The sequence below is a fragment of the Pantherophis guttatus genome, chromosome 2 (assembly GCF_059756535.1).
Source record: "Pantherophis guttatus breed Tessera chromosome 2, ASM5975653v1, whole genome shotgun sequence".
NCBI lineage: Eukaryota > Metazoa > Chordata > Lepidosauria > Squamata > Colubridae > Pantherophis > Pantherophis guttatus.
In genome coordinates, this window is record NC_142064.1 from 178,708,726 (window position 1) to 178,780,814 (window position 72,089).

General features: G+C 36.5%; 1 pseudogene; it reads right to left on the reverse strand.

Moving 5' to 3' along the window:
- Positions 1 to 9,742: 9,742 nt before the first annotated feature.
- On the reverse strand, positions 9,743 to 47,095 carry LOC148115445 (uncharacterized; annotated as a pseudogene).
- Positions 47,096 to 72,089: the final 24,994 nt, after the last annotated feature.

Genomic DNA, 72,089 nt, shown 5'->3' on the forward strand with positions numbered 1-72,089 from the left:
TTGAACAGGTATGGGCCTAGAACACAGAATCATGACACTCTACTCAATACTTTCCTCCATGTGGCACTATTTATTGACACTCTGGAGTATAGTCACTAATTCAACTGTGTGTCAGTACAACAACAGTATTGTCTCATTCATATTTTAACATTTTATTGAGGACAATATAATGAAGTCCTCTGTCTGAGACTTTGCTGATATCCAAGTCCACTATACCAGTGACAGTCTCTCATCTACTAAGTGATTCTATCAGAGAAACTGATTGAACTCTTAGAAAATTGACTTTATTCAGAGATTTATTTCAAAAAAGTAGAAGAGAATATTGTTTTAGTGACATTTAATACTGTACAAAATAAATTAAGCTGTTTTGAGCACAGAATGAAGTAAGCACTCATGTGCTGAGAATTGGTTCTGCTTTTGGACTGTTGTTATTTGTAGAAAACAGTTTGTTTTAATTGTGTAAAAACATTAGGAATTTGGAGAGTTTAAATTATTATGGATAATATAATCCCACTGGGGCATACAGTATCTTCCTTTAATAATGCTACTGTGTACTTTCCTTTTAATTAGTTTTTAGTGACGTAACACAACCAGGAAACAAAATATAGAAGTCAATAAGAAACACAACAACCCTTTTAAAATCAATTTAAAAACCCCAAATTAAATCTAAAAAATCATAAAAATCAGGCAAATAAGTGTCATGGATGAATCAGTTTAGTTATCTGGCAGGTTCCAATCCATTTCCATAAACTCCGACATGTTGACAAAACCATGCCTTTAGAGCCGTTCAGAAAGAAAGCAGGTTCAGGGCAGGGGTGAAATCTTTGTTACTGGTTTGCTGGCCGTGCATGTGCGCTGCGCACCAAGTGTGTGCTGCACATGTGAATGCACACCAAACACATGCTGTATGTGCATGCGCAGTACACACCAAATGTACGCTGTGCATTTGGTGCACTACGATCCGACGATCAACTGTGCTGCACGGTGCTGCACAGTTTCTAGCTTTGCTAGAAAGCAGGATTTACTGCTTTCTAGTGAAGCTAAACTGTGCACCACAGCTGATCCCCCCTCACTGTTCTACTTACCTTACCTTCCTTTTGGGCATACTGTGCATGCGGTAGAAATCCTGCTTTCTAGAAAAGCTAAACCGTGTGGCACAGGTGATCGTCAGATTGTAGCTTTTTTTAACTACCAGTTTGCCCGAACCAGTAGTTTTTATTGCTACCGGTTCACTCAAACCGGAGTGAACCAGTAGCATTTCACCCCTGGTTCAGGCTCAATCTAATCTCTGTGGGATGATATTCCAGAAGGTAGGTGCTTAGCAAAAAGGGTCTTTTCCTGGAATCCAGGAAACTCTTTAATAAATGAAATCCATGTCACACCTTTTCTGACACTCACATCTGGAGATGGCTTGAAAGCACATTTTAGCAGTGACTTATTCACATCGTTAGACATTTGACCTTTTGCCAGAAACGTTTTAAGTCATGGTCTCTAGCACACAATACCTGAGTATAATATGAAGAGATCTATTGTCAAAAGCTTGGGAATCTAGATAAAATATTCTTTGCTAATAATATAGCTTACTGCTTCCCAGTCTCCCCCTGCCCCCCAGAAGGCATCACATTAGAAAAAAGCATATTGTCAATCAATATCTTAATTATTACAAGTAGCAATATAGATAAAAAGCTTAGAGGCAAAGATTGATTCATAATGTGATGGCATCCACAGAATTTGCTAAATAACTTTTCCAAGGATGTGTGTGTGTGTGTGTGTGTGTGTGTGTGTGTGTGTGTAGGAATTTATAAAGAACACTTGCTAAGAACAATTTAATAATGTGTTAGAGTACTCCTGTCTGTACATACAGACACAATATCTATTTTAAATCTACAAAATGAAAACAAATGGTATAACTAAACCTGACTTGAGCCAAAATTAGGAATCCCATAGCCCTTTCTACCTGCCCAATTACCATGCAATGAATAGTAGGGACATTAGACACCAACTGAAGCTTATTCCCAAGTGAAACTCCATTTGATTCATATACTTGTAGGGCTGGTAGCATTTAAGTAATTTTAAAATGCAAAATTGTATATTCTCAAATTCATATTTTATTGTGGCTGGCAAATATTTTTTCCTGTCTGCAAATTTATTGCAAATGCGCAATTTATTATGAACACTGAAATAAGTATTTCAGGAAAGAGAATAAATTTTATGTATACTTCATAATGATATAATGCACATTACCTTGAGCCTATGAGCCAATGACATCCATAGTAAATCACAATACATGCACCTAATGCCAAACAACTTTTGCCAAATATCTGATGCAGGTACATAAAATTTAGCATTTGCATGATTATATTGTGAGTCATATGTTATCAATTGCCTTTCTTGCTCCCCGTCAGGATACCTGTGATTTTTTTTAAAAAAAGGATTAATAGATTGGTAATTTAAAAATAATGTCATTGATGCAATTCTATTGATACCATTTGTATCTAGACATTTGTATCTCAATTTTTCTACTAAAAGAGAGGGGGGGAGAAAGAGAGGGAGAGAGAGAAAAGGAGGAAGTATCCTATATTCTGAGTCAGTCATACTGATTTAGATGCTGATGTCAGGACTGTTGTTATTGTTACCTGTTTTTCCTTAGTGGTCATTCAGTCCTGATTCTGAGTTTTGTGGGCTTAAGTTCCAGGTTTAGCTGCACCTTGGACTAAGTGTTATCAATTGTATTCTTCTGACTCAAAAAGACAACGATATTTATATGAAGTTTTTCCATAAATGGAAGTTTTGGTTCTTCAGAGTGCCTGTCATTATGCAAGAGACTATCCAGCTATCCACTTTCATTTCCAAAATGATAATACAAATAATTTTAAGAATGGTTTCTGGAATTTTCATGGTAGAATGGTTCCAAACTCAATTCTAATTAGAGCACTATAAAGAATACAGCTTTAAAGTTTAGGATTAGTTATTAAAACAAGCTGTAATCTGCCAACATCTATTTTATGATCAGAGGAAAGTATGCTTCTTTGTTTTAGCTTCTCCTGACAATATTAAACCTGACATTATAACACAAGAACAGGACAAGTCCAATACTGCAAACAATGTTATGTTTTATTATCTGTAATATTTGCATATTGCAGCAAGCAATTACACCAGAATCATGCAGAGTCCAATCTCCACAGTGTAATGACTTCTTGATTAGCTGTCTTTAGGTGATGAATGCAAAGACTTCTTAGCCTTAGAATGGTGCAGGAGATATTGCATCTTAACACCTGAATCTCTTCCCCCTTGCTACTTGTAAAAGATAGATTAAAAGTGTAAGGTTTCCACCCATCATTTCATCATCTTTTCAACCTTGTCTGCAGAGGTCAAAATATGTGCCTGTGCATAAGGAAATCTGTTTCTGTCTTGGTTGTGGGAGATCTCATTTGAAACTAAGTGACAATATTAATATTGCTTAAAGACACACGTTCAATTCTCTGTTTACATAAATCAAATCATATTGACAGCTAAAATATACAGGTTCTTCCTTCATATAAGTCCTCCCAAGTCATTTGCTAAATATCAGATATGTTAGTCTCCCCTCTCAGCACAAATCACTATTTGATGAACAAACATCTTTATCGTTGTCCTAAATACCAATTATTGAATTACAAACTTGAAATTAACTTGAAATTTTCTGTTTTATAATGTGAAAGAAATTACCAAAGCAGTTCTTAATAATATTTCAAGAGTATGTCCCCTGCTGAAACTTCTATCAGGTAAATAACAAAATATGTTTCCTAAACAAAGTTGTGGAAAATGTCCCAAAGGTGCTTTTTCAAGAGGCAATTGGACTTTCTGGTTTTTGTTTGAAGGCCCTCATCAGTCTTTGAAGACCCAACATCCAGGAAGAGCTGAAGAAGCTTATTGGATAAGAAGTGAAACTTCTTCAAAGAAAAACCAGAAAGTCTAGTTGCCTCTTGAAAAAGCACTCTGGGACAACCATGACCTGGATGACTGAGAATCTCCATAGACATTGTGGAAAATGTCTTATGATTCAGCTATGCATTTTGTAAACCATGTTTATTCTACATTGCATTAAGCACCAGTGACTTCCATCAGTATTAATCTTTCACTATTTTTATTTTTGTATTGTTTTAAAAAAAACCTGAGCTATGAAATTCTTAATGCCATGTTTCTCATGGTAGATGTTAACCTGGTGTATTATTTATACACTCTTTTTTTGTTGTTGTTTGTGTGTTTATTTCAAGGAAGCTGTAAAAGGAACACAATGGACAGGCTAGGCTTTTCTGCCATGATGGGGATGATGGAATGTCTAAAGAGAGAGAAATTGTCAGAGGACAATGATTAAAGAAACTTAGTTCATTGCAATGGGTCTCTGTGGGGTAAAGAACAGTGTCAAAGTGTTCAAGACCTAGCAGTCGAATCAAAGCTCCACTCCTTTTTTACGTGTGTGTGTGTGTGTGTGTGTGTGTGTGTGTGTGTGTGTGTGTGTGTCAGGACCTTAATCATTATCCCAAGCCAGGATTCTTGCAGATTTTAAGATCACTTTTGGACATCACTTCTTATGTTCCAGTATAAAATACCTCAATTATTTTCAGTTTGAGATCTTTTATTAGGAAAAGTGGCAAATCTCTTCTGGAATTATTTAGATTTTTTTTTATAACTTGAAAATTAAAAATAAACTAGAATAGATATATTAGAATAGAAAATCTTCTGCATTTGTAGCTGATTACAAATAAATAAAATAATAAATACCCCTCTGTGTTTGATTAGGCAGATTTTTCAACCAGATTTCTATTCATTAAGGTTTCACTACTTGCTTGATCTTTAAGAATTCCTGGCTCTTAAAGCTCATGGATCAATGTTTGCAAATTAGTATGCAAATTGCCACCTTTATTCCCCAGTCAACAATGCACTTCCTAACTTTCTCACTTCTATTCCTACCTATGCATCATCAAAACCATGGGAAGTTAAATGTAACTTACACTCATGGTTGGAATAAGTTTCAGGGGTTTACTATACTATCAGAGTTCTAGAGGAGAGAAAATCAATATTGTGATCCATCAAGGGTTTACACTTTTGCTTGGCTGACATTGTTAATTCCTATGTTCTCTTTGAAGTAACGCTATGGAGTTTGATACGATCATTCACTGCTTGCCACCTAAAGTAGGAACAAAACCTCCAAATGTAGTGTTTGACCTTTCCCATCAATATCAGCAACCCACCAATTCCTCCCCCTCCCCCGCCGCCGCCATTTTGGTAATAATTGCCTTTCTGGAATAGTTCTATTTTGTCAGGCCCTTCAACAAAACAAGACTAGAATTGAAGTTGATATATCACTACATCAAGCATGAATAATTTTAGTAAAATCAAGAATTATTGGTGATTCCCCCCCCACACACACATTTTTCACCTTTTACAACAAGATAAAGAATAATTTATGTATTTTAATGATGTATTAATTCTATTTTAATGGAACTATGAATATAAAACTTTGTGTGTGGCAGAGGGAGAGGGAGAGGGAAAGGGAGGGAGAGAGAGAACAGTTAGAAATAATCACCTCAGGTTTAATGAAACTGAAAAATAAGTCCTGTGGAGGCATTATGCCATTGAAATTAATGAGCCAACATTTAAAATGCAAGATACTTATATCACATTAAGCATTTACAGCTTTATTCGCGTATTCTCTCAAATAACAAATCGGTACATGATAAATACAATATACATGGGATACTTAAGAACAATTCCAAGAGTGAATTTATTTATTTTTCTTATTCTAGCTCCTATTCTATTTTGGATTTCACTATTATTCTAAGCAATTGTTTTTTAAAAAAGAATGAGTCTTCATTGTGTGAGTTTTCTATTTTGAACAACAGACAAATAATTTATTACATGAGTATTCAGTCTCAATAGCAGAATGAGTTATCTTTCCACCTGAATATTTTAGTAAAAACATTGATATACAAGCTAGATCATAATAGCCCAATTCAGGTGATACATCTTAGTAGGAAAAGGGAATAAAAGGAATAGGATTGGTCAATAATCATGCTGACCTTGTCATTAAAATCCTAACATGGAAGAACTCTGTGTTTCAAATCTTTGACTTTTTCATATTCCAGCTGGAAGATTTGCTGATTGTATACATATGCTTGTCAGTGTGTAAGTAGAACTGTGAGTTATGGTAAAACAAAATTTTTATTCATATGGAAACCTTTATTTCTGGTTAAATAGCTATTACAAATTGAGTCCTTTATTCAGCATGATGAATTTTTGGATGAATCTGGCACACATGATTACATGTGTTTAACATGTATATTGCTAGCATTTCACTGCATCACTGCTGTTGAATATGCTGCTTGGCTAGTGCTATGGATTACAGCTCAGCTGATGATTGCTGTTTCTTATTCATTTCAGTGCTGTGCAATTGGTTTAATTTTTTTTTAAAAAAAATCAGAGTCTGATGTAATATTCATGAAACTTGGCTGCCAGGGTGTGATTTATATTCTGAGAAATGAAATGCTAGTATTTGCCTCAACTTTAGTTTGTCATTAATACATAAGTGATCTGTTTTCTATTTCAGAATCCTATCCATTTAGGAAGCAAAGCTGTAAGGTCTTAGATTTGTTATTTTTCTTTCTTACCCATTCCTACTTGCCACAATAATTATGTGGTTGAAATAAAGCAAGACTGAGTGCAGAAGTGAAAAGAAATCTAACTAATTAAAATTACCATCAGCTAGTGAAAATACCCTTAAATGGTTTTCATCAAACTCTTTTTCTCTGTCACATACCTCTCCATGCTAGATAATTACATTTTAACAATCTTTCCTCTTTGACTTGCTCTCTGTCTGACAAAATATCTGATTTTTACTTGACTTCTACCACCTACACTACCTCTTCAATAGTGCATCATGATGAACTTATTTGGATAGGAATTCCTCACAGCAAGCTCCTAATATTTATAACCTTGATGTTGTCTTTGATCCTAAATCATCTCTTAATTACCATTTTAGTTACACTAGGAAAAAAAAATCTATTACTTCCAGAACACAGCAAAGATAGAACCGAGAGGACACAGTTATTTTAAAGACTTTATTACTAATTATAGATGGCTTATTACAGATTTGTTGTTTATCAGCTGTCCAGAACACTTGTTTACTTAGAATGCTTCAAATATGATCCAACAACCTTGTATATTCATTGACAATTCTTTTCATACAAGAGAAGAATGGCATTTAATTTTTATTTAAGCATTTCTAGCATCAGCAGTTGTTGCACGGAGTCCTTGATCCATTCCTTTGTTTTGCAAAGTAAATGGGCTAGGATTGGTGTCCTATCCAGCTTTGTGACAACATAGGGAAATGTTATATACTGCAGCTGGGGATGATATTTATTCTGCAGCCTCAGACATAGCAAAACACCTTCTCATATTATAGTTAGCTGTCTTTGTCAGTCCTCAATCAGTAAAGGGACAAATATATCTCACAAGTCACATAGGTTTTTTTGTTTGTTTGTCTATCTAGAGCAGTGATCGCTAACCTTTTTGCTATTGCATGCCAGGAGAGGGGGGGCGGGAGAGGTTTGCACACATGCGTGCCCATATCCATAATTCTATGCGCCCTGCCCTGCACATGTGCGCACAACCCCCCCCACTTCTGACATGCAGTGGCCTCTCTAGGAGTCTCTGGAGACTGGGGACAGCAAAAAAGTCACTTCCTGACCCACCGGGAGTTAGGAAATGGGCCATTTCAGGCCTCCGGAGGGCCTCCAAGGGATTGAGAAAGGCTGTTTTCGCCCTCTGCAGATGCATAGAGAGGATCTGGAGTCAGGTAAGAAAGAAAAACGGGCCTTCCCCCTCCCAGCCCCTCCAGAGGCAGGAAACATCCTGTTTCCCTACTTCTGGTGGGCCCAGAAGGCCCAAAAATCAGTTGGCCGGCAAGCGCCTGCATGCCAGAGCTGAGCTGGCATGCCCACTGATTTGGCTACACGTGCCACCTGTGACATGTGTGCCATAGGTTTGCCATCATGGATCTAGAGCTTTCAGGCCAGTTTTTTGGGGATACTACATAGACATAAGCAATTAAATAGCTTTTAAGAAATTAAGCTTTAATAGCAATTAAGAAATACATATGTGTCCTTTTAATGTGTTGGGACCCCAGAAAGACTACAAAATATGTCTGAATGATTATGAGATTACACAGGATGCAAAGTTACTAATTTAAACCTTTCCTATTTATTACATTCTCCTTTTTCTTTCTCTTGTTTTAGGCCTGCAGGGAAGTAAGATTTTCCGCTGGTTTTAAAGAGTTAAAATGGCTTCACTGAAATGGAATTCTAGGAACAGTCATTCTTCTTTTGTTAAATCTATAAGTAGTTTAAACCACATCTGCTTAGAAGAGAGGAGAGGAAATTAAATGAATTTATTAATTATTTTAAAATATTGATGTACTGCTTCTTATTTAGTAATTTAATCCTCAAGAAGTTTATACAGAAACATAAAACATTCCATATAACATAAGTATTACTAAGAATAATTATGTGGGCAATGACTTTGCTGAAGTTTTTAAAGAATATCTTTATATTAAATTAATGTTGTATGTTTATATACCAATTCATTTACCTCATTCATTTTATTTCAGTTTGCCTGTGATTTCTTTCAGTTATAGATTTATTCATAGATCTTGAAAAAGATGCACATCTTAGCAAAGATATACATGAAAATAATCTAATGACGTAATAAAATCTGGAGTAAGGCAGTAATTCTCAAGAGGTACCCTACAGCCCACAGATGTTATTTAAAGAATAATTGCTACAGATTTTGTTCTCTTCCTTGCATAGATCGTATTGATGTTTCCACATTTCTCCTGATTTTATTAATACAGAAAATATTGCATTAGATACATATCCAGGAGATAATTTTAAATGTGTTTTTTTTCCTGTGGATTTTTACTGTCAAATGAATTTCTTACACTTGGTATCAAGTGACATTTAATTTATATGTTCAAAAAATATAGATTATTGGAGCTAGAGTTATACCTTGGCCATTAATGAGTGCTGAAGTGACATATGGTTGATTTTATTGTTTGCAGAATATCATTCTGCCACTGAAAATAACTATTAGAGGCAATCAAATACCTCCCAGTGGCATAAAAAAAATCATTACTTTCTGTGGCTATCTTGTGATTTATTCAAAAGGCACTGTATTAAAGAGCACTGAGGAGTTTTTGAGTTAGTTCACCATAATCTGTGAGGTTACCACTTCATAGATTAACAGAAAGATGTATTTGTGTTGTCAAGGTAATATTGTTCTGGTGGTGCTCTATTGGTATAATGTTAGGCAAGTGGAATTAAAGCTATGAATTGATTTTCTTCAGAAACAAGAATTTGAACATGCAGGTCTCTGTATTAAGCAAACAGCAGTGTCATTAAAATTTTTATTTTGTGTTGAACAAGTTCATTTAATGCAAGAATGCTGGCAGAAGAACATAAATGATATTAACAATCTTAATCTTGTCATTTTTTTTTCTCAAGAGGACATTTGTTTGCCTACCTGTTTGTTGATTTCACTTTGTGGCTTTTCCAAGGATCAGATGGTAACAGGTCTTTCACCTTTTCCTGTCTGTGCTTTTTAATAAATTAATCTGAACTGGCACATGCTATTCAATTTAATTTACATGACTGACAAAAGGAAGAAAAAAATGCAAGGTTCCTTGGGCTCCTCTCACCTTACCCTTTTATAACACCCTTTCATAACCACACCTAAGGAGGAAAAGAGATTTCAAAAAATCATGAGAAAATATATTATTATAACTCCAGTGTTCCTCCTGGTATGTGGGTAAGGAAGTGAACACTAATGTGAGGAAAACGTGGCAAAATAGTCTTTAAGATCATCAAACTCATCAGACAGCATCCTAAACTAGGCTTGGATAATCATTGATTTACTGGATCTATTATATATCTGTTTCATCTATGAAATCTATGGTATTTGTTCTATCTTCTATTTACCAAGCATCAAAACCCATCAGTAGATGGAATTAGAAAACATAGTTAATTAGCATTTGGAATACAACTTAATTAAGTCTTAATAAAGGATAGTACATCCAGAAATCAATTTACTTATTCTTCTTAATAAGAATAGCTAATTAGTGGATAAATTGCCACAGCTCTTTATCCAGCCTACAGTTCTGAACACCATACAAAGATTATATGGCAGAAATTTCTCTCCCTCCCCCCCCCTCTCTCTCTGGTTTTTTTTTTTTACAAAAAAATGCCTTCAAAGTTGCTTTGGAAAACAAGCTGTACTGCATTAGACCAAAAAAAGTAGTATTATAATTTATAGCTAAGGCTTCATTTATGCAGAACTACAGCTGAAGTGATGTTGTCAGGTCATATGCCTGATAAAAGCAAACAGGATCTCTTCTTTTACCTGGAGTCATATTGCTTGTACTGCAATAAAATATCTGTCCTTCAAATCATTTCTCTCTTATCTCTTCTGTATTCCACAGATTGACATATTTGTTCTCTTTATCCAGGCTTATGTTTTAGGAAAGCCTTGTTGATTGGCAATTTTTTTTCCCTGTACAATTTTTTAAAAAGTATATGAACTAAACGTATATTAGGAATCAAATGGAAGTGAATTTGTTGTACTGCAGCTGCACAAACATTAATATGCATGAACTTTCTGATTTCTAAGGCATTGCAGCCAGTGAAGATATAAGACAAGGAAAGAGAAATGAATACATATACATATGTATAAATAGTACTGAATAGGAATTTTAAAAAGTAGAAGAATAATTGCTACCCATGCAATTTAATATGGTAATATGCTGGTCAAACTACCCTGGTTTGTCAAGACATTTGGAGTCTTGTATTGCACTTAGCAATAATGCTTAGCATTTATGTGCTACACATGTGCTTAATATGTATTCCTGGATATTGCAAAGCACTTTCTTTGGAGGGACTTCAGTCAAAAGTATGAAAGAAAAGATTTAGTAGTTTTTCTTTTACATCTGGTTTTTTTTTTAATATGCTGATCATGTCCTTCCTTCCTTCCTTCCTTCCTTCCTTCCTTTCTTCCTTCCTTCCTTCCTTCCTTCCTTCCTTCCTTCCTTCCTTCCTTCCTTCCTTCCTTTCTTTCTTTCTTTCTTTTTCTTTCTTTCTTTCTCATTTTAAAAATCTAAGACTGATTTTCAATGTTTGTTTGCTTTCCTCTTAAATATATTACTGGTAATTCTGGATTATATAATTAACCGATCAGATACTCTTTTCATCACCTGGGACTGTGATAATTAGATATGCTATTCCTTATACTGTTATAACAATTAATTTAATGGCTCAGCATTATATTGAGGAGCATTGCATCATTAGTAAACAAGGATCAGGCTTTACTTAGTGGGTCAAGTCAGGCTTCTTCATTATGTCCACAATCAAGATACTGCTCAATATATGAGCACTTCAAAATATGCTCAGGTAAACTTTGTGAAGGAAGAAGTCTCTGTAATTAAAGTTTGTTTGTTAGAAGGTGCAAATCAGTTCCTCCACCTCCCCATCACAATAACTAGCTATTAATGTTCCAGCAAGAAAAAAAAATAGCAATGATGCAAAGAAGCAAACCTCAACCCTATTACCACTAATCAAATAAACTCTTGTAAAAGTTACCTTGGGGCAGGTGGACAGGGCATATATATAATTGTTCTTCCTTTGGAGGTTTGGTTAAAAAAAAAGAATCCTGAGAACTAATCCTAAAACTAAATAATGCAACTAAGAGAAACAAGGCTTTGAAAGCTCTCTGAAAGTGAACAAACAATGAAGCAAATGAAGAGGGCATAAAAAGAAATTGGGCCAGGGCATCCATTCAAAACATTAAAGCAAAGCTTCCACAAGCTTTCCCATGTGATTCTTTCTTGAAGAGCAGGAGTTTTTAAAGGTTTCTTTCTTGGAGGAAGAAATTGTTCTATTTTTTCCCTCTCCCATAAAACTATCCATCTGAAATAATTCTAAAAGTAGTAGTGGGGTGGGGGGTGGGGGTGGCAGGTAAAATGATTGCAGTTATGGGAGGAACTCTTGGAATCACCCAAATCCTTGTACTACACCTATACAAGAATGTGTATACCATTTGGTATATGACACTGAGTGGGAGAGAAATAGGTGACTGAGAATCCATTAGCTTGTGCCCTGAAATTGTCCAGCATTAAAAATTATAAGGATAAATAACATGTCCTGGCTTCATTTCTGTGATGCAGTACAATTTATGTTAACTTACTTTTCTGTTGGCTCAAGGAAGGGTGAAAGCACATTAAAACAGCTGTCTGGGTGAGTCCTCAGATTGGTATAAGAGATTGTATGTACAAGAAATGCCAACATGAAAACACTGTCTCAGAATGTTTTCAGAAAGTGTGAGAAAAGCAATAACAAAACCAGTGTTGTCATGGCCAAAAGGCAAGCGTCTTTCAGAAAAAGTGCTCTTTCAGACAACGGTAGCACATAGATTTTTCACAGCAGTAGGTCACCGAAGGCAGCCCAGATACAAAAACAAGCCTGGATATGAAGGCATAAATTGGAAAAATTCTAGCAGAATAATCTAGGGAAGAATAATCCACTCATGATTAGCATGGGATGAGCACATACTCTCTATTCCATATCATGATGTGTTGCAGGCACTCATAAGGGTAGCAATGTAGAATGACTGACTGGACAATTAATGATTAGGTTTGAAAAGACTTATCATAGTTTGGCCATATTTCATACTATATATTTCATAAATACCTATGTTTAGGTAATACATGTTGGCCATAAAATGAAACAGGCCATCAAATAACTCGGTGGCTAGACACCATGAAAGCTGACACCAGCCAGAGCATAGAAAAACCTCAAAGAAATTGTCAAACAATCTTCCCTCAGGGAAGGGAGCTCCTGGTGTTTGAGGGTTTGTGAAGCTGGCAGCTGCAGCAGCGAACCGGAGACCTGCCGTTAGAGTGCCAATTAGCTATGTAGCGGGGAGGCGGGGAAGTACTTGACTGTGAGAGAAGACAAGGGGGCTGGCCCAACAATTAGCTGTGAGGCCTCACAGAGTGACTGGGCAGGGATCCAAATGGCCAATCCAAGACACAGATGCCTTCTGGGAGAGGCCTGAGCAAACGGAGAGCGAGGCTAGCCTACATAACCACGCTGGGAGGCAGATGCTCCCAGTGCTGACTTTACTTCCGGATTGCATCTGTTTCGTGCTTATTCCTTTTTGAAACTCATTTTGTGCCTGAGTACAGCTTAATAAACCCAGTTAACCACACGAATAGAGTTGTTAATGCTGGATTAGGTCTGGAGCTCGGACCTCTTGAGAGGAAGTCAGCACTCTACCCTTTTCCCATTTGTCTGCTGCTTTCTTCTGGAAGGTAGTAGAACTAGTGGGTTGAAGGGATGGATCCAGTGGCTGAGGTGGCAATGGCAGAGACACCGATCACAGAGATGGTAATCATCCCAGGGCAAGGTGCAGAGCCTGGGGTGCCAGATGTGCATCCCAAGAAGCATGGGGGGGCGGGGCGGGAGAAGAAGTGTGCAACTGATGATGCAGGGGCAGCCAGCCACAGATGTGGCCCAGGAGCAAGGGTCCATGGGGGATTGGTGGCAGTTCATCTTTGACTGCTGGGACTGGCCTCAAGACTACCAACCCTTAGTTATTCCAGAGCCCATGCAACTCTATGGTGTGAAAGACAGCTGATGGACTGTGATGAGGAAGGGGACTATAGGTACTCAACTGCCCCAGGCAGTCATACAATGGAGATACTGCAGGAGCGGTTTGGAGTTTCCAGTGTGTTCATATCTGGAACCTTGGGGGAGAGTCAGCCTCATGGCCAACATGGCTGCAGGAGTCACAGTTGAGCACTGCATCATCTACCCGCTTTTGATTGGCCAGTCCGAAGCTTCGTTTGGATATCGCCCCAAGCAGACTGCGAGAAGCCTGAACAGCAGGCTTCAGAACAGAGTTCCTCGTTGGGATATTTATTTATTTATTTATTTATTTATTTATTTATTTATTTATTTATTTATTTATTCATTTTATTTCTATACCGCCCTTCTCCCGAAGGACTCAGGGTGGTGTACAGCCTGATTAAAAGCACAAAGACAGACAAAATTTAAAAATAATTAGTTAAATAATTAATAATTAATAATATTGAGGGGTCAGCAGGAGTTGTTGACAGAGAGACAGGCCAAGGGGGGGATGAGGCCCCATCATTCCAGGCTCTGTGACAAGCAGGCCCAACCCTTGGCTGCCAGGCCCCATTGACGGCACCTGGGTTCTTAGTCCAATGACAAGCTGACCAGAGTCGTCAGGGCCCAGGGTGGTCAGTGGGCGATTGGCCTTATCCAATGCCCATGGAACCCCCTCCCTTGAAGGCTACTTTTGATAGGGATCCCAAATGCCTGGCTTTGTTTTTAAGCCAGGTGATCATCCACCTGGATCTCTATGGCCGCCAGTACCCATCACATGGATGATGGTGGTGGATGTGACAGCAGTACTGGAGGGAGAACCAGCCAAGTGGGTGGCATCTTTCCATAATGAGCACATTGGTGAGCTGGCAGACATTGGCCTTTTCCTGGAGGTGCTGTGGGCCTGACTTAAGGACCTGACCCGAGTCCACCAGGCAGAAGGGGAGCTTCTGGTGCTATGACATAGAGGACAGCCAGCGAGGGACTACATCTGGGATTTCCGCTGGGCTGCCAGTAAGGTGAGGGGTGGCTTGTGTGCCTGATGGTCCATCATTTCACCGCAGGCCTGGACAGAGGTCCCCGCCAGGCCTATGTCTATTGGGGCCTCCTTACTGGTTAGCCAACTGGTACCAGTGCAATAGCAAGGGATAGGGAGAGACCTGACCTAGAGAGTTGCCAAGAGTCAGACATGATTGAATACATATCATCATCATCATCATCATCATCATCATGTAGTACATGTTTAGCAGAGCTGTTCAAAAATTCAATTTAAATTTTTTTTGAATAAAATCCAGTTTTCAAATTATTTTATTGGAATACCTTCCTTCAAAAAGGTTTCCCTTTCTTTTATCTTTTTGAGAGCTGATTAAAATGGAGCCTTTCCGTGGACTGTTTGGAGATTATAGTGAAATGAATCTTTCTGTTATTGCCAATGACATTAATTCTATATGTTGTATGCTGACTTTTTTAATTAAGTATTAGGAATCTTTTTATAGCAATATAAAAATTTAATAAATAAACAAATAAATAAATGTTTCAATGTTACAGGCTACTAGCAATAACAAATTGACTAGAAGTGGTAAACTCTGTAATAAAAGGAGTAACTTCTACCAATCTTTATTGGGAACTTGGCCAATAACACTAATGATCTTGGAATCCCTTCTGTTTTTATTATTCTTGTCCCATGTCTGTGATATTGATCTATTACCATTTTAAAATAATTTTGAATGTTGTTATTGTCGCTGATTTGAAAGAGACTTCTCTCAATTTAATGTTTCTATTCTTTTTTAATAGATAAAGTGAAGAACTATTGTTTTGGTGACTGTACTGATGGTACTTATTCATATAAAATAGTAATACAGTTACTGGGGGATATTCAAGATATATATGTTTATTAACTATTGAATTCAAATGTAACATGTTTTATAATGTACTGGAAAAAACTATAACAAAAAAATGGATTGTGAATAAACAATGAAAATATAACTATAGCAAGAAGTACACATGAGAAACTCAGTGGCTGAGCACATGATTGTGATTCAATTCATTTAAACAAAAAAACCAAATTAATTATAAACTTTCTTTTGTCAACAAAGGAACTCATGAAGAGACATATGAAATCTTTTTATTTTTAGAAAGGAATGAGGGGAGGGGGACAGAATGACCTGAATTTTTTGGGGGAAAAAACCTGCTAGCAGCATACACAATAGTAGGCTGAATGGACTAATCAACATACTTGGAATAAAGCAGCATCTGATTTTCCTATATTCCTAACAAACAAAGGACCTTCTCCGTGGTGGCTTCCTCCCCCTGGAACATCATATCTCCAGAAATTATACTGGTTCTCACTATAACACTCTTCCAAAAGGCCCTGGAGACATGGTTTTGTCCAGAGTGGGATGGAGCCCATTAAATGGTTGATTTGAGTGTGTTTTGTCACCGGGTGTGTGTGCTATTTTTTACTATTTTTTAAAAAAAATTCTTCTACATTGTGTTTTCATTTTCTATAAGCTGCCTACAGTCACCATGAGTGAATAGGTGGTTATATACATTTTCCTAAATAAGTAAATACACAAGCATCAGGAGTACCAACATGGACAAAGTGGCAAAATCCATTTTAAGAAATGAATGTTCTATGAAGAATAGGGAAAAGCTAAAAAATAGGCATGCTTCATGTCTGGGGAAATACAGGCTAATGGTACTGCCAAAAATTATTGGGAAGCCAAACCTGAGAAAGCGAAAAGGTTAAGAAAGACTTCAGACTCCAATCATGTTTGCCAAAAGCAAATTAAATGTCAGTCTGCAAGGTGAAACTGTTGCTGAAATAGGCAGTGATAATCTGAATAGCAGGCACAACAGAGCTCATTTTCAAAGAAGGATATAGTTCTTCTTTTTGTTTTAAGAATGCACTGCAACCACATGGGAAATAAAGGCACACCATATTCTGATGAGGGCACCTTGCTGCAAACGATATAAATATAAATCAAAGAGAACACAGAAGCAAGCACCAGAGAGAAACAGCAAGCAGAAGGGATTGCAATGGGTTAACTGTGTGGCTGGAAAGTCCTGTTAAGCATATTCACTTACACATTAATTTAAAGGATTGTGATGGGAGGCCTCTAATATCTCAGAAGACTCCTAGGATCAATCATCTGTCTCTTCAATTCCATGCAAAGTTCCTAATTGGATTAAACCATGAAAGAAGAGCTAGATGTACAGTATATAAGCAAATACACTTCAGCTCTGAATAGAAATTGGAAACTTACTAAAAATAGAAGTTTCCTTCTCGTATTACCTACAACTATTTTATGAACTAAACCAGGGATGGACAAAACATAATCCTCCAGATGTTTTTGCACTTTAGTTTCCCACTAGGCTAACTATAAATTTGAATCCAACAATTGTTTAGAGGAACACACTTTATTCATTTTAGTAGTGGAACTTTGGAAACATAAGCTGCCTGGAAGGCTACAATGCTAATTCTTCCCCCAGCTGCTGCTAATTCATTCAGAGACCTTCATTTATAGGCTACCTGAAATGAAAAAACATGTAGGTTTCTTTGCCTAATTCAAACACAAAGGTGTGGATTGGATTATTCCATTTTTTCCCCACAATAGACATTCAGAATCTCCTACCAATCTTCTAGTAAACTTTGGATCTTGGTATGTTCCATATTTTGCTTAGGTTTTTGTCCTCCTTACATTTCATACCTTTGATTACTGAACAGAGACCACATTCTGAAGGCTAACAAAGTATACTCATCATCCTAAAGCTTTTTCACAAGGTTTCATAGAACTTTGGGAACAGGAGATGACAAGTAGAACAGAAAAACAAAGAAAACATGAATGAGGTAGAAATGCCTATTTTTTTAATAGGTATATGAAATGGGTGTAGAATCGGCTATTATATATTAGATTGAGGAAATAGTAAGATTTTTTTCCCCAGACAATGATAATTGATGGATATTAAACAGGGGTGTTTTTTTGGGGGGGGGCGGGCAGGAACAGAAAGAAAATGATGAAATAGAAAAGAAGTTTTGACTGAGTGAAACTTACTGAACCAGCATCATTCCCAGGCAATGGAATCGGTTTATTGAGGAGTGTATTTTTTCCCCATTTTTAGAAAATAATCAAGACTTTCAGCCAGTTTTGAGTTGTGTTTCCTCAGCTTCCAAAGCATGTATGTATGTTTGCACGCATGAACTTCTTTATGGAGTTCAGATTTGTACCTTTAATACCATAGAAGCTCTCCAGTTCACATTTATAAGAGGTATCCTTTCAGTTCTGAGATGCATCAAGAATGCTGCCATGTAGTTAGATACAGGTTTAGGTTCAATGGGTGCCAGAGCCTGGAATGATCTCATTAATTTCTTGCTCCATATATAACCAATCTGCCACCACTGGTTCTCAGAGATCATTTTAAATCAAGCTGGGTAAAAAAAAAAGTGTTAATAGCAAATTTCAATTTTGGGAGAGCTTCTGCCTATTAGCAGTTGAAAATGTCAAGGATCATCTTATGAAATGTATCTGGGATACTGATTTCCAAGCCAGTCTAAGTCTAGTATCCAGACACACAGTTTGTGGGGGTTTTTTTCAAATGCACATCTGCCATTGTTCAATCTTTCCTGCATTCTGGTTCTGACGTTTCACTGGCCCTTTACCTTTATCTTATTTATTAAACAAATCTATATAACTACCTAACTCACAGATAAGTGACTCTGGGCAGCTTACAACATTTTAAACATACACATAAACTCCCTCCTACCCATCCATCCCCATGGCAGCAACAACACAATCAAATTATCCACTTGATCAGCACCATCTCCATTGTAGTTTCCAGGCCCTGCTGATAAACCACATATTAGGGCCTTTCAGAAAAGCACAACGTAAGGGTAGAAGAAGAGCTGGAAGCCATGATATGCTTAGCCATTTTGATTACTCACTGGAAATATCCAACCACATTAAAAATGAAAAAGGGGAAGTCAAAGAAGGAGTTGCTTTCCCCAAACAAAAATTATGGACAAGATCCAAATGCCCACAAGATATAAGATAGAAAGCTTATCATCTAAGGCAAAAATTGCACCATTCTATATTCATTTTTTATATTTTGTAGAGATTTGTCACTGAATTTCATATATGTGTGTATATATATATATGTATATATATATGTGTCTTTTTCTTTTTCGTAGGCTTTTATGTGCATATTCTTTCTAGCCAGGTTTTACCTACATAAACTAAGTTGTTCTGCAGCCCTGGTTCTGTGAAATGAGATAGGGCTGCAGAACAACTTAGTTTATGTAGTTTACGTAGGTAAAACCTGGCTAGAAAGAATATGCATATATTCTTTCAGAAAGGATGACAGTCCACAACCTTTTGGTTCCTAGCTATTCATTCATTCATTCATTCATTCATTCATATATATATATATAGATATAGATATAGATATAGATATAGATATAGATATAGATATATATAGATATATATATGAATGAATGAATAGCTAGGAACCAAAAGGTTGTCGAAAATCTTTCTACGAAAACTTCCAGGTCTAGTCCAGAAGTCAACACTATTCAATGGCACACTCAAAAATAAAATGACATAAAGAAATGCATGCAATGAGACCATTATTCCATCCAATGTTATATCAATGGACATATAGGTACTTTATTTCTTCTAAACAGTTTAAATACCCCAAATATTTTCTGATTCCTTGAAGAGACAAAGGATATTGCTTAATAACAATTATTATATTGCTTTGTTTGTTGCTATGTGCAGTAAGTAAAAAGTAGTCTGTTTCTGTGACTCAAATTAGATATAAAGGCCTTTGCAAATATCAAGAAAGAAATCAACTAAATAAATACACAAAATATGATTGATTAATTTTATTTCTCCTATGCAATGTAAGGTGCTTTTAATAAAGTCACTTATAGGGCAAGAACAAATCCATTCAATGATTTCAGAAGTAAAGTAACTAGAGTTTATTGGAGCAACTTGACTGTCATGTTATTACCATTTTTATCATTTTGCATTGTATGTTCTTTGTTTCTTCTTTAGCAAATCAGATGTATGATTCCCCCTCTTTTCCCTTTTAGCATCAGTCCTAAAGGCTCTTAAGCAATATTTTACATAACATGCTAAACATTCCTCCCATGTTAAAAAAAATGCAATTACATTTGAAATGAAAAACAGAATGGAGAAAACATTAATATTTTATCCTACGGGTAGATTTTCTACACAGTGCATGGGGAATTAGGTGCACAAATCCCATTTATGTTAATGGATCTTGCGTGTCTAATTCCTTACGTACTGCATTGCAGATTTACCCTCCAGTGTCTTTGATGATACAGAGGACCAGCTCAGAGGGGAGAGAAATGAATGATTTATTTTATGTTCTTGTCAATCATAATGGTAACCATAGAAAACTGCACAGCCAGTTTTAACCTCTATAGAAACATCTATTTAGACCATATGTTTTTCCTTCTTGCCAGATGTCACCATTCATCAATTTCTCATTAAGCAAACAGTATGTATATAAAAAAGCAAAGTAAGAAACAAAAAAACCCAAAGTTGTTTTTCCCATCAACATTATAGAAAACCATATCAAAAATATCATTTAGTGTCAAAATGATCCACTGAAAAAAGGGGAATATGTTGATGTCAATCTGAATTGAGTAAGATCATGAAGTACACCTAGAAGTCATTTTTTCAGAGGACTAGACTCTACACTTATTATTTAATTGCAAAATGGTAATATTATACAGTATGTAAAATTCCTGATTATCTTATAACAGGGTTGTCAAACTTGCGTCCGCCGGCCAGATGTGTCACTCATGGGCCATGCCCACACCCAGTTTAGCAAAAGAACGTAAAAGAAAACAATAGCTGTCCAATACTCTGATTAAGATAGCATCAGTTGGACTTCATTTTTATTTTTGTTTTCTTGGAGATCTTATAAATTATGATACTTCTAAATGAGATGCATATCAAATTCATTGGAATCCAAACTCTGAGGCAAAAGCAGGACACTTCAGAATGCTGCAGATGTCTGCATGAAGTGGTGAAGTGGATTCTATAGAAAGTAATTTGAATTGGGGAAAAAGATTCATTAGTGATGTGGTGCTTTGAGACACTGTAGAAAGTTGGACAATGTGCCTGAAAATTATAATTATGAATAATGCCCATTCCAAGTTATTGCGAAGGGTTGATAAGTGTACAAAAATGCCAAAGCTGGCTGATTGTGTATCCAACAAAAATAATAATGAATGGAGTCAAATATATATCTCCCAGAATAATATTATAGGATCCAATCTGGATTGGATCCTGCAAAAAATAATAATACATAGATGAGATATGAGGAGATAAAATGGATTAAAAATATAGTTGAATATAGGCAAACTGTTTTATCTTCCAATTCTAAGAAATGATTCATCAATAGCTTTCCAGTCATGGTGTCCAGAAGAATACTCTTACCAAAAGAATTGAGTGCCCTTTGCAATGCATTGCCTGATTTTTAATCAGCATAAAAATTAGTGAAAGAGTTTATGGATCACTCCCAAAATACAATGCAAATAAATAAATGTTATGTAAATAAAATGTAGTTACTGAAGGAGGGCTTTAAGATACCTATATAACTTAAGTGTGTCCAAAATCAATCAATTCCTTCAGTTAATTTCTAATTTCAAAGTTTTCTTCCTAAAGGACTTTTGTACATTATCTAAAATTGATGCTTCAACGAGTGGCAGGTCATTTCTTTGATGACCCGAATCGCACAATTACTTGCTTTTGCACAAAAGCCCTTAGTCTGTGGGTTAAATAGTTCTGTCTTCATAGGAGGGATAAATACATATGCAAATGTCAACTAATTATGTTAGCAAATAAAAAAGCTGAAGGGACATTTTTAAATAAATCAATAAAAAATAAGTTTCTATATTCATGCACTTATTTATTTAAAAAGTCTATTCTCCCAGTCAATTACATACAGTCCATTATGTTGAAAGTAACATTGGTTGCTTTTCTGGGTTAATTGATAAGAGGCATGAATCTTGTTTTGGATCAGCCCTTAAATCAAGGTGAGTAGCTTTTGAATCAATGTTATAAAGTATTTGAGCATATCCACTACTTGAAAGCACCATTGGCTTCTTTAATAATTATGCTAACTAGGTTACTCAGACATTTCATGAGAGTGGGATAATATGTTCAGTAATTGCCAGGATATGAACGTTTCTATTTCCTGGCAGGAGAACTGAGCACAGGACAATTCACAATTATTTGCCAGTATATCTCACTGTTAAAAACCATTTTCCATTTTTAATTACTTTATTTGCTCCCTCAGATTGTTTGTCTATTAAATTGTCATGACCTCACCTCATTATCATTTGATTGTATCTGGTTTCAGTAATGTAATCAAATCGCCGGATCTCACTGACTGTTGTAAGCATTGTCATTTCACCCATTGAACATATTTCATAGGTTTGCCTACACTGCTTTGGATATTAATTTTAGAAATATTGTTCTAGGCCGTAGATGTTTGCAAAGGCCATAACATCATAAAATAAGATCCTGTTTTGAACATACCTGCATATTAAGAGAAAGAACCCAATAAGATAAGACATTGTCTTCTCATCAGGAAATTTTTATTTATGGAAAGGTTTTTATAGACTATAATAAACATTTAAACTTAGTTTTATTTCTTTTTTGTATCATGCATATAGTCATGACTGATATGTTATGCTAGTTATGTCAGTTTTCTTTCCTGGAAAAAAAAACCCTCCCTCTGTCTCCTTTAAAATAATAATATTTTTTTAAAAAAACAATTTAATGGTAGTTAAAATCAAAGAAAAAGAAAAGACATTTACAAGCTTTATAAAACTGAAAAACAAATAAAACAAACATTAGATTAGTACTATATATTATCATTTCTATCAGTTTAAGACAGTTTAAGACTCAGAAATGACTAGTACAATAATTCAATATAAATCATAATTATGTCTAATCTAAAAAACTATTCTATTCTATTCTATTCTATTTTATTCTATTATTCTGAAATTTTATCTTTATTTACTAAATCAGCTAATGTATCAAGGGCTTAAATTAAGGTATATTCTAAATCTATTTCTAGAAAAATAATTCAGAACTGGTTTCCAAAATGAATTAAATTCTGTATTTTTCCATATGAAATAATATTAATGAATCATCCCACAACTTAATTTGCCATTTTTCTTTTTTTAAAAAAAAGAAATTTTGTGTGATTTTTGAAAGAAATAAAGTATTCTGGCAACTGTTATCATGTATGAAGTCAACTCAATATTCTTTGTAGGGATCCAAGGTTTGGTATTCCTTAACAGAGAAACAGCTATCAGAAAAGAAAATCCAGCCTTTTAAAAGAACTTCATTCTACATCTAAATTCATTTTAAATCATCTTCCAGAATTTTGGAGGCTTATGACATTGTCATCAAATAGGAAAGGATGTTCTTTTGCATTTCCAATAGTGTTTAGGAAATGAGTTATTTATTTTGGCAATCTGCACTGGAGTTGAAATATTTAAACTTTTATCAGTTTTCTTGGTATAATATTCAGAATAAATGTGATATTCAATTAATTTTCCTGTTGTTGAATATGAATTGCTCTATTTAAATTCTCCATCTGTTTAATCATATAGCCATTAACTTCCTTAGCTTTTTAGCAATATTTCAATAACAACTTCTAAATAAATCCAAATAGATTAGGTAGTAGCAGTCCCAACTGCTGCGCTTATGCACGCCCCTTACAGACCTCTTAGGAATAGGGTGAGGTCAACAGTAGACTGTTTAAGGTTAAAGTTATGGAGGGGGGGGGGTTGAGGATGTAACAACAGAGTCAGGTAGTGCATTCCAGGCATTGACCACTCTGTTGCTGAAGTCGTATTTTCTGAAATCGAGTTTGGAGTGGTTTACCTTGAGTTGGTATCTATTGTGTGCTTGCGTATTATTGTGGTTGAAGCTGAAGTAGTTATTGACAAGTAGGATGTTGTAGCGGATAATTTTGTGTACTATGCTTAGGTCGGACCGTAGGCAACATAGTTCTAGGTTGTCCAAGCCTAAAATTTCAAGCCTGGTGGCATAAGGTATTTTGTCGCGTAAATTTAATAAATTTAATGTCTGTTTTCTGACTAATTTAGAATATTTAACAAATTGAACAAATTCATCATCTCTTTTGAGGTTGAAATGTATCTCTTTCTGCTCCAGTAGGAGCAGAATTATTACAATTCTTTTTGCAATTAATAGGGCAACCAATTATCAGGTTTATTATCTTTTTCAAATGATTTCTGTTTAACAAAAATCATATTCTTTAACTCTTCTTTATTACCTCCACTACGTCCAATTCATAACAAATAATTTTGATCCTTTGTTCTTAGTCCAAGATTGGATACTGTTTATGTATTGATCTACTTGCTTCATCAATTCATTCTTTGGGATTTCTTTCTTTTTGATCGAATCAGATAAACAGTCTTTTCATAAATGCTTTATTAGAATCCCATTCAGTACTGTAGCTAAACACACATCAGGAGTTAATTAGATTTGGAAACAGGTCTTTCATTCATATTGACATGATTTTTAAAAATCCTCCTATGCTTTTTCTTACCAGTCCATTATAATGTATTATAAAGAATAAATTTCTTGATAAACTGTTGGCATTCAGAACATTATGTATCAGAAAAGTTCTGATATGGAACTTATATGAGGAAGTTCTGATAAATGTGAGGCCGTATGTTTTCTAAATAAACAGGAAATATAGTCATGCTCAAATCAAAGAAACTTACACCCAAGGAATCAAATTATGGAAAGTAGACCTCAGAGATGGTACACAATTGTCACTGTAGGTTGGGATTACTGTCCTTCTTAAAAAGCTATGCATGCATATCAGGCAAATACATTAATGACAGAATAAGCGGTTTTGATTAGTATTTGTTTAGCTGAAGGCTGTCAAAAATAGTGCTTCATACACAGAGGAATGACATCCCTACAGTAGTCAAATTTAAATGCAGCTAAATTATGTACAGTATCTTCTGTTTCAGATAGGCACTTTAAACTATTCTAGAAAACAACAGGTACTATTCCCCTTTTAAATATCACAAAATTTATTTTCTTTTATAAATACCATCAGTAAATTGTAAATGTCTTGTAGGATGTTCTTATTAATATTTTAGACTACAGTATTTTTTCCAAGAGATATTCGTGCTTGTTATTATTTTAAATCGTTCCTTTCATGGAGTTTTTAATGGTTTGTGTATATCTCCAGACAGTTTCAGGTACTTCAGGTTGTCACAACATGTTAAGCAGGCATATCCATCCAAAGAATAGTTTTTTTAAAAAAAAGATCATTTCCTTGAAGAGCTTCTGAATTGCTATACCCTGATATAATAAGTCTGTAATTTTTTTCTCCCATTTGGGGCATTTCCAATGGATTTCCAAGAGAAGCTGGTGGGTTTTTTTTTCTGAATCTCACAGCAGTGGGGGCCTAAAGTAACTGCTTCCAGATGCCTGAAGACACCAGCTGCCAGAGTGCTGATGTGGCTTGCCTCTGTTTGTAATATTAACCCTTCAAGGGTTAATATGCCTTGGAGGATTTAGGGCTTATTGCATTATGGTGCAAGCTGTACACCTTGGCTTCAATTTCATTTATTTGATGGAATCCTAAAAGTTTCTGCAGACCGAAGACAAACCTCCTGGAAAGGTTTAGTGATTTAATTGTTACAGGGGTATCAGATGTTTGCTCCAGGAGGTTGTCCTGCACCAGGGGATGATTTGAGTGTTTGAGAAGTTGAGAAAGTGGCCTACGTTATGGTTGGCTGCTGCAGAAGTGTTTCTTGGAAGGTGGTTCTTGGAGGTAAAAGGGTATTTGGTCAGTGGTGAAATCTAAATTTCTTTCCTACCGGTTCTGTGGGCATGGCTTGGTGGGCGTGGCTTGGTAGGGGTCATGTGACTGGGTGGGCGTGGCTATGTAACCATGTGACTAGGCGATCAAAAGACCGAAACTCACTAAGAATGTCCACTAAAGGTTGGACTAGATGACCTCCAGATCCCTTCCAGCCCTGGATTATCCTCTAAAGCTGCATCTAGTGCCAGGTTTGTCGTCCTTCCTTCCTCTTCTTTTTCTTTCTTTCCTTTCTTTCTTCCTTCTTTCCTTCCCCCCTTCCTTCCTTCCTTTCTCTCTCTCTCTCTTTCTCTCGCTTTCAAAAACGCACCCCCAACCCCTGTTTTTGGCCTACACCCTCCATTTTTGGCCTAGCAGACTTCAGGGAAGCCTGCTGGGAGCAAAAACGCATTCTCCACCCCCTGTTTTTGGCCTAGCATGCTTCAGGGAAGCCTGCTGGGAGCAAAAATGAACCCCCCACCTCACCCCCGTAAAAAAAAAAAAGCCAGTAGTAAAAAAATGCCTAAAAAGTTAAAAAAAAAAAGTTCCAACAATCAGCTGAGCGATGTCAGAACTTTTTTTTTTTTTACTTTTTAAAGTATTTTTAACTACCGTATTTTCCGGCGTATAAGACGACTGGGCGTATAAGACGACCCCCAACTTTTCCTGTTAAAATATAGGGTTTGGGCTATACTCGCCATATAAGACTGCCCCTCTTCCAATGCACACCAAATAAAAATTAAAAAACATCAACTGGCTCACCTACAATGTAAAAGCAGCTGTGCTAGACCCAACATGGCCCCTGTAACAAGCAGGAACCTCACACAGCCACAAAAAGCCCCCCAAAAAAACTTTCACACTCTAAACACACACAACACAACACAACTGGCTCACCCACAATGTAAAAGCAGCTGTGCTAGACCCAAAATGGCCCCTGCAACAAGCAGGAACCTCACACAGCCACAAAAAGTCCAAAAAACCAACTTTCACACTTTACACACACAAAATTCCACATACAGCTTTGTGAGATTTTGTGTGTTTGTGTAGTTGGAGTGAAACACTACAGAAACACACTAAATCTCAGAAAGCTGCACAAATATTATTTTATTTTATTTTATTTTTATTTTTATATGAAAGCTAAATTTAAAACTTCCTAAACTTTAAATGGCTAGGTCTAAAAAAGAACAACTAAAAAAACCCCAATTGACTATTTTTTTTAAAGCTCCCAAAGAGGAAAAAAACTTACCCAATAGAACAGGGGTCTCCAACTTTGGCAACTTTAAGACTTGTAGACTTCAACTCCCAGAATTCCTCAGCCAGCTTTGCTTTGCTGGCTGAGGAATTCTGGGAGTTGAAGTCCACAACTAACTCCTTGCTTGATTGCAGGCAGGGAGTTGCTTGCTTGCCTGAATAGATTTAGGCAAGCAAAGCAAGGCAAGCGTTGCGACTAGCAGCTGAGGTAAGCAAGCTGGAGGGGGAAAACTTTTTCCCTTTTACATGGCTCTGGCCATCCCAGCTGAGTTGCAGGGAACTCAGCTGGGATGGGATCGACCGTCAGAACTGGGACCGTCAGAGCCATGGTTCTGGCGATCCCAGCTGAGTTGCAGGGAACTCAGCTGGGATCGTCAGAGCTGGGATCCTCAGAGTAAAAGGTAAAAAACTTTTTCCCTTTTACGTGGTTTCTGGCGATCCCAGCTGAGTTGCAGGGAACTCAGCTGGGATCGTCAGAGCTGGGATCCTCAGAGTAAAAGGTAAAAAACTTTTTCCCTTTTACGTGGTTTCTGGCGATCCCAGCTGAGTTGCAGGGAACTCAGCTGGGATCCTCAGAGCTGGGATCCACAGAGTAAAAGGGAAAAAACTTTTTTCCTTTCACGTGGTTTCTGGCAATCCCAGCTGAGTTGCAGGGAACTCAACTGGGATTGTCAGAGCTGGGATCGCCAGAGCTGGGATCGCCAGAGCCATTTAAGGCTCGTCAGAGCCTTTCGGGCTGGTCTGCCTGGTTACAGGAGAACTACACCCGGCGTATAAGACGACCCCCGACTTTTGAGAAGATTTCCATGTGTTAAAAAGTCGTCTTATACGCCGGAAAATATGGTACCAGTTCTGGCAGGTACCCCTGCATGTGCAGAGGGTACAGAACATATTACGACAACCGGGTGGGTGGGCAGAACCTCGCGCCAGGATCGCTACCAGTTCTCCAAACGACCCACCACACTTGCTACTGGATCAGGTGATCCGGTCCGAACCCGGAGCGTTTCACCCCTGTATTTGGTGTGATAGATCCATGAGTCACATTTTAATTGCTTCTGCAATAGGGAAGTAAGAGTTAATCTTCATTTATCTTTTTGCTTTGTGAGATTTATGAGTTCCAATATTGTTGCTGGGTCTGGCTAGAGGTGAAATTTGATTGGTTCAGACTGGCTTGGGCGATTCAGTAGGGACGATTTGAATCAGTTCACCAAAGTGGTAAAACCACCCCTGGTTGGCTCCGCCCATGCCCGCCTGGTCATCCACTTACCCGGTCACTGCTCATCACTTCTGGCTGCTCACTCACCCCTTCCAGCCACTCAACCCATTCAACATAAAATGCTGCAGCAGAGAGAATCTGAACTTTTCTCCCTCCATTCATAGCGGAGCTCCTGCAGCCTGTCCCATTAAGATAGTTTGACCTCTGGGACAGAGGAGGCCGGGGGGCCCATAAAGGGAGCAACAGCTCTGCTATGAATAGAGGAAAAAAATTCGGCTTCTCTCTGCCACAGCATTTACTATGAGCCCTTCTAGAGTTCATACACACAATTTTTCCTACAGGGTTCTGTGGGCGTGGCTTGAAGAGGGGGGGTCATGTGACTGACTAGGCATGGACATGAGTGACATCAAGTTGGACATGCCCACTCAGTCACAGGACCCCTCCCCACTAAGCCACACCCACAGAACTGGTGGGGAAAAAATTGAATGTCACCACTGGTCTGGTCCATATTCTTTTCTTGCCCTTGGGTGGCACTTTTCGGGCAACAAGTTAAGCCAAAAGTGGTAAGGCCAGTCAACAAGCTGGAAACTTATTTCAGAAGGTGCTACTATGTCACCATTTTGGCTCTTTCTAATATATCTTTCCTGCAGGGGTAAAGTCTAAAAATTTTCCCTACCGGTTCTGTGGGCGTGACTTAATTGGTGGCCATGGCTTGGTGGTCAGGTAACCTGGTGGGTGTGGCTAATAATAATAAATAATAAAAATAATAAACAAAGTACACAAAACAATTAGAAGTACCAAAAACCAACTTTCACACTTTTTCCACACAAAATGCCACATACAGATTTGTGAGATTTTGTGTGCTTGTGTAGTTAGAGTGAAACACTACAGAAACATACCAAATCTCAGAAAGCTGCACAAATATTTTATTTTATTTTATTATTTTATTTTATTTTATTTATATTTATAGATAAAAGCAGCTAAATTTAAAACTTAACTTAAATTGCTATGTCTAAAAAAAAACAAACCTAAAACAAACCCCAATTAACTATTTTTTAAAAAACTCCTAGTTATTTACCAAATTGAAGACAAAAGGCAGGCAGGCAGGCAGATTGAGCTGCTCACCGATTGCATTGATTGCAAGCAGGCAGATTGAGTTGCTAGTGGATGCAATGGATTGCAACAGCCGAAGCAAGGCAGGAAAAGCGAGCGAACCTGAAAGAAGCAACAAGCTGCCAAGTAGGCAAATGGGAACTGGGCGATTGGGTGGGCATGGGTGGGGGGCCCAGGGATTTTTGCTACCGGTTCTCCAAACTACCCATAGCCATTGCTAACGGATCACCCGATCCGGTCCGAACCGGAAGCATTTCACGCCAGCTTTCCTGATACAGTATATGAAACATGAACTGGCTAATTAAGAACCAGACAAATAACTTAGGGGATAAAGAACACATGGACAGCAAAATTTTCCAGAAATCTGATTTTTCTCTGAATAACGAAGTTTATTTAAGAATTTGAAGAAAAGGTTGTTGTTGAAATTTGACATTATTTACAATAACAATGACAATGACAATAATTATTTTAAGATGATACTTGGTTGATACCTAGGATGCTGGCAGCAACCTCTATCAACCATCAGCCCAGTCAATGATATTTATGATACGTTTTTAAATGTTCAGTTGACTGAGTTTCATGTTTAATGAATAAAAGAGATAATAATAATAATGCAATCATTTGTAAAAGTTTTGATAAATACATCTTTTATACCCTTACCATAATGCTTTTGTTTTATCTGTTCTTCCTTTCAAATCTGCAGTGCCAATGGAAATACATACAGTAGAAAAACTGTCACATATGCACACACTTCCCAAGACCATAACTGAGAGCTGCATACATTTCAGTACATCATATTGTTTTTGACATTTGAGTTTTATAGAAGAAAATCCTATATTAGTCCTAGTCTGTAATCCCAGTTCAACTATAATACTCATTTGTTATATTTGAATGACAAGCATAATTATATCAGGAATGAACTTAATAAAGTTAGGAACGCCTCAATATATTCAAATTAAGAGAGAGTTATTTTATACTAAAACAACTCCGACCTGGCTTTGGCTAATCTAGTCTTCTATGGTTTTTGTTATTATGCAAAAATGAAAGAGTGGGTTTGACAGATAGTATTCTCTTCTAACTGATGCTAAAAGAGAAGTGCATAAACGGATTTTCTAGGAATTATTTCTCTTTGATTTATTTGCTATTCATCACCTTGGCCAACTGCAGGGAAAACAGGACAGAAAGGGATGATGGACTGATAAATTTCCACCAACTCTATAATAGCACTAATTCTGACAGTGCTACTCCTTACTTTTTATTTTTTGTACTGCTAAAAAAAAAAAGCAGAAAATGACAACCCTTAACTATATGTCTATCGATATCCTGAATCATCCAGGTCATAGTTGTCCCAAAGGTACTTTTCCATAGGCAACTGGACTTTGTTTTTCCTTGAAGACGCTTCACTTCTCATGCAAGCATTTCTTCAGAATTGAAGAAGCTTCTTTCATGAGAAGCAACAAGTAAAATCGAAGTCCAGTTGCCTGTGGAAAAGCACATTTGGGATAACTCTTAATTATTTTTAAGAGCTTTTGTAAAGACTGAGCTTCTTTACAAAATGGTCATTTTCCAAGGAAGTCAGCAGTCTCTGGTCATCTGTCACTGAACCATTAGAATGTTTTAACCTGAGATAGTAGCAGACTGGATGGTATGAGAATAGATAATATATTTAAATTTTCACCCAACCTATGGTAAAAAGGGGCTTCTATCTATTTATGATCCCTCCCATTTCTTGTAAGACATGTCAAAATAAAGGTGAAGAAATAGAAAATAAGAGACCAAACAAAGGTTATTATCCAATTTTGAGCATAGAGATATCATTCTGGGGCATTTGAGATGCTATCTTAGCAAAACTATTAATAGCCCAAGAAATCCTGGTGATGTGTTCCCATGGGAACTTGTCCAATAATACATTCTCTATAAGGCTCATAGAAAATTCAAAGAATGAAATACAGTATTAAAATAAAATATCAAAACAGTTTTAAAAAGTATAAACATTGATCTTGTGATAAAGTACCATATTAAAATATTACATTGCAGCAATAGAAACCATAAAAAGGATTATTTCGGGTACAGGGAAAAGACAAAAGAATTTTAAAAAAAAGATAATATTGCCACTATAGCAAAGTTAATAACACAGCTGTACAGTAAAATTTAAATATGTAATTCTGATGACCTGGTTAATATTAGAGAAAGAGAACGAAAGACAGACAGACAGACAGACAGACCGACAGAGTTTCACAAGAGAATGAACTGAGAAAATGGGTCTCACAGTAATACCACCAAAGTCCCAAACAAGAGCCGTTAGTTCAGAATATTTTTAAAAATGTCAATTAGACTCAATTGTATTGTGTCCCTATATATGTAAATATTAATCCATTTCTTTGATAGTTCTTCTTTCCCTTTGGTGGGAAGTATCACAAAAAATGCCAGTTGAAATCTCTACTTATATGCATTGTGTACAATCTTTCCAATAATATAAGCATTTTTACATGCTACTTTCCCTAATATATACAATTTGATAAACAGAATTCACAAATAGAGTCCATGATTGTCTTCACTTGTAGTTTGTGTTGCTTTTTTGAGTTGATAAATTTTAGTGACATGTTAGTACAAAGTATGTTATATACTGTATGCCCAACCATGCTGGAACATACTCCATTTTTTGCATATCAAGCCATTTTACTTGTAGTAAATATTTTTGTATTTGTTTTACTCCTACTTGGGAGGGATATGGGAAAACAAAACCCCACACTCTCTTCCTTTAGTTATGCTGATATATGAATTCATATCAGAGGTGGGTTTCAGCAGGTTCTGGAGAACAGGTAGCGGAAATTTTGAATAGTTCGGAGAACTGGTAGTAGAAAGTCTGACTGGTCCTGCCCCCATCTATTCTCTGCCTCCCAAATCCCAGCTGATTGGGAGGAAATGGGGATTTTGCAGTATCCTTTCCCTGCCACGCCCACCAAGCCATGCTCACCAAGCCATGCCATGCCCACCAAGCCACACCCACAGAACTAGTAGTAAAATTTTTTGAAACCCACCACTGATTCATATATACAGTATTAATATATGAAAAGGTAATAACGATCAATTTAAATGAGGAATTAGGAGACAGTAGAGACATAGAATGAAGCATCTGAGATTCCGAATACCTCAATATGATATGGAAAGAGTGAAATGTATTTCTTTTTTTGTTCCAAACTGTTTAACAAAAAAAACACAATAAAGATAACATCTGGTTGTTCTTTGCTAAAATGTAGACAGAAACATAACCAACATGGATTTTCAGTCTTGATGTTTTTAAGCTACACCTATTGTGAGTTTGATAAGCATATTAGCAAATCATTCAAACAGTATGAAACATCTGTAATTGTCTCATACAAAAGCTCATACTGAGCTTCTGCACCCCTCAAGTTCTCATCCAGAGAAATGAGGTAAGCATGAAAGTTTTTTTTTCTAATTTCTTTGAATATGCAAATAATCATGTTACCTACAACCAAAGAGATAAATATTTTAATGAAGCTTAAACTGGGGGAAAAATTGTTGCATGCCCACACAACTTAGCTTTTTTATTGATCAACTGATTTACTGATGTGTACCTTTCATCTAGCAAGCACAGATCTAGGCCTCCGCACAATTCAAGTAAAATCCTTTATACTCAGCAATCTATAATTCATTTTCTGTTCACTTGAGCAGACATTACTATGCTATTTCCACATGTTATCTGCAACTTATTTTACTTAATACAATCAGAGACCTTTTCCAAGCCCATATGCCTTTCATTAACAGTTTTCATTACAGGAAAAAAATAGAAAGTCTATTGCATTTTTGGACCATGAGCACTTTCTGAATTCAAATAATTACTTAATTAGGTAGGGCACATACACTGAGAAGTAGCTTATTCCAAGCATTTTGACTTAGGCATTTGCTAGACATTTAATAAACAAATTATGGAAATGACAAGTTGATTCAATGACGTCCTGCCATAATCTATTAAAAGCCTTCTCCTTGTGGGTTCTGAGGCTCTTGGAGCTTCTGAAATTCTGATTTAGTTCTCTGGAAAAGGATGGGATCTTCAGTGAGGGAAAGAAATCAAGTATAATACTCACACTTCTACTAGCAGAGTTCAGTAAGAAAATAAGGGGGTCAAATAAATTAGGCTACTGAAAGATAGTATTTGAATTTAAGAGATTTATTTAAGTGTGTAACAAACATTGGATTAACAAGCAAACTAAAGGAGATGAAACATGCAGTTAATGAATAACTTCAGTTGTTATTAGGCAGAGAAACTTGGCATCCCGAAGAGATAAGCCACATTATCTATGTACAAAAATATGATCTCTGTGGTTTAACTTAAATATTGTTATACTGCTTTGGAATCTCATGCATTTCATCTTCAATTGTTTTTCTTCCTCCTTTGTGATTGAAATCAGAATCAATACAGAGTGAACAAAAGAGGGTGACGGTTTTTTCCCCCACTGCTTTATTTTTTTAAAATACAATTTTCAGAAGAGTATTTCCTGAAATTATATTCTTGAAAGCTGCAGAGATGTTTTTCTCTTTCTTTCTTTAACTATATTGTTCTTTGAAGATAAAATGTTTAGTATACTACAAAATAAAATGACATACAGGTAAATTAGAGACAGTACAAATTAAGCCAGGCACTAGCAATTAAATTATTCATTATCACAATTAAAGACATTCCAAGTATTACAATCACATATATTAAACTTACTACAATTTATTTATTATTATACATTTTACTTCATTTATAGTTCTAAATATAAAACATATTTTCCCTTTTCCTTTCCATTAACTACTCCTTTCTTCCTTTATCCCATTCTCTTATTTTCTTCTTTTTCCCTTTTTTCTCCTAATGTTAAAGTCCCTTACTCTCCTAATTTGCTCTGTATTTCTATCTGCTCTCCTCCTTTTTCCCCTTTCCCCCTTTCTTATTATCCTACTGTTGATCCCAGTGTAATCATTTGAATTTTTTGTATTTTGTCTCTTCCCCTCTTCTTTCTCTCCGTGTCTCTTTACACCCTATTTTTGTCATTGTTAATCACAATGTAATCTTTAAGGTTCACCTTTGTTCCTAATATTTTCCCCTTTCCTTTTCTTCCCTTTATTTGTTTCCTTTTTCCAATTTTCTCATAATCTTCTCTTTTTTTCATTGTTATTCCCCACATCTCATTTAATTTTTCATAATCAATGTCTTTATCTTCAGTATTAATTTCTTGGTTCTCATTCATAGTTTCTTTATCCACTTGGGTTTGTTCTAACACAGTCTTTAGTTCATCAGGCTTAGGTTTTCCATGTATCATTATAACAATTTCATTTAATTCTAATTTGAATGATATATGCATCATTTTAATCATTTCAATTAGTTCCTGTGCCATTTTGTTGTTTCTGGGTTGTCTTTGTTCCAATTTTTTTTATTATAATCCACCTTCTTTGGTTGTCGAGATCAAACCACTTAAAAGAAAACAAATCCTCCTCAAAATTTCCCACTGCTCTTATCACTTTAAAAAGTTTTTTTTCCAAAATACAAGTTAACTGTTGTAATGGCTTTTTCTGCCTGTATATGTCTCTCTCCAATCCACAATTCCAATCAGCAAACTAAGAAAATATTCATTTTATTTATTAAATCCACGTTGCCAATATTTGCCAATTTCCATCTTCTTCTTCTTAATTTTGTATTCCCCAAAATCCAATTTAAAATCCAGTTCCAAATCCAATTAAAAGACTTCTGTTACAGGACTTTAGTTTTAAGTTTTTCTTTGTTCTTCCTTCAATGGTCAAAATTTTTAAAGTTATTTTCAGTCCTCTTCACAGCTATTTCAGGTTACTTCTTCTAATAATTTAATTATCTCTACTCACATTCTAATCCAAAAATCAAATTCTGTTTCTGGCTTTAACACTTTAAACTTCTTCTCTCTCTATTAACATTCCCCCACCCCCATTAGCTGCTGTTTCTTCTCTGGGGCACCTTTTAACAATTTAGGAATATTTCTTTTTTACCTATGAGCTGGCAATCACTCATCCAGTACCAGTACTCCGTCCAAATCACCGTTCCTACTCAAAACTTAGTCCAGTTGCCCCAGCTTTATGGCAGCATATGGCTGCTGCCTCCGCCGCCAAGTCGAAGAGTTTCCTCCAACCTCCGAGGAACTTGCCTGTTCCTCTTGGTCATCCAAGGTGCCTCTCCTTTTTCTCTGTCCCTACAGGACAGATCTGGTCCGAAGAACCCCTGACAGTGGTTTGTCCGCCTGGAATTTTGCAAGGCTCATCAGAGCCTGCTAATTCCCGACTATCTTGCCATGACACTTCTGGTTGAATTGAACTGCCGACCTTTTGATTGACAAGCTCAGTGTCTTAGCCACTGAGCCACTGCATCCCTGAGGTTTTGCTAAAGGTACACTATTTTAAACTTTGTAACTGAATGGATAGATTACCATAAAGTGAAGCTGATTTCTAACAAATCAATGGTAACTTTTATTATTAGAATGCTACAGTTTTCTGAGTGTTGCTACATTCCACTTCAGAACAACTCAATTATTCAGCTCTTCAGAGTTTTGGAGCAACTTCCACCCAGCTTCAGATGATCAAATGGCTCTCTTTTCAGTAATTCATCTCCATTACTTATGGTTGGTTGATTTTGTGCAGGTAGGTTGGTTTGATTCTTCTACAGATTTGTTGCAGGATCATCTGTCCACAGACTGGACTTTTAGGTTTCCAAGCAATGTACCCAACAATTTTTGACTCTTTTCATCTTGCTACTGATCATTGTCTTCTTCTCTTTCCTTCCATTTTTTCCAGCATCATGGGTTTATCAAGTGATCTAGTTTTTCACAAAATGTTTCCAAAATAGAATAGTCTGAGCTTGGTCATTTGTACTACAAATAAGAACTCTGAATTGAATTGTTCTATGACCTATTTGTTGGCTGGCTGTCCATGTTAGGAGCAAGATACCAAAGGATCTTGAACATTGGTCTCTATCTAACAAAATGAAAGAGAAAAGTAAGGTTCTTCATTTAGGCAATAAAAAACCAAGTGCACAGGTATAGAATGGGTGGTACACGACTCAATAGTACTAATTACAAAAAGAATCTTGGCATCCTAGTGGACAATTACTTAAATGTGAACCAGCAGTGTGCTGCAGCTGCCAAAAAGCCTACATAGTCATAAGCTGCATTAACAGAGGGATAGAATCTAGATCTCATGAAGTGTTAATACCACTTCACATTGCCTTTGTAAAACCACACTTAGAATATTGGTCACCATGATACAAAAAAGATTTTGAGACTCTAGAAAGAATGCAACAAAGATGATTAGGGGACTGGGGACTAAGAGGTATGAAGCATGGTTGCAGGAACTGAGTATATTTAGTTTAATGAAAGGAGAACTCGGGATGACATAATAGTAGTGTTCCAGTATCTAAGGAGCTGCCACAAAGTAGAGGGAGGGTCAACTTATTCTCCAAAGCACCAGGACAAGAAGCAACCTAGAACTAAAAAGAATTTTTCTGACAGAACAATTAATCAGTAGAACCACTTGCCTCCAGAAGTTGTGGTAACTCCAAAAGTGGAGATTTTTAAGAAGAGATTGGACAACCATTTGTCTGAAATGATATAGGGTTTCCTGCCTGAGCAGGGATTGGACTAGAAGACCTACAAACTCCCTTCCAACTCTGTAATTCTGTTATTCATTGTCAATTCTAAAACTGCTTGATCTATGTGTTGTTACTAGCATTCTTTATACTTAATCACAGTCCCATTTTCTCATTGTGCTCCTTCACTTTCATTACTGTAGATTGCAGTAGATTGTATTCCCAGCTCTTAAGTGTACTACCATCAAACAGGTTATTTTTAAATTATTTTTATCCCACATTTATTTATTTATTTTTATAAATACTTAAAGGCAGATCTTTGGAATTTTGATTGCTTTCAGTCTCTTTGTTCCTTTAAAACAAGGGTAGGAAATTTGATTATGTGAAGACCAAATGAATCAAATTTCTTTCTTGCTTCCAGGGTTCCCTCCTGACTTTTTAAAAAGATCATTTTAATTAGAAGAAATAAAATGGGAAGCTTGCTTGCTGTAAAGCATAACATCAGCTCCTAGCATCATCTATATTTCCCATAGGCATTCTTAAAAAGTAAAAAAAAAAAAAAAAGACAGTTGACTGAAATCCAGTGCTTTGTTTGCTAATGTATTCAGCTGCCCAGAAAATAGCAACTTGGGATGTGGGCTAAATGTGGGTACAGGAGGATATGACACCACCTCAGCAGATTTTCCTTTGGTAAATGGATTTCTTATGTTTGGCCATTTCCCTCCCACTCCAACAGAGACATTTTGGATGAGTGCCTTTGGTATGTTTCCAACATTCCAGGAGTTTGTTCCTTCTGTTTCAAAGTGTCAACTATTTATGGTTTCATCTCATCCTTCTCTGTTTATTTTGTACCGTACAGTATAGAAATTTACAAATTTGAAATATCATTCCTCACCATCAATACGTATGTATGTATGTATGTATGCATGTATGTATGCATGTAACACTGTTACATTCCCACCAAAGGTGGTCCTTATTTTTTATACTTGCATTTTTTATGTGATTTCGAACTGCTAGGTTGGCAGAAGCTGGACAAATACCCGGAGCTCACCCCATTACGCGGCACTAGGGATTCGAACCGCTGAACTGCTGACCTTTCGATTGAAAAAATTAGCATCTTAGCCACTGAGCCACCGCGTCCCTGTCTTCCCTGTATGTATTTCCCTGTATGTATTTCTTTTTAGCCAGGTTCTTCCTACGTAAACCAAGATTTTTATGCAGCCCTAGTTCAGTGAAATCCCAATCCACTAGTTTCTAGGCTTTTTTCTGGCATATACATATATGTATGTATGTATATGTATATGTATACATGTGTGTGTGTGTGTGTGTGTATAGGAGCAAAGTGTGATTGCTCCTATTCTAGTGCTCCTAGAAGCACGAAGCCGAAAACACCAGCCTGAAGATGACGAATGAGACTTCGTCGAAACGTCGCCAAGACACTTCCAATTTTACGTGGGAGAAGACCCGAATAACCAAAGACCTACATACAAACACCCGCGAAAACCTGAGAAAACATATATATATATATATATATATATTTATATATATATATATATATATATATATATATATATATATATATATATATATATATATCACCTTCTATATTTAATTATGTTAGACAGCTTTACATTTTGATTTTATCAGATATGATAATTTATTGGGGTATCTGAATTAGATTTGCAAACCAAAGTCCCTCTTCGAAGGGAATAAAGCCTGCCAAATTTAAAAATGTTTACGCTAGAGGCAATGCAAGGGAAGCCTTTTGATCAGTTTGTACAGATACTTCTCAAGTTATGACCCCTCATTCAGCACCTGTTAAAGGCTTTGACAGCATTGAACAAGGAAAATTTATGATGACTCCATGAAGTTGTGGCTATCTCAATGATCACATAGCTATATGATCTCAATTAGGTACTCAATGACTGAGTCACAACTATGATGTCATTGCAATCTGGGTTATGTGATGAAAATTTCCAATGTTCTCAAGCAAAATTAATGGGAAGGTGGCAAGAAGTTGGAAATCACTCTCAGTCCTGCTGCTTTTTCACCTGTCCATGCTCTTCAGTGCCCTCCTGTACTCTCACCTGCCCGCTGTAGCACCTGTTCCAGAAGATCTGTTTGCATCATTCCTCTGCAGCACCCACTCATCTGCTTGTCTGCAGCACCCATTCCTCTTCCCACTTAATAACTTGCACAGACCTGAGTAATAGCAACAATTGGGAGTCCAGGATTGCTGTCACTAAGTGATGCAGTCATGTGATGTTCCATTTTAACACTGCATCATTTAGCAATGGAAATTTCAGTCCCTATTGACATCAAATCCCAAGGACTACCTGAATAAATAAAAGAGATTTTCTTACCTTATTTGCTGCTAACATTTTTTTAAAGTGAAAAAAGTGAATCATATCAATATGTTTAAATATTATATGCAGAATAGTTGCACAAATTATGGATTCATGCCAAATGAAGATCAGTTTTTGAAGATGTGACCACAATAGCCTTATTTTAAAATATTCATTTATGAATGAATAGATAAATTATATAGAAATTTTATCAGTAGAAATAATATATAAAAGTTTCTGAAATACATCATTTTTTCCCTAGGGGCTATTTATTTATTTACATCCCATCTTTATTGCTACAAATAACTTAAGGCAGCAAACATATCCAACACAACTGCCTCCTCTATTTTTCCCACAATAACAATCCTGGGAGATGGACTGGGCTGAGGAAGAGTGATTGGTTTATAGTCATGCAACTAGCTTTCATACTTAAGGCAGGGCAAAACTCACACTTAATATTTTGCAAAGAAAAGCCTAATTAATTATCATCAGTGGGCTGCAAGATGGAAGGCAATTCTCATACATAAAAGCTATGTTCTGTATGCAACTGCAACTGTTTTTAAAACTAATGACCGCAGTGGAAACTTGGTGCCCTGTTCTCCCTATACCAGCATTCATATTTTTGGATTGAGGATTTTGTGTAATTAACATTCAATCATTCTTCATTCATTTTATGACTTGCATCTAATTTATTCATTAATTTCTATAGCCATCCATCTCAAAATTAAAGTCTGGGTGGCTTAAAGTACAACATTGAAGAGGTTGCGCAGCAGACTAAAGTACTGTTAAGTAACACCAGCTGCCTGCAATTACTGCAAGTTCAAATCTCACCAGGCTCAAGATTGACTCAGCCTTCCATCCTTTCGAGGTAGGTAAAATGAGGACCTGGTTTGTGGGGGCAATAAGATGACTTTGTACAAAAAAGGACACCACTTGGGGGGGGGGGGCGAAAGCCTTACTAAGCAGGTATATACAAAAGTATGAAGGCTATTGCTTAACGCATTGTAAGCCGGCCTGAGTCTCTGGAGAAGGGCGGCATATAAATCAAACCAATAAATAAATAAATAAATAAATAAATAAATAAATAAATAAATAAATAAATAAATAAACATAAGAACAACATATATGATTAAAAAACAAAAAAACAAAACCAAAAAACCAAAAATGAGGGGGAGGAGGTCCCAGAAAAAATCTGGTGCTGGAGCCACATATATCTGATGCAACCCCTACAATTCTCATCCTGCTCTAACTTCACCATATCCTAATGCCTGGGGGAACAGCCAGGTCTTGAGTGCTCTCTAGAAAGTTACAAAGCTATCACACTTCCAGGAAGAGGATATTTCATACAAAAAGAGCTGCAATAGAAAAGATACACTTTTAAGGTCCCAGTAGGCAACAATACTTAAGGGAATGGATTTGAAGTGTGCTACACTGTCTGTTTTGGTAGGATAGACAGATAACTCTAGAGCTTTAAGTGTGCCTAAAAACCTGGAATCAGTGAAGTTTATGCAGCTGTGTTTGTACACAGATGAAACTAGGGACACCCAATATTGAGCATGTCACTGCATTCTGAGTGGTCTTCAAGGGCAGCTCTATGTGAAGTGCATTACAGTAATTGAAATGGGAAGTGACCAAGGCATGATAGTGAACAAGGCCCCCTAGTTCAGGAAAGTGTGCAATTGGTGCACTGGATGTATCAGTGTAAAATTACCCCTAGCCACAACTGTCATCTGCTCATTGAGCAATACTTGAGACTCTAGGAGAATGCCCAAATTATGTGCCAGCTCTGACCCTCATAGCGTCGGCCCACCCAAAATTAAAGATGGCATATCACCAGACCCCAGGGGGAAGAGGGGAAAATCAAAATCATTATTAATGAGGATCTGGGTCCAAGGGAGACCGCTGTGCCTCGGATAGCCAGATGTGAGTCCCTCCTTGTGAGGTGGGATCATGGGGTTCAGATGGGCTTGTTGCTTACGTACCTGGCTCCCTGCCACGTGGCAACAGCCCTACCTGAGCTGCTCGACGTGATAGCCACGGTGGCAGTAGATACACCCAGGCTTTTAGTCATGGGTGATTTCAACTTGCCATCTGTTGGTGAAACGTCTGAGGTGGCTCGGGAGTTCATGGCTTCCATGACGGCCATGGATCTGACCCAGTTAGTTCATGGCCCTACTCACAGGGGAGGTCACACTCTGGACCTGATTTTTGTCTCTGGCCAGTGCTTGAGTTGTCTTGTTATTGGGAATATAGACATGGAACCCTTGTCATGGACTGACCACTCACTCCTTCACCTGGATCTTCGAACTGCTGTCCCCCACCGCAGGGAGGCGGACCCAATTAGATGGATCCGCCCCAGGCGCCTGATGGATCCTGATAGGTTCCAGATGGAGCTTGGGCCATTTCCTGAGGATCTAGCACATGACTCGGCCGAGGACCTGGTAGCCGCCCGGGATCGGGCGGCTAGTGGGGCCTTGGACTGAGTCGTGCCTTTGCGGCCTCTGACCCAGTGCCGATCCCGAGCAGCTCCTCAGTTTACTGAGGAGCTGAGGGAAATAAAGCGCCAGAAAAGACGCCTGGAGAGCAGTTGGAGGGCCAGTCTCGCTGAATCTGATTGAACACTGGTAAGGTTGCATATTAAGGCCTACCTAGTGGCGATAAAGACAAAGTTTAATTACTTTTCCGCCTCTATTGCGTCATCAGGGAATCATCCAGCTGCCCTGTTTAGGGTGACCCACTCCCTGCTCCATCCGGGAGTGCGGGAGGATCCCTTGGAAGGCAGGGCAGAGGATTTTGGACAATACCTGTATGACAAAATCGCTCAGATCCGGGGGGATTTGGACTCTGACTGGGTAGATCAGGGCAGGGTGATGAGGAATAGTCTTGAGAATGTTACCTGGGAGGAGCTTGATGCTGTGACTCCCGATGATGTGGACAGGATTTTGGGGAGACTTAGTGCGGCCACATGTTTACTGGACCCGTGTCCCTCCTGGTGGTACTGGCTTCCCGGGAGGTTACACGAGGCTGGCTCCAGGGTGTTATCAACGCTTCGTTGAGTGAGGGCCACTTCCCCGCTGCCTTGAAAGTGGCGGTGGTGAGGCCTTTCCTCAAGAAGCCATCCCTGGATCCAGCAATATTGTTTTTTTTTATTATTATTATTATTATTTTTAACATTTTATATTTTAAATTACTAACGTTACAAACAACGTATACAATATTTCACCCTGTGCTATACATAAGAAAGGAAGATTTGGTTCTTCGGATATATCCTCATGATCGCCAAAATCCACATTCTCGGGGTACAGGTACCGAAGCATCCAATTTTCCCAGCGCATAGTCCACAAATGGTTTCCAAATTTTCCAGAAAATATCTTCTTTATAGTCACCATTTCTAATTTTAATATCACATGTCATTTTATCATTTAAAGCTAATTTCCACATTTCACAATACAATTCTTCTATTCTAAAATTCACATCTAATTTCCAATATCTAGCTATTATAATTCTACCCATTATAATCATAATTCTAATCAATTCCTTCTCATATTTTGTTGGTTCTATTTCCTTAATTATCAACAGTAATATAGTTTCTGGTCTCAATATTATTGCTTTCCCCATCATTTCAAATATCATTTCCTCCAATTGTTGCCAAAACTTTTTAACTTTATCACATTTGTACCACATATGTTCATAAATCCCTAATTCCATATCACATCTCCAACATTGTTTACTATTTTTTTTATCCATCAATGACAATCTTAATGGAGTCAAATACCATTTCCAAACAACCTTATAATTATGCTCTTTAATCCTTACAGATAAAGTCTTCATAATTCTACTCTTCCAATTCACGTTCCAATCTAAATCTGATATTTTAATATTAAGTTCTTTTTCCCAATTCATCTTCATCACCCTTTGTGGTTTTCCATCAAAATTTATAATCTTATATATCTTACTAATGAGTCCCTTTAGCCCAATTTCATCTTTCATAATTTGGAATACTAAATATTCAAATTCAGTTTTACTTCTACTTATCGAACAATTGTCCCTTACCTTCTTAGTCCATTTTTCTATCTGTATTTTTTCAAACCAGCCTAAACCCAATTTTTCAATGATTTCTTTTTTCCTCCTTTCATTTTCTGAAGTTTTTAACCAATCTATTATAGTTTGTATATTTTCATCTTCCATTACCCTATCACGACTTATATTAGTTTTAATCGGCCAATTTTCAATTGTCTTCCCTAAAAAAATTATATCTGGAATTAAAATTTTAACGAATTTGTTCCAAATTTTACTCAGTCCCTTTAATCAATAGCTATTAATTACACATTTTAATTTTGCTTTATCTAAAAACCATGTTGAGCCAAATCTCTTGATGTCCTTTAATTCTAAATCTCTCCAATGACTATCTTCACCTTTAAATATTTTTACCACAGTCCGAATAGCATAAGCCCAATAATAATTGAGTAGTTTGGGGATTCCTAATCCACCTTCCTTTTGATTTTGATACCACATTTTCTTCACTAATCTAGGTCTTTTCCCACCATTACAAAATTTATCCAATTTCTTCTGATATCCTTCAATATCTTTCTGTCAAGTTTAACGGTAACATCTCAAATAAAAAATTAAACTTTGGCAACAACATCATCTTACACATTGCAATTCTACCAAACCAAGACAACTTTATCATTTTATATTTATCTATCTTTTTCTCAATTTCATTCATCACCACATCATAATTTAATTTTTTCATTTCTTTAACTTTGAGTGAAAGTGTTATGCCCAAATATTTCAATGTTTTTTTAATCCTTATCCCAAGTTGTTCTTGCATATTCTCCCACTCCTTACCATTATTATTCATTAATAATTCAGATTTTGACCAATTTATTTTCAAACCTGTCATTTCCTCAAATTCTTCCAAATGCTTATGTATCTTTTTCAAATCTTTCTCTATATCTTTCAAAATAATCACCGTTCTGTTCCATGACAACGGAACTTCTCCACCATGTAAAATTCCGTTAAATAGTTTTTGCAATTTTGGTATTATTATTTCCTTAAATTCTTTATAAAACTCAGCAGGTAATCCATCTTCACCTGGAGCTTTCCCTAATTTTATTTTTTGTATTACTCCATTAATCTCGTCTTGTGTTATATCTTCTTCCATTAAATCTTTATATGTTTGGTCAATTTTCACAACATGGTTTTCTAAATAGATTCTCAGTTTTCCCCGATCAATTAATTTTTTCGTATATAAATTTTGAAAAAAGTTCCTGACCACTTCACATTTTTCTAATTTTTTATAGCATCTTATACCCTTATCATCTATCAAGGCTCCAATTTCTCTCTTCTCTCTTTTATTTTTCGCCATCCTTGCCAATAACTTAGAGTTTTTGTTGCTAAATTCAAAAAAATTCCTATTTAAATATCTCATATTCTTTTTTACCAATTCTATATCTTCTTCTATCAATTTATTTTTTAGCAAATTTAATTCCTCCAAAAAAAAAATTTCTTTAGTAAGCAAAAATTGATTTTCCAATTCTTTAATCTGGCTTTTATCTTTTTCAATTTTATTTTTATAATTTTTATATTTTCTGCTTGATAACTTGATACTTTCCCCTCTAAACACTGCTTTCATCGCATCCCAAACAATTTCAAATTTAACCTCTCTATTATCATTCAATCTCCAACATTCTTCCCATTTTTTAAATATCCATTTTTTATCCTCCTCATTTTTATACAGTTTTTCATCATATCTCCAACAACTTCCTTTTTTCTCAAAATTAAAATCTATTTCCATCGTAACTTCTGCATTGATCAGAATCCTTAAAAATTCCCACATCTATCTTATCCACATTATTCAACAAATCTTTAGAAACTAAGATATAGTCAATTCTTGAATATGTATTATGTATCTTAGAGTAAAAAGTGTACACTCTTTCAGTTCCTTTCACTTCTCTCCAGACATCCACCACGCCGTTTTGAAACATACATTTATTTAAGGTCCCCATTTTATTTGTTCCTCCACAACGAGTGGGGTTAGTACTATCTATTTTATCTCTAATTAAATTAAAATCCCCAGCCACAATTACTTTCCCTACACTTTCGATTTCCAAAATTTTAGTTATTTTTTCAAGAAATTCTTTTTGCTTCTCATTTGGTAAATATAAATTAACCAGTGCCATTTTTTCCTCGTTAATATTTCCCACAATTATTACATATCTTCCTTCTTCATCCACAATTACTTGTTCTTTTTCAAAATATACCCTATCTGATATCAATGTAGCAACTCCTCTAGCTTTTGAAGTTCCAAAAGATTTTTCATAAATTTGCATACCCTTTATATACATTTTATTTGAGTCTTCAGATTTCTGATGGGTTTCTTGCAAAAATAATATATCTGGTAAATCTCTTTTAATTTTAAGTTCCAATCGTCTTCTCTTGATCTGATTCCCTGTACCCTTCACATTCCATGTCATTATTTTTATTAAACCCATTTAAACTGTAACTTTTTTAATCCTTTCCCCTCCTCTTCCTTTCTGTGCCTAGATCCCAGCACCAATCTCCCACATTCCAAACAACATTCAACATAGAAGAAAAAAAACAATAAAAAAAAACAAAAAAGGACAAAAAAGACATCAAACATTGAATAACAAACAATCTTCGTCCCCCACATCCTCAATTGGTTTCCGCCTCTATAAAGAGAGTGGGGGAGAGGGGACGTGCCAATGGTCGGGTCACTTCTTTCGGGTAGTCTACTTAAATTCATCTCTCAGAGAAAAGGGTGGTAACTTCTCCCCGCACTCAGCTTCCTGCAATTCTTTTTCAAAATCCTTGAATTTCTTATCTGCTCCCATTATATCATCACGACTTTTCTTTTGTTCAACCATCACAGGTGAGATTTCCTTCCGCTTTAGTCCTTTAGGATCTTGTCCTCCAGCAGCCCCTTTTTCTTCTGGTGTTGATGTTTTTGCATATGTTCCACCCATCTTGAGCATTTGATCTTTTATCTCTGTTACGTCCTCATACTTTACAATCAATCCAAGTTCATGTAAGTATAACACTGCATCTGTTTCCAAAGTAATTATTTGCATTCTTCCTTTATAAAAAAAAATTTAGTTGCTGTGGCGGTCTCCAGTTATATTTAATTCCATTGTCTCTCAGAACCTTTGTGATTGGTTTCAAAAAAAATCTCCACGCCCTTTCTTCTCTTGATATATCCGGAAAGACTTGAATAATTTTCTCCTCAAATTTCAAAGCTTCACCCATCTCTCTCACTTTCACCATCACTTCCAATTTGTCACTAAGATTTGCAAATCTGACAAGTACATTTCTATTTAAGCCGTTTTGTCTTTTAAACCCAATTCTAAAAACACTTGCCAGATTTGTTGCTGTAAATGTGATTTGTGTATCCAAGTCATTGAGCCATTTTAAAACTCGTACTTTCAAATTGTCCACTTTTTCTTCTTGAATTCCACGAATAACCAAATTATATTTCCTCGCTTCTTCTTCCAAAAGACAAATTTTTTTATCTTGTTGTTCATTTTTAAAAAAGATTTCTCCAATTTGCCGATCTATCTTTGCATCATGTGTATGAATCTGTTCAATTTCATCTTTAATTATTGTCATTTTTGCTGTTTGCTTTGCAAAATTTTCATTCATTTCTTGCTTCATTCTTTTAATTTCCAATGTCATATTATCCATACTATCTGACAGTCCTGATATCTTTTCACTGATTTTGGTTAAGGCCACAGCAACTTGTTGCATTTCTAAAGATTGTTGGGTCACCATTTTTAATAAGTTTTAATTATCCACTTTTGCCAAGAGGGTCTGTAATGAAGATTAAGGGACAGCAATCCAATATTGAAGCTGAGACAGCTTATTATTGCACTCAAAAGGGCCAGCAATAAAAGTTTATAGTTCTCAATTCAGCTTATGTAATTTCCCTAAAAAAAAAAAAGCTAACATCCGTTGGAAGGCACTGCCCAGAAATGCGTTTTGCCGCTTCAACTCAGGCACTTTCACAAACAAAAGATCAAGTTAAAGTTCACATATTCTTTCAAGAGAGAGAGAAAAAAAAACCCTTCCACCAGTCTTTTGATATTCCGTGCCTTTATCCCACAGCAAAAACAAACACAGATCGCAGTAATAATGAGAACAAAGACAGCTATTTACTCCAAATATGCAATCGCGACTGCCTATCTGGTCACCCCTTGCTCCTTCCACTTTCCCACGCTATGAAAAGCTTCAAAATTTGAGTCGTTCAGGGTGACCTACCGATTCCAAAGTCAGTCTGCTGGGCCAGTAGCTCTTCCGATACAATTTATAAAATTTTGGTCCTTATCAGTGCATTTCAAACACTTTAATCCACATTTATCTTCCGTAAAATGCCCTGCGAAGTGGAGAAAACGTCCTCACACCACCACGGCCATAACCACGCCCCCGGATCCAGCAATATTGGCCAACTACCGTCCTGTCTCCAACCTTCGCTTCATGGCGAAGGTTGTTGAGAGTGTGGTCGCGCGACAGTTCCCACAATTCCTGGAGGAAACATCTTATCTAGATCCGTTCCAGTCGGGTTTCAGGTCTGGGCACAGCACTGAAATGGCATTGGTCGTGTTGGTTGATGATCTCTGGAGGGCTCGGGACAGGGGTTGCTCCTCTGTTCTGGTCCTGTTAGATCTCTCAATGGCTTTTGATACTATCGACCATGGTATCATGCTGCACTGCTGGAAGAGTTGGGGTTGGGAGGCACCATGTTACGGTGGTTCTCCTCCTTTCTCTCCGACCGGTCGCAGTTTGTGTTGGCAGGGGGGCAGAGGTGGACCTCGAGGCCTCTCATCTGTGGAGTGCCGCAGGGATCGGTCCTCTCGCCCCTTCTGTTCAACATTTATGTGAAGCCGCTGGGCGAGATCATCTGTGGCTTCGGGGTGAGATATCACCAGTACGCTGATGACACCCAGCTGTACATCTCCACCCCAGGCCACCCCAACGATGCCCTTGAAGTGATGTCCCAGTGCCTGGAGGCTGTGTGGATCTGGATGGGAAGGAACAGGCTCAAGCTCAACCCTTCCAAGACTGAATGGCTGTGGCTCCCAGCATCCCGATATAGTCAGTTGACTCCATCACTGACTATTGGGGGCGAGTCTTTGGCCCCCACAGAAAGGGCTCGCAATCTGGGAGTCCTCCTGGATATGCAGCTGTCCTTGGAGGAACATCTGACGGCTGTAACCAGGGGGACCTTTTGTCAGGTTCGCCTGATTCGCCAGTTGCGGCCCTTTCTTGATCGGGATTCCCTGTGCACAGTCACTCACGCCCTCGTCACCTCTTGCCTTGACTACTGCAACGCTCTCTACATGGGGCTCCCCTGGAAGAGCACCCGGAGGCTCCAACTGGTCCAGAATGCAGCAGTGCGGGTAGTGATGGGAGCAGCATGGCGCTCCCATGTAACACCACTCCTGCACAAGCTGCACTGGCTCCCGGTGGTCTTCCGGGTGCGCTTCAAGGTGTTGGTCATCACCTTTAAAGCGCTCCATGGCATAGGGCCTAGCTATCTTTGAGACTGCCTGCTGCTACCGACGACCTCCCATTGACCCGTGCGCTCCCACAGAGAAGGCCCCCTCAGGCCCTCCATCAGCCAAACAATGTAGGCTGGTGACCCCCAGGGGGAGGGCCTTCTCCATGGGGGCACCTACTCTCTAGAATCAGTTGCCCCCAGAGATAAGGAGAATCCAAGACCTCAGTGCCTTCCGCCGTGCCCTTAAAACCCAATTTTTCCAGCAAGCCGGGCTGGTTTAAGAAGAAATTTTTAAATGTTTTAATTGGTTTGTGATTTTTAATTTTGGGGCCAAATTTATATATATTTTAATTGTTTTTTAATATTTGTATTTCATGTTCTTAATTCTGGCTGTACACCACCCTGAGTCCTCAGGAAGAAGGGCGGTATATAAATTGGAAATAAAATAAAATAAAAAAATAAAAAAGAACTCTGTCTAGACAAGGTTGAATCAAACTTGGTCTATCCACATCCAGTCTCTCACAGCCTCCAGGCACTCAGTCATGTGCTATGACAATATCACCTGTCCAATTAGGAGTGGCATTGTCTATACAGATAATATCATACTTCCTACTATTGGGTGATTTCACCCAGAAGTTTCCATGTTATGAAGTAGAGGGGACAAATCACATTGCTGGATTCTAGGACCAAACCTCTTCCCTTCCCACCAGTACCAGCTGAAATTAGCCAATGAGGAAATCAACTCATCAAAATCATTCACCTGCCACTCCTAACCCCCAAAGCCAGCTGAGAGGATTGATGGCATTGAAAGTCATTAAGAGATCTAGGAAGATGAGGACAATTGAATCACCTGCAACCTGAGCCCTCCAGAGTTTATTTGCAAGTATGGCCAATGCCATCTTAGTACTGTACCCCAGCTTAAACCCAGGCTTGAAAATGATTCAGATACTCAGCTTCATCCAGGTCCCTCAGTAGCTGAGCAGGCACATTAACCTTCTTCTGAAAAGCTTTCTGTAAAAAAGAAAGATTGGAGCCTGGATGAAATTGTGTACTGCAGTGTTTCTCAACCTTGGCAACTTTAAGTTGTTTGGACTTCAGATCCCAGAATTCTCCAGCCAGCATTTCTTAAAGTCACCATCAAGGTTGAGAAACACTGGTATTCTGGGTCCAAGAATGGTGTCTTGAAAAAGGTGTGCACTATTTCTACTTCAAAGCAGGTGGTATCATCAACTCCCATAAGGAGTCATTAATTAGCATTTGGACTCAACCAAATACCACCTCTTGGAAGGCCTTGATCAACCAGGAATGACATTGGTCCAGAACACAGATGAACAAACTCACAACCCAAAGTACCCTGTCCAAATCATCAGAACCAACTGTGATTATTCTGTAAGATCTCCCCAAGTTTTCCCCTAGCCAGGAGGAGTCTGGTGTATAACTACCTGCAGTTGCAATAGGGGCAGAGAATTATATGTGCTTTGCTTTCCTCATCACCACAAGGTAAGTCGTAATAAATTGTTTTAGCTGTGCTTGGTTGACTATGTGCTTTGTCTTCTTCCAGCAGTGTCTAGGCATCTGTAGTTGAATAAATAAAAAGGTTATTAAAGTTATATGTTGATTATAATTTAGAAGTATCTTACACTCCTTTCCCTTGTTTTCTTCTTTTTGATAGCTCAACAAGATCTTTGTTACATGGAGACCCTTACATAGATGTCTTGTTTTGGAGAAAGTACCGTCCAAATCACCTTCAAAGTGATGAATTATATTCATTTTGAAGTCATTTGGAGAAGCTTCACTTGCTTCACATCTATCCTCAAACTGTCCAAATATGCCCAGTTGTCTGCAAAAACCACTGCACAGTTATTAAACATGTGCGCAAACCTTGAGATTGAAAGTCACAGATGCAAAATTCAACTTAGAATATGTTGTAGGTTCAATTGGCTTTTAGTTAATTGATCCCAGGTTAGTAGCACAAAAGAAGCTACAATAGGGAGCAATTGTAGTTATATATATATATATATATATATATATATATATATATATATATATATATATATATATATATATATATATATATATATATATATTAAAAAGGCAGATCTATTATCAGTTTCCTATTTCAAAAAAGAGGCATATGCAAATAGGTCATTGATGAAATTTGCATTGATTTTTAATTGCACATTTGGGATTTTCAGCCTTTATTGTTTATCAAAAAAATTTTTTTAATAAAATGCTTAATTGAATGTACCCAAGAGAAAAGAGAAACCTATTTGCGTTGTATATTGCCATGGTATAAATAATATTTATCAGAAAAAGCATTTAATAAATTTTAGTATGCCTTAAGGCATAAACACCAAACACCTATGCATGCTGCACATATAGTGTACCCTTATACCTTCTTTACCTTACATAATCTATGCTTGGCCCCTTCTTGCACTCCACAGGGCAATTAAAATCTGCACTGTTAAGTAACACCAGCTACCTGCAATTACTGCAAATTCAAATCTCACCAGGCTCAAGGTTGACTCAGCCTTCCATCCTTTCAAGGTAGGTAAAATGAGGACCCGGTTTGTGGGGGCAATAAGCTGACTTTGTATAAAAAAGAACACCGCTTGGGGGGGGGGGGGCAAAAGCCCTACTAAGCAGGTATATACAAAAGTAGGAAGGCTATTGCTTAACGCATTGTAAGCTGCCCTGAGTCTCCGGAAAAGAGCGGCATATAAATCGAACCAATAAATAAATAAATAAAATCACATTATTCCAGTGGGTGCTCAACTCAAATTAATTTACTGGGAGTGCCCATATCATAAACATGCGAAATTTGCATACAAATATCATTAAGCAAATAAAAATTCATAGATAGGTACAAAAATTATTGCATTGTTACCCCCCCCCCCGCCCCCCCAAAAAAGGTCTAGGCTCTGAATGTTAAAACAAGAGTGCTCTGATCCAGTTGCATAACATGAGAACCAAAAGTAGTTTATGGCAACTAAGCAGCCATTAAGATTGGTTAGAGGGGCATTGATCAATCAATATTGGTGTCATAGCTGACATTAATTGATTTCCCCCCCAATGCCCAGCAGTTCTCTGTGTCTTCTTTGCTGTGCATCAGCTATGGAAGGAGAAACTGAGCAAACAGCACTTAAGTGTAAAAAGAAATTTCTGTTTGATGCCACTTCCAGATCAGTGCTTTCTTCAATATTCCTATGCCATTTACTTCTGATAAATTGTGACAGAGGATCAATTGGAAATTTAGTTCATAGCATGATATGCTGAGCTCCACTGAGGCCAAGGCCATGGCATTCTCTCATTTATATGTTTAAATGCTACATGTTTCTTGGGACTATTGAACCATTAAAGATGGAAGAAGATTTCTCATGGAAAGGGGGAAGGATATATCATAGAGATATTTTTGCATGCAAAAAAATCATTTTCTTTGGTTCCTGAATCCTTTAGGCAGACCAGGACGGCTTCTTTCAGTTAGTATAAGTAACTTGTCTGATTTGGAATAAGATAGTACCTGTATGTTTCATTTTATCAGGAATCATTTAATTACAGAAATCTCTCAGATATGGTTGGTAGATAGATGATAGATAGATACAGTAGCAGGTTTCAATGTAGCTTGCTACCGGTTCGCTCGTGCACTCATGCACGCTTGTGCACGTGCATGACACTTCTGCACATGCGCAGAAGCGTCCGGGTGGGTGGGCAGAGCTTCCCATTGCCACTGTTACCGGTTCGCCCGATACAGGGTGAATCGGTAGCAACCCACCACTGGATGAATGGATAAATAGATAAATAGAGAGATAGAGAGAGAGAGAGAGAGAGAGAGAGAGAGACAGAGACAGAGACAGAGACAGAGATAGAGATGATAGAGATGGAGATGGAGATGGAGATGATAGAGATAGAGATAGAGATAGAGATAGAGATAGAGATAGAGATAGAGATAGATAGATAGATAGATAGATAGATAGATAGATAGATAGATAGATAGATAGATAGATAGATAGATAGATAGATAGATAGATAGATAGATAGATAGACAGACAGACAGACAGACAGGTAGGCAGGCAGGCAGGCAGGCAGGCAGGCAGACTCTGTAATTTACAAGTTCAGCATATTTTCCCCAACAATCTGGGTCCTCATTTTATCAATTACAGAAAGATGGAAGGCTAACATTTGAACCCCATAAGCATTGAACTCCAGGCTGTGGGCAGAGTTAGCCTGTAATACTGTAATACACTAACCACTGCACCACCAAGACTTCCATCTACCTAACTACTCATTCTCTCTCTCTTTCTCTTTCTCTGTCCCTCTCCCTCTCTCTCTCTCTCTCTCATCTATCAATCTGTCTCAGATATACAAGTATTGGTGAGGGGTGTAGCACTTTGTTATGTGTCTTCTATATTGTAATTAAGTTAAAGTTTTAAGTCATGGCAGTCTCTACAGGAAAATAGTCTTCCTGGACATTCTCTGTTGGTTCTTTGACCTATCTAGCTAGAGGAAACATATTTGTTGCACTTTCCATCATTAGATCAACAAATAAATGGGATCATAGTGTCTCAATATCTGCTACATGGAAAGGGGTATCATTAATGAATAATTTCCAAGTCAATTAATCGCTTGGCAAGATGCCAGAGTTTATGAAGAAAGCAACTTCATTCAAAGAAAAGCTGTAATAAGCTTTTCTTTTCATTCAAAGAAAAGCTATAATAAAACATGTAGAATAAAGGAAAGAGATGCTTCTCCTGAAGCATCTCCTGACTTTTTGGCTACACAATGTCTAAACCAGGGTTGTCAAATTAGCGGCATCACATGATGTATCGGAACTCTTCCCCCTTCACTAAACCAGGCATGGGTGTGACCAGTGTGTGACGCATCCAGCCCGTGTGCCACAAGTTTGATAGCCCTGGTCCAGGGGTGAAAACCAGCAAGTTCTGACAGGTTCTGAAGAACCAGTAGTGGAAATTTTGAGTAGTTTGGAGAACCGGTAGTGGAGATTTTGAGTAGTTTGGAGAACTGGCAAATATTACCTCTGACAGGACCCAAAGTGGGGTGGGAATGGAGATTTTGCAATATCCTTCCCCCAGGAATGGGAAGGGAATGGAGATTTTGCAGTATCTTTCCCCTGGAGTGGGGTGGGAATGGAGATTTTGCAGTATCCTTCCCCTGCCACGCCCACCAAGCCACGCCCACAGAACAGGTAGTAAAAATTTTTGGATTTTACCACTGCCCTGATCTAAACTATAACTTCTAATATCCACTAAGGTTCTATTTTTTGCATTTTCCTATATTTTTGAACAAATTCACAAATTTCATATTTTATGTTTTGTGCATAGTCAAAATATTGGTACTGAAAAGTCCTTTAAATCTATTGTTATATCTATCATAGCAGAAATGTAAAGGATTCATAATCTGTCCCACCATATTAACTAATCAAGCATCCAAATTTAATAAATTTAATAAAATAAAATAAATAAAATGATGGCCTTAATTTCACATTCACTTTTACTCCATAATTTGTAATTTACTACATGCTTGTTAATTAGTCATCACTGTTTCTATATTGTGGTTTCTAAAAGGGGAACGACAGTTGACAATCATTACAATCATAAGGAAAGGAGTAGGAATATTACTGAACAATAAATAGTGATTCCCTCTTCTAGGGTCTGCTTCTCATGAGAATCAACTATTTTAATTTTGCCCACAAAAAGCTTATAGTATAATGACTTGACCTATTGTCTAATTAGATTTCTGCTTTCACCTGTTATTATTTGATTTTCAATTGTAGAATTTTGTATAATACTTCTTTCATTGCAGCTAAAACAGATAGAAAGAACTGATTTGAGTGCAAAAGCAGAATTTATCAAATGGCAGAAGGTTCAAAGTTCTATTCAGGATATCCAGGCAAAAAGGAGGAGGAGGATGAGGGAGTTTAATAAATAGCTTCATGGATTTCGTAAAATATTAGAGAAATTATTTAGTATACATCAAAAGAAACGGCCCCAAAAATAAAAGTTACAAATATAACTTTAACTTTATTATATAGAATAGGCAGGTGTTGATGTTTGATAGTGTTAAAGTTATCATTGCAAAATGTAAGCTGTTCAAAGTAAAGCTTCCTTCTGCAATTGACTGATGGTAAAATTGTCAATGCTGGTAGTGTTCAAATGGTGCTGTTAGTTAGAATTTTAAAGTTCATCTCCATTTTATATTACTTTCTCTATTTTATGGACCCACCAGTTTTTGCTTGCAGGCAATTAGTATTTCTTTCAGATCTTCCAATGCATCATTGTTGCTGCTATGTCATGCCATTGCTTGCAGTCACTCAGCTACCTGCAGCAGCTAATCAGGTGGTCCACTGTGTCTTCAGCTTCTTTGCAGAGACGGCATTTGCTATTTATTGGTGTTGTCTCAGTTATGGCTTTGTATGCATTTGTTTTTAAGGCTTGGTCTTATGCAGCCAGAATTAGCCCGTCTATCTCTTTCTTCAACTTTCCTGCTCTTATTCATTGCCAGATTTTGTTATTATCTGCCTTTCTTGCTATTATTTTTAATGTACTGGTTTATAGCGTAATAAAATATATAGATATTTAAATATAAATATCCAGACAATTATAAAATTGGTTTAATATTACAAAAACAATTTATATCAAGCTAACAAAACATGCATTTGGAGCAGAGAACTGGGGTGGGTGGGTACCTTAATAACCACCCACCTCCAGCCAGCATCTTCTCCTTCAAGATCCCATGCCAGCCAGCATAGCAGGGTTAAAAGGGTTTTTTTCTGAAGGCTAAAAGAGATGGGGGCAGATCTTACTTTATGTGGCAAGATATTCCAAAAACTAGAGGCTATGACAGAAAAGAGTTTTCTCCTGAATCCCACCAGCTAAAATTCGTTGGCTGATGGCAGTAGGTGGATCCCACCAGCCAGCCTTTGAGTGAGGTGAGCCAGTCCTACTGGAGAAAGGCGGTTTCACAGGTATCCTAGATCCATGCCAGGGCTTTAAATATAATAATCAGCATCTTTAATTGCACCCACAACCAGAACATCAGTCAATGCAGCTTTTGTAATAAATATAGGACAGTTTCAGGCAAGCAGGTTTTTCCTCTGGCTAAAGAATGACTTGCTTTCTCCTATTCTCTTGCCTTCTAAAACCTTAGCAGTATCATGGGATGGGAAATCATGAGTGCATTGAAAGTATGCAATGCAAATTAAAAGTGGTATAATGGTTAAAGCATTAGTCTAGGAATTGGAAGACTGTTATTATACTTTTCTTGGAAATATAACAGATTTGGTTTGGATATCAATCAGACTAGAGATCGAAGAGACCTTGGAAGTCTTCTAGTCCAACCCTATACAATTTCAGACAAGTGGCTATCCAGTCTCTTCTTAAAGACCTCCAGTGATGAAGCACCCACAATTTCTGAAGGCAAGCTATTCCACTGGTTTATTGTTCTCACTGTTAAAAAGTGGGTTCCAGGTTGCTTCTTTCCTTGATTAGTTTCCATCCATTGTTTTTTGTCTTATCTTCTGGCACTTGGGAAAATAAGTTGAGCCCTTCTTCTTTTGTGGCACCCCTCAAATACTGGAATACTGTTATCATGTCATCCATAGTCTTTTTTTCCCTCTAGACTAGCCATACCCAATTCCTGCAACCATTCTTCATATATTTTACTCTCCAGGCCAAAACTTAGTTGCCCTTCTCTGCACTTTTGCCAAAGTCTCAACATCTTTTTTGTAATGTGGTGACCAAAACTGGATGCAGTATTCCAGGTGGTCTTACTAAGGTTTTATAGAGTGGTACTAATACTTCATTTGGATTCTCTGCCTCTGTTTATGCAACCAAGGATCGTATTAGCTTTTTGGCTGTTGCTACATACTGCTGGCTCATATTTAAGTGATTATCCACTAGGACGCCAAGGTCCCTCTCACAATTACTGGTTTTGAGACAGGTTTCACCTAATCTGTACTTGTTCCTTTGGTTTTTCTTGCCTATATGTAAAACGTTGCTTTTCTGCACATTAAATTTAATTTTGTTGGATAGGGCCCATTTTTCAAGTCTGTCAAAATCCTTTTGGATCTTAAACTTGTCTTCTGGGGTGTTGGCTATTCCTGCCAGCTTAGAACAATCTGAAAATTTGATGAATTCCCCTTCTAGTCGTTCATCTAAGTCATTTATGAAAATATTGAAGAGTACTGGACCTAAGATGGAACCTTGTGGTACTCTTATCCTATCATTCTTCCTGATTTTTTTTAACTTCCCAGTCAAGCTAACTGCTAAGCTGTAATATTTTATTCTGTTCTGTGATTTCTATTCAATGTATCATTTCAGTATTTTCAGTTTTGGATATAGTTGATTTGAATATCTTTGTGCAATCAAGCAAAATGTCATTTGGCTCTGATAAAATAAAAATGCTGTAGAATCTGTGGATGGTAGCAGGTGGCACTGACACTAAAGAAGAAGAAGATAAATAGCATATTCAAATGCGTTTGCTCATTTTACTCTTGTGGTTATTTATTTATGGCTATTAATATATAGTTATTAATTAATATGTCTACATTTTCAGCAGGAATATAATTTAATTGCCTCAAATTATTATTTTATAGATGCTCCATTTTTTAAAATGCTTTGTATCTATTTCTTTTGGTAGTTATTATTTTTTTAACATGTAAATTAAGAATTTCATTATACTGATGATGATGCTTTTGTTCCAGAAATTAGTTCTTTTCATATATGTGTCGTTGATAGCTAATATGTAGAGAAAGAGAGACAAAGAGGGCATATTGCTTTCCATTCTAAATATTCTTTTAAACTTCCCTGTCATATTTCATTAGCCATCTATACACAATCTATGTACTTGTGTTTAACCCTAAAAGTTAAAGAAGTGAGAGGCGTGTCATATTCAAGAATGAGCTTTTATTGCTAGAATTATGACATTTTCTCCAATCATATATTTAAGGGAGGTAATGGGAGTGAGAAGAGTGGGAAGGTAATGTGATGGAGAAGAACTTAGTTCCCTTCTCCATTAAGAGACTAGCTTATTTGTTGCCTTAGTTGTTTTAAGAACATATACTTTCCTGTAATAAAATTCTCATAGTAATTCACATATTTCAGAAGCATCCATGGAAGTAAGCAGTTAAGGGGGCAGCCAATTACAAAAAAACATTTATGCCATTATGGCAGAAATTCTGTCTAATTTAAACATGCAGCATTTAAATGTTCCACTGCAATGTTGCAATGCTCACTTTATCATTTTGATGAAAGCAACAGATCCTGTAGATGGCTTTTTTACAGGATCAAAATATCCAAGCAATTAAATGTAAATACCCAAAACCAGCATAAAAGCACTTGATGTAGTTAGAAATATGGAAGCTAAATACTGAAACTGATTTTTTTTTTAACCCTGAAGAGTGAAAGGCCTTCATTTGACATTAAATGTGAGGTTAATATAAGCAGCATTTCAAAAGTTTCTGGGAAAAAAATTGCACAATTCCACCAGTGGGATGGCTAAATGTAACAGCAGATGAGGCAGAATGAATATGAAAGAAAGATGGATCCAGTATGACAGTTTCTATGTAAAGCTAGTTTAAGCAGCCTAAAGAATGTGATTATAAATAGTTACCTTTTCATTGGGGGGACACTTTAAGGAGAGTAGGTACCATTATACAAACAATCCACGAATAAGAAGCAGCTCTGAGAACACAAATCAAGATTTTCCCTGATCAGCTCAAGCATAGGACAAGTTCAAAACAGCACCGGAACACCCAATAGCATAGGGCAGTGGTGTCAAACTCACGGCCTTCGGATCAGATGTGTCACACGCTAGCCATGCCCATGCCTGGTTTTAGTGAAGGGGGAAAAAAATCACAATATGTCATGTGACATTGCCGTGACGATGTGAGTTTTGGGTTTTGGATGTCACGTACTAAACCTTCCACCTATATTGGTGGCTAGCTGACTTCAAGTGCAGTTATTTCAGCAAAGGTGTAACACATACAGGTTCGTGCACCCCACACAGCAGCCTGCCTGCTGCACTATGCACCAGCTGCTGCTTCCAAATCAAACAGAAACTCTGCATAAAAATAGTAATGCAAATCTGATGTTAGCCCTATGTGAAGAATGGGTTAGGTTGCCCTTGTCCATGACAAAACATAGCTTTTCTACCAACCAACATTGGCCATGACCCTCCAAGAGGCTACTTTGGCTTGCATCAATAAGTCACAGAACCAAAGTACTGTTCTTTCAGAGGAAATAGTTTAATTTGAGCTTAAAACCCAGTTTCTAAACCATCACAAATTATCTATATCTGGATGCAGTCAGTTTATGGCTTATGGTTTACTCTATCACTACATTCAAACTTTGGTCCAGGACATGCATTGTGTCTCCCTATTGAGATGTCGTGGAGTATTACAGTAGCACTATCCATGTATTGGTGGCATTTACCTCCAATTTCTTTAGGCCTACTCCCCATCGCCATGTTAAATGGCACTAGGACAAAATAGTACCTTGTAACACTTCCTACTTTAGTGTCCATGTTATATCCCATGCTATGGAACAAACTTGCCATAACCAACTCACCATGGCCAATTTGACGACGCCAGCTCACCATGGCCAACTCACTGCAGGACAATTTAACAATAAATTTAAAAAATATTTTAATTTTTGTCATTCACATTTCATCTTGTACCTCTTTTTGCATCCTTTTTTTTAATGATTCTATTCTACCATTTCTTTGATATTAATGTAACTCTTGCACAGCAAGTTGGCTGTGGCAAGTTAAGCATGGTGAATTGGCTGTAGCACCATAGTCACCCATACCATTTTCTGAGAATTTAGCCACAAGAAGGAGCAGAATTACTATAATACAGTGTTGGAAGAAATGTCCATCTGGGTTCAGTTCCAAGTGGGGAGAAAGACAGTGGAACATGGAGGCTATGTGGAAATATGGTTTAATGGTGGACGGGACCACATGGATTTTTTGGGTCCTGGGAAAATGAGCACATGGGTGAGAGAGAGAAAGAGAGAGAGAAAGATGTATACCCTCTCATGGGCTTTGAACTTTCTCCCTGTTCCTGTGAAAGAAATGTATTCTGATTGGCTGTCAGATTCCCATAGGGCCATGCAGAGGTAACTTTGTAGGTTGTCTTGAGTCCCAGGCTTGGTTGAATCTTGCTGGGTGATGTAATGAAGGGGCTTTGGGCAATTCCTATTATGGCTTAATGGCTTTGTCCTGGGTTGGATCTTGAGTGAGGGCTAATCCTATCACCTTGGAGCTGAAGGTCTTTTGTTTTATAGATAAGCTGGCACCAAAATATCTGCTGGGGCTGAGTTTCTGTGTTCCTTAAGTTTTCTATTTCTCTTTTAGGGGAAATATTCTGCCTTTTAAATATTTCTTAGAATATTTCATTCTTCTAGGAGAGGGGTTGGTGCTAACTTTCTACAACAGGTTCCATAATTTCTCAACTGATAGAGTTGAGGGTGTTTCCAGGAGAAAACTATGGTTTTTATTTATTTTTTATTTATAATTGAATTTATATTTACATAATTTATATTTATGGTTAACAGAACTGAAATTATATTTCTTTCTTTTTCTTTTTTTTACATTTTTACTCATCTTTCTTCTATTCCCCCCCCCTTTCTTGCAAGAAAAGGAAGGAAGGAAGGAAGGAAGGAAGGAAGGAAGGAAGGAAGGAAGGAAGGAAGGAAGGAAGGTCATAAGTTTCTTTCCAATACAGTATCATCTGTGGATGATTAGATTAGATTAGATTAGATTAGATTAGATTAGATTAGATTAGATTAGATTAGATTAGATTAGATTAGATCTGATTTTATCTTGAACCATAACTCTAATCTGTTATTAGAGTTATGGTGATCAATGGCTATGCTACCCAGGCAAGAAGATTGAATTTTTTGGTTCAGGTTACTAGAAAACTCTGAGTACAGACAAAATGTGAATGTGAATCTCCTGAGTTCCAGTCCAATAGATTTAAATTGTTGTTATTGCTATTTAGTTTTTGTAAGGTAAGTTATATTATAATAATTTTCATATTGTACACAATCTATTTGATATTAAATACATATATGTAACATGTCATTTTCTTATCTAGTACCGTGTTTCCCCCAAAATAAGACCCTTTCTTATATTTTTTTGAACCCTGAAATAAGCGCTTGGCCTTATTGCCATGCGCTCAAAAGCCCAATTGGGCTTATTATCAGGGGATATCTTATTTTGGGGAAAACAGGGTATTCTCTAAAATATTCTATATCTGCATAATAAATTTTTGAAATCTATATATTCAAGTCTTGAGAAAAATAGTTATGACCTGCTTTAAACTGTTTCTACTGAAATACAATCCTGGGAAGTACTTGGGGCTTTTTCCTATGTATAAGCTATTCCTTCTAATTAAGACTAGTGAAATCATCTGCTTGATGAAGGACTGAATTTATTGTTCAATATATTGCAAAGCCTTCAGATTTGACTGGTTATATTTCCTCAGTACTTTCCAGAGTTATTTTCTTATTATCTCTGATTTGTAAATAGTTTACACTGTTTCAGAAGTATAAGCAACAGCTGATAAGCAAAAACAAGACATCAAATAGCATTCAAGTTTTCACATCAGATATGTAACCCAGAAGTAAAAAAGCAAAACAACAAAACAGCAACTATCAGTATTACACAGTAAATGGTGGTCTCATAAACAAACAAACAAACAAACAAATAAATGGTCTGCTTATGTAATCTCTAATTGCATGCCATGTGCTTAATACAATCCTTCCACAATTACAAAGAAGTATCTTCATTATCTTGTCTTGTGGAATTAAAGAAATACCAATTAGCACTATAATTTACCACTTTAAAAATATTATGAACACACAAGAAAATTGGAAAACTGCCAACAACAAAAAATTATTGTGTGTTTGACTTGTTTGAGACTTTGGCTCAAAATAGTTCAGATAAATTATTTATACCATTTCCCCCCAAATAAGACATCCCCTGGTAATAAGCCCAATTGGGCTTTTGAGCACATGGCAATAAGGCCAAGCGCTTACAGTATTTTTCGGAGTATAAGACGCAGCTTAATTTTTGGGGAGGAAAATAGGGGGGGAAAATCTGCCTACCAGGTACTCATCTGGTTAGCGTCCTTAGTCTGGTCAGCTTCAGCACTTTAGTTTGCTTGTTTTTTATCCCCTGCTTGGGGATAAAAAACAGCTTCTAAGGCATAGCTGAGAGGAAGCAGCAATGAGAAAAGCAGGCAAAGCATGGGGAGATCGCTTCACTTGGCTCGAGCCTAATTAGGGCTGAAAAAAAAAAGCTTCTAAAGAATAACTGAGAGTCAGAGCAAAGCATGGAGATCGCTTCAGTCGCTAGCACCTCGTTATAGCACAGCGGAAAATTGAGGGAGCGGGAAAGCTGGGAAGATTGCTTCACTCACTAGCACCTCGTTAGTACCTTGTTAGGGCTGAAAAAAAGCTTAGAAAAAGCTACATTCGGAGTATAAGATGCACCCAAATTTTCAGCCTCTTTTAGGGGGGAAAAAGGTATGTCTTATACTCCAAAAAATACAGTATTTCAGGGATCAAAAAAATATAAAACAGGGTCTTATTTTTGGGAAAACATGTTATTTTAAAAATGAAATTTGGAGCAATAGGCTCATGTAAAAAAAAAATTCACTCTTTGATTTTTATTTTGTATTATAATGATCATTCTGGTTTAATAGTATTCCTGCTTTTTGATAATACATGTTTAACAAAATGAGTTTAAAGGACTGTTTTAACAATTTAAGGAGTTTCTGCATCCTTTCACTGAACACCTGATCAAAAGATGCCCAGTTGCTGGACAATGATGGGGTGATACAGTGATTTATTGTTGCAACTGCTGGATAATTGTATCAATATATTTATGTAACAGGCTATTTCACTTATCAATCCTTAATAATATGCACATATTGCAAATCTGCTTTAGTATTTTTGCAAAAGTAGGAAAATCTGAGAAAATATTAATAAAATAGCATGATTTTGTCTAGTCTATGAGTATCATCAAACTGTAAAAAAAAAAAAAGAAAAGATAAAATCTCCTTTGTGTTAAACTCAATTTCTGTTGACTTCATGGACATAATTATGTATTTTTGTTTGTTTGCTTGTTTTTGCAATAGAAGTTTCTGTTCTTTATCTGGTTCTAACTGATTATTTCTGATAGAATTTTAATTCCATGTTTCCATTCTGGAAAAAAACCTCTCACATACATAATATATATTTCAACAGATATATTGAAAGTGTATAACAGTGTATAAAGTGTGTAACAGATTACACTTTGAGAACTATTAATGTTATGTGATAATGAACATAAAATGAATAGGCCAACTTACCACTGGCAACCTTCAAAAAAGCTGAGAAGTAAATATGAAACAGCCTTGTTTATATAAAGATTACTTTAACCTTCTAATTATGTATAATCAGTGTGTTTCTTAATAGTCCATGTCAGTGTAACCTTTATAAGTGTCCCTTGTTTTTATAAAATGTGATTTGTGATTTGTGTGATTTGGTTAATCAAACATTTTCAATTTCCTTCTTAATCTTCAGATATATGATAGAATATATTAATTTTTTAAAGCCATGCTTTGATATAACAAAATCACAGAAGAGTGAACTTCCAAGGTCTCATCCAGAGCATCTCCAGCTGAAAGAAATTAGATTATTTTTTATAAGATTTGGAAGATTTACTGTCAATCTGCATAAACAGGATTGCCTTAAAGGACTTCTTCTGAACAACAATTTTAGATGTTGTTAGCAAATCATGTTTCTTCCTGCTATTTGCAAATGACAGTAGATTGGGAACACAACCAGTTCTTTAAATTTAAGCATCAAGTTGTCTTGGTCAAATATAAGTTCTGTTCTAACATTTAGTTATAGAAACTACCAGCATGTATAACCTAATATAAAGCATCTGTTTTCACAGCTTAGCAAGTAAAACATGATATAACTGATATCAGCACTCTCTTTGTGAACATTATCACACATTTTCCGTGATGGTCTAAAAGTGCCTTAGTTAGCACAATATTCGGTGTTTATATTTTGATTTTTCTCTTTCGTTGTTCCTTTTTTCCTTAGTAAGCAAACAAGAGAATGGAATTATCATCAATGAAACATTTCATTCATTTTAGGAGCAATGAATACCTTGCCACTTAAGCAATATATGCCAGTTCATCTCTAATAAGGGATATTATTTTTCCATAGAGATGCTACCTGAAGCTGGCACCTTCCAGGTATGTGGAACTTCATTCCTTATAATTGCAATGTGTAGCCAAGCTGCCAGATATGAGAACTGAAACACAGTTGGAAAGCAACCACGTTGGGAAAGCTAGCATTAATGATTACATACACCAAAACAAAAATGGTTTCTTGCAGTAGGAATTGTAGTCGTATGAGAGAATCTTTGCCTGTTGGATCTGTTTTGTTTTGTTTTACTCTTCCACAATCTCTGTTCAAAAGAATTTTCCTGAATTTTAAACTTGATAAGATAGTGACTAATACACTGACATGGACAATCATATTCTACCATATCAACTTTTTTCTTAGCAAGATATATTTCAATTTTTTTTTCAACCTTCTGGCCCATTAAAGATTGAGATATAACATGCTTATACAATATAGACTATTGCATCAGATGTGTTGAGTGTTATTATACCAGTTTAAAATTAGATATAATTAAATGCATGCATTGCCAGTGTCTGAATATACTGATACATGGGTAATTATAAATAGTGAAATGAAACCGAAATGAAATAAATCATAATGAGTGACAATCAGGCAATCAATAATGGGTGTTCTATTGATTGTCAATATCTGTACTATTTTTTCCCCATAATCGTCATCACTTATATTGATATTCTTTTTGAGAAGTATTTATACATCAGATAAACTAAACTATAAGACACAGCTCCATTATCATTATCACAATTATCCATTAACTAATCTGGTAATCTTTAAAACACTGCGCATCTCTTTTTTTATAGAAACAAATTAATATGGCTAACTCTCTTGTGTTAGAAAACAATCGGGTGCTGATAACAGAAGGGAAGGGCAACTTTAAGCATCCAGTAAATATTGAAAAGTTGAAGCTGGTTCTTAAGGATTAAAAACTTTCCTGATCATGATTTGTTCTACTCTCAGTCATATTAATGTAGCCTAAGAATAAGTATACAAGTATACTTATTATACAAGTATACAAGTATACAATTATACAAGTATAATTGAATGCAAAACTGAGACTGTTCTTTTGGAATTAATGGCAATGGGGGAGGTCTGAATTATTCCACAGTATTGTTTGAATAACAATGCTAATCAGAAGCATCTCATACAAAACATATTCATCCCCATCTTACATATATTACCAGTGCCAAATGTGGACACTTACAATAAAACATAAATGAAAGTTACTCACCACGGAAATGAGATATTTGAGGAAAGCTGCTAGAATGCCCAGAAGAGATAAAATCAGTAATGAGATCATAAGAGAATGAATTGGCATAGAACCAATCTTAAACTATATACAAGAATAGAAAATAAAGTGATGTGTTCACCTGGAGACAATGTCTTGGGATTCCATACAATACGAGGCATATACCAAAAGAGGAGAAGGTCAAAGAATACACCCAGATGAAGATGCATAGACAATATCAAAGGCATTATATTGCTATAACAGCATCAAATAGCAATGGTTGAGGCTGCCACAACTTTGCATCTCCTTCAATACCCAAAATGGTAAAAGAGGAAGTAAAGAAGAAGAATTGTTTGACAAACACATGGAGTTGTTTATGCTACCTATTTTTTTATTTTATTTATTTATTTTATTTCATCAAGCATGTATTTTATGACAGATACAAGTGTAAACATAATTATAAATACATGAAAAGGATACAAATAAAAGGGAACATTAGGACAGGGACAGTAGGCACGTTGGTGCACTTATGCACACCCCTTACAGACCTCTTAGGAATGGGATGAGGTCTACAGTAGACAGTCTAAGGTTAAAGTTTTGGGGATTTGGGGAAGAAACCACAGAGTCAGGTAGTGCATTCCAGGCGTTGACAACTCTGTTACTGAAGTCATATATTCTGAAATCAAGTTTGGAGTGGTTTACCATAAGTTTGTATCTATTGTGTGGTCTTGTATTGTTTGGTTGAAGCTGAAGTATTCATTGACTGGTAGGACATTGTAGCAGATGATTTTATGTACCATGCTTAGGTCAGACCAGAAATGGCGAAGTTCTAAGTTGTTACTTAAATTACATACCTAGGCATATAACTGCTTCAGACAGGGTAGGGAAGACATTTTTATAAAAGCACCATCATTGTTTCTTTAAAACATTTTGAGTTCAACAAAACAGCAGAATGTTGACCTCTCTAAGCTATATCTTCGCCAATCCAAGTTTTGATTGAATCCTGGCTTCTTCTCCACATTTAACAGAAGGGGACTTGTAAAATTACAGCTTGCTCAAAATTTAACTCCCAGATTATTAACATGAATAAAATATTCACAGCACATTTCTCCACCCCAACACTGACCTCTTGTTCTTTAATTCATGTGTTCCTTTCCCTGATTGAAGAATAAACCCTTTAAACTATTTATGTAAATAAATAAACAAACAAACAGTTTAATACAAGCCAAATTGGGGCTATGGGTTATCAGATTTCCAAAATCTAGGATTTTTATTCTTTTAACTTCCAATGTAAACATGTTAATAATACTACCGTACCTTCAATTCACTAAAGGTCTGGCAGTAAACATTTGTACATTTTGATATTCTGCTTGTTGGCTTGATGAGGACTTTCAGCTGGAATATCTCCTGAACTGTGGTCCCAAATCTCTTTAGTGAAATTTTTGTATGCTGTACTTTATGCTCAAAATGTAAAATGTGTGCATATAGAGCCAGCTGTATTGGAAACACACATTTATTATGTTTTACCTGGTCTTTAAAATGTAAGGAAATTCCATAGTTTCTTATATGTTCATTCAAAATAATTGGTAAATCCTCGACTTATGGCCACAATTGAGCCCAGAATTTATGTTGCTAAGTGAAAAATTTATTAAGTGAGTTTTGTCGCACTTTACGACTTTTGTTGCCACCTTTGTTAAGTGAATCACTGCAGTTGTCAAATTAGTAACATGGTTGTTAAATGAATCTGGCTCCCCCATTGACTTTGTTTGTCAGAAGGTTGCAAAAATGGGAGCCCATGACCCAGGGACAATGCAACTGACATAAATATGAACCAGTTGTTAAGCATCTGAATGTAAATCATGTGACCATGGGAATGCTACAATGGTCATAAGTGTGAAAAATGGTCATAAGTCATTTTTTGCAGTGCTGTTGTAACTTCAAACAATTATTAAATGAACTGTTGTAAATCATGGATTACCTGTAAAGTAATCTGCTATATCATTTTCTTATAGGAAGTGTAGTATTTGTATTCAATTGCCTGAAGATAAAAAGAACAAACAAACAAACAAACAAAAAGACATAAGTATAAAAGACATTGCCTGACACATGAAGGCTGTATGCTAAGATCATTACTTAAATCATGGAAGCACTGTTCTTCTTTTTGTTAAGGTCCATTGAGAAATACAGACTACATTCTCTGGTGCTTCCAATGGAAAACAGATGATAATGTCCCTAGAAGGCACAGCAGCTTAGCTGTTTAGAAAGAAGAGCTACCTGACTTTGCAAAATATCTTCAAAGGGATATTTCAATCAAAGCTTCTCCAAAATGAAGCATCTCTTCAAAGAATTCCGCTGATCTATCATTTATGTGTGTTACATCTGTAGCACTTTCTTGCTTCAACAAGCTGAGAAAGAAGAATTGGATTCTTGAGGAACTTAAGAGGAATTTTGGGTGTTGATCAAAATGGTTTTAACATCTTTGAAGAGAGCCCTACTCATGGTAGTATTGCCTTATTAATTGGCAATCTCCCTAGTGGGTAGCTAACTCAAAACTTTTTCAATTGTGACCACTTTGTTATGCTTTATTGGAGCCATCAATCGTTGAAAGCACTGTTACGTGGTATAGAGTTGGCTTGGATTTTACAGCAGGCATTGATTTCCAGTGCAAGTAGTGCCACTTCAGTATTATAAATTCAGACAAGGCCATAGTTCCTTTTCTGTGCATTGGAACGCTATGTGAGTTGTCACTTCTGATAATAAATGTTTATATCAATAATTCACTCACATTCACATTTCTTTTGGCAGAGTGTGGATAGCTTGATTGTCGGAACCAGTTCTTCAAACTAAAATCCACATCAGAATTTAATTTTAAAAATTAGTTTCATGTATGATATTTATGCATGGCTTTCATAGACCTGATTTATATATGACTTACAAAATGGGAAGACTTTTATGTATTGAAGGCAAAGGAAGAAAATACACCCACTGGTCTTTTCTCTTCAGTGACTGTACTGTGATCGTGTGCTGCTTATTCCTTGTGTTAGAAATTCTCCTTAGATCAAAATGGAGAGTCTACAGATGAGTAACTATTCCTTTATAAATTTCCATGATAATTACGTGCAGAAGGACATATAAAGCACAAGGATAAATTCATCTTCACTTTCTGTATTATCCAGGTTATAAAGCAAGTTTATTCTATCATGTTTTGGATTCATTATTGACTTTTTATAGTCACCACAGCATGTATTTTCTTTATCATATGCATGCTTGCATTCATGAAAATGCATCTACATTTGTAGTACTTTTCTTCTAATATAGTTTCAACACATTTCTCCCTTATATATGCTTTTTGGTATGCATGTTTTGATTATAGAAAGCATATAAAATTCAAAGAAATATAAAAAGTAAAGTATAATTGCATTCCAGTTTTCAAATTAATTCAAAAAGTGCAAATTAGGTCAAGTCATACTTATGATGCAAGTCTAACAATTTTTTCTTCTTCTTTCTATTCATAAGGCATGAAATTACATGACATTCCTTGGCTTTTAAGTGGCTTTCCTTTATTTTCAGAAGTCTCTGTTTCTGTTGCATATGAGAAACAAGTTCATAATCACAAAGATCAGAGTAAAACATGAACAGTAGCTTTGTCTGATACTATAACTAAAGTATTGCTTGGTTAATCTGAAATGTTGTTTGTTCTAAATGCTGATCTTTGATGTATTATCTTTGGCCCAGAGCTTTTCACCTATTTTTTTTTAAAAAAAAGTTTTTTATTGACAATACAAATTAAAAACAGTGGACGTAGTGTGACGTCTCCAGTTTTAAACATTTTCATCACATTTTACCTTATAATTTATAAACCTCCTTATCTCTAATTTCTCCAAACAAGTTTACACTAATTATCACATTTCAAATATATAGATTCTTTCATCTGTGAAAGTTACATCGATATCCAATTCAATTGTATCTAACAGAAAATTAACATAAAAACTTCTAAACATTTAACTCGTCAATAATCCATTATCCCAGTAATCCTCCTCTTGTCCAGCAAATAATAAAATTTATTCCAGATTTCATAATACTCTGATTCATTCTTATCTTTAAGTTCCAAAGTCAGTCTGTCCATTTCTGCACAAATTAATATTTTAGCTGACACTTCTTCTTCTGTGGGGGTCTCTTTGTTTTCCAATTTTTCCGCAAAAGCCAATCTTGCTGCTGTTAGAATATGTAACATTAGATAAATTGTACCCTTGTTGTATTTGCCCTCTATAATACCCAGTAAAAAGAATTCCAGTTTTGCTTCTATATTTTGCGTTAATATGTCCTCTAAGCATTGTCTTATCTGGTGCCAACATTTTGTGGCTTTTGGGCATTCCAACCAAGTGTGAAGTATTCCCACTGCCTCACAATTCCAACACATCGATGAATGTTTTTTGCTTCTTTTTGCTAATCTTGTGGATGGGAAATGCCACCTATATAATATCTTATATAAATTTTCTTTATATGTAGTAGCTGATGTAATTTTTATATTTCTTTCCCATAAGTTTTTCATCTATGTTTGTGGCTATAAGAGAAAGAGTTCTTTATTTGTAGGATGAGATAAGTTATTTATGCAAATATAATCTTATTTTTCAATTTTCAGTTAATATTTCTCTTTCCTTTTTCTGAAATTGAAAGGAATAGAACAATGCAAGTAGAATATTCAGATATTATTTTCCTTCACTTATTATCATCTAATTAGCAGAAACTATTTTTGAGGGGCAGCTTTGAGAGATAAATTTAATTCTTATTTATTACGTTTTGTCTGAAATCAAACCAAAGCAGTAAAGAAGAGTTTTCATATATGCAAATTCCCGTATACCTACATAGGCTTAAATATTAATCATTCTTTTGTAAACACCTTGTTAAAGAGGTTTGCTCGCTTGATAAGCATTGTACTATTGAGAAATGCATAAAATGCCCAGCTATGTAAATACCTATAGATCTAGGATATCCACACTTTGACAAGATATATAGGAAATAGAAACATTTAACAAATCCAGTATAGCATAGACATATTTTAAGGTTTATAAATAATTGATTATCATATTTCTAATTAATCATAAAAGTATAATAATATGGCAGCAGACACGCCATGCACTTTTTTTTTTCTGTGTTAATAAAGTGATAGATTTTCAAGATGAGTCATAAACTGCTTGGCCACCAAAGGAAGGTTTAAAGTTGTTTGTCATGCAGCATGGTAGATGAGGTCTACTGCTAAATTCACTTGAATCTAAATAGTCATTTGATCTGTGGCCACACAAAACTCAAGAGGGGAAAAGAAAGAATAAGAAACAGAAAGCAAATAAAGGAGGAGCTTTATTATCAGGACTACTTAAATATGTTATCAGAAATTTGATCAATATGCTGTTGTGAAGGAGTTATGAAAACTTGAGAATTAAATTTTAAAAAAATTGAATGCTTTTTTTTTTTTTTTTTGTCCATCCTAACTAAAGAGAAATGCAGTCAGTATCTGAGGCAAGGATATTGCATATTGCAAAAACATATAAGGAGTTACAAATCTAGTTTACACAAATAACTCTAGGAGTTAATAAGAGGTTGGGGAAATGAACGTCTAATATACGGCATTATGGCTTTTAGAATAATTTATCAGCCCAGATATAATTGCATGGATACATACAAATTTTTAGTCACTCTTTCACTGCAAGGATCAACCTACTTAAGTTACACACAAAAAAAAAAAGCTGGTAGAAGACATTGTCACCCCTTTCAAGTAATATGTTGGATAAAATGTGGCTGAAATAAATAGGACAATTCTGACAAGACTAGTGTGAAGATGAAAACCTTTTGAACTATTTCTAAGTTCAATGTTATAGAAAGATGTATCCCTTTAAATGTGCAAGCATTCGTAAAGACCGGCAGGGTAGTCCACAGATAAAGTGCAAGTCATAAACACCTGGAGTTGCTTGATAAGGACATTAGGTAAAATCCTATCACTACCAGAAAAGTTTGATGCCAGTGAATGGAGTTCTATAGAAAAGGGACCAGTTTCAAAAACTAACATCTCTTATCAATAGTTCCAAAGAAGGGGATTGTTCAGAAGCATGTGGAGAAGCTATTATTCAGACAAGATGGGTTCTTATTCTGATCTATCAATTGCCTCTTTTCAATGAGAGGTTAACATACTATTTTCTCAAGACTGAGTAGCCCAGCGCAGTACGTTTCCTATTTTTAGATTACAGATTAACAGAGTTAGAAGGGACCTTGTAAATCATTTAGTCCAATCCCCCACCCAAGAAGGAGACCCTACACCATTTCTGACAAATGGCAGTCCAATCTCTTCTTGAAAGTGTCAAGTGATAAAGCTCCCACAACTTCCGAAGGCAAGCTGTTCCATTGGCTGATAGTTCTCACTGTCAGAAAATTTCTCCTTATTTCCAGCTTAAATTTCTCCTTGTTCAGTTTCCATCCATTATTCCTTGTCTGGCCTACAGGTGCTTTAGAAAATAGCTTGACCCCTTCCTCTCTGTGGCAGCCCCTCAAATATTGAAATGCTGCTATCATGTCTCCCCTGGTCCTTCTCTTCACTAGACTAGCCATGCTCAGTTCTTGTAACCGTTCTTTGTATGTTTTAGTCTCCAGTCTCCTAATCATCCTGGTTGCTCTTTTCTGTACTTTTTCTAGAATTTCAACATCTTTTTTTATAGTGTGGTGACCAAAACTGAATGCAGTAATCTAGGTGTAGTCTTACTAAGGCTTTATAGAGTGGTATTAGTACCTCACTTGATCTTGATTGTATCCCTCTGTTAATTCAATTTAGGATTGCATTGGCTTTTTTGGCTGCCGCTGCACACTGCCGGCTCATATTTAGCTGGTTGTCCACTAAGACTCCAAGATCCCTCTCACAGTTACTGCTATTAAGCCTGTTTTTACCCATGTGTACTTTTGGTTTTTCTTGCCTAAGATTATGACTTTACTTTTCTCTACATTGAAT